This window comes from Haemorhous mexicanus, chromosome W (genome assembly GCF_027477595.1).
Source record: "Haemorhous mexicanus isolate bHaeMex1 chromosome W, bHaeMex1.pri, whole genome shotgun sequence".
NCBI lineage: Eukaryota > Metazoa > Chordata > Aves > Passeriformes > Fringillidae > Haemorhous > Haemorhous mexicanus.
This window is the reverse complement of record NC_082380.1, coordinates 3,591,311-3,663,399: the sequence shown is the minus strand read 5'-3', so window position 1 is coordinate 3,663,399 and position 72,089 is coordinate 3,591,311. Positions and strand designations below refer to the sequence as shown.

The window sequence follows — 72,089 nt, the reverse complement described above, 5'->3', positions numbered from 1 at the left end:
CCTGGCAGCATTTGCTGAAGGTGGAAGCTCTGCTTCAGAGAGCGCTGCTTTGTGTGGGTTTCTGGACTCTCAGCTGTAGCAACTCAGAAAAACTGCATTTTGCAACTAGAAACTTCAGATTAAAACAACCACATACACTCAGGAATCACTACTAAATCCATTAATTTTAAAAAATTTTACAGTAACTGTGGTGAGATGAAAGCTTAATAGTTAGGTCAGGAAAAAGGAGATCATTTCAATTTAAATACAGTTTACAAAAGGAGCCACAACCACTTACAGGATTTTAGCTATATCTGAATTTCAACTACCTCTAAGTTTCCACGCTGTTTCTATAAAATATAAGCTTTAGCATGACATCACTCTTCGCTTTATTGTATCAGGCATTCTTCTGATCTGATTCTTCATCCCCATTTTGTTATCGGTGTTCATGCAAGAAGAAAGTATATGATGAATGAAAATCATGAGCTAAGCATAAATAGCATATTTTGTAACTGAAACAATATTTATCTTGCTTTGGGGCAAATGGCAGCCCAGAGTATAAATAAAAAGAAAAGCATGAATATGGGACTAGATCTAAGAAAGATAATGAAGTAAGTAAAAGCAAGACCCATTTTAAAAATGTGACAATTTTTCTAATTTTATCAAACCTGTTATGAATTGATGAGAGTTTAGCTAAGACGCTGCCTTTCACCTAGGCCTCCGGCAACAGGTCGCAGCTTTATTGGGATGGCCACCGCCCCAAAGCTCACTCACGTTTGCAAGTTCTTTAATAATGGCTGATTCGGTCTATTCAATCTATTATGGAATTGTCCTGGTTTAGGGCAAAATTGGGAGAGAATCCCCAAAAAGGGGGCCCCTCCAGAAAGCAAACCCACATGGCCCCTCCCCCCAACCAGTTCGGGAAGGATTCCTCAGAGAGAAGTGGAAAGAACCTGTTTATTTAACAGGCACAGCACCCCCCAGCACACAAAATGAACAATACCAGATGACACCACTCTTTCACCGCTCTGAAAAAAGATGACAAATTCAGAAAGTCTCTCTGGTGGGTGGTTGCTCTGTTATCAGTCCCTCCGGCGCTGGGGCAGCTGCTGCAGCCACAAGGTGCAAACTCTTGGTGTTTCCCAGGTCCCAGTCCGGAGCAGGTTTGAGTAGATCCAAAAAGGAAAGGAAAAACAGTCCAGGAAGAAATTTGGACTGTTTAGCTAAACTAACTAATGAGAAGAAGCAGAAAGCAAGAGCAAGCAGAAGCAAAGCCGAAGCAAGAGCAAAGCAAAAAGCAGGGCAAAAAGCAAAAGCCGCACTATGTACTGTCCCGTCTGTATGTTCCGCCGGCTGTGAGGGAGTGGCTGATAAGAAGCCAAAACAGAACTTTCCCTCTTCAGAGCCAGTCTTGAAGGCACAGAACATAATATCCAGCATAAATAACACACACAAATGGGGATACAAGCATCCTAACATCACCCTAGGACAGGAATGAATTATTTATTTAATAGACACAAAACTAAAATACATAAGACTTAAAACAAACTATCTACTACATGGGACTAGAAAAAAAGGACTACTAGTAGGTAAATATACAGTGCACTATAAGGTACCTTTTTTTACCGTGAGCGAAGAAATAGTATAGATTAGGATTCAGTGTATCTTACCATCCAGTTGTTGGTGGGGCACAAATCGAGATCCTTTCCCTCAATTCCCAGGAAAGTAACCAAGGAATCTGCATCCAAATCCCAGGGAAATGTCCCACATGTTTTCAGGGTGCGTTTGTAGACGACTTCTACCTCCGTGATAATTCATGTGTGCTTTTATAGATTGTAAAACAGTGTCTCTCAGTCAGGAATTTTTTTTTATTTTATCTCTTTCCACATCTGGTCTCCAGACTAAGATGTTGATTCTTATTTGGGGGCCTGAGCCCTTTTGGTGCCAGAGGTGACTCCTTGCTGGGCCTTTGACCGTCTTGGGTTATCTCTTCCACATGCACCAACCATCTGTGGTAGAGAGGGAGGTGGACAGGTCCTACCACAAAAACAAATTTCAGTTCAGTTCTAGGTAGCATGTTAGGTTTTCACTTCTGGAGATACAATCTGTTCACATTAAATAGATCACAAATATCTTCCATGAATCTTTCAGCCTTCTTTCTAGTCTGTTCATCATAAAAACAGCAATATACAGTCCAGTCTCTAAATGGAAACTATAATTCAAAAATAGCAGTGAATAGAGGGGTTGCAGATTGATTTAAATGAATTGATGTAAACGGACCTTCATCAGATCCTGATTCAGCCACGTACTTGAACATCTGCATAGCATTAAGTATCTGATCAGTGCCATTGCTTTCCTGAAGTAGAACTTTAGATGCATTATAGTTGTTTCAGACCTGTTATGCTGGTCTCTTACTAGTAAGGAAAGAACCATTTTATTTGGTCTGGCCAAGATGAAGTTAATTTCCCCATAGCAGCCCTCACAGTGCTGTGCTTTACATTGGTAGCTGAAAAGGTGCTGATAACACCAGTGTTTTGGCTACTGATGAGCTGGCATGACATCAGCGCTGTCTCTCAGACATTTCCCCCCCTCCAACCCCATCAAAGGGCTGGGTGTGGGTAAGATCCTGGGAGGGGATATGTCTTGGGGTGGTTTTCTATTCCCTGATTATCTGCTCTATACCCAGAAATGGTTGCTGTAGCTTTAAGGTGGGTCCAGGGGAGAGGGGAGCCTTGGGGCTCTTTGGCAGGCTTTTTCAAAGCCTCACTGCCCAGCTGTCTGTCATGCCATGCAAACTGGGTTGGTTTGTTTTGGGTTTTTTTGTTGTTTTTTTTTTTTCCTTAGCTAGCTAGGGTTTTGTTAGCTTAGGCAAGAAGTTATGGTTTTCCTTTCCCTGGCCTTGGAGGCTGCGGCAGCAATCATTTGGCGACCTTTATGTGAAGTGAGCTGTTCAGTTTGGTTTTGGTCTGAGATCAGAGAGAACAATCAATGAGAGACAAATTGGCTGGGAAATGGTGGTAGGACAGTGAGGCACTGCTCTGTCCTGGCCCCAGACCTTGGAACAGCCAAGCCAACAAAAGAAAAGACACCAATTCCACCAGCTTCATCTGCTGTGAAGAGGAGACCAATGAATCATGATTTAAAAAAATTTAGATTTTAGCTGAGGGTTAGAACCAATTCCTACTGAAGTTAGATACACTAATGATAAGTTAATAATCATTAGATGCTTAAACTAAAGCTAATTGTTATATTATGAGCTCATTTGTAGAAGGAAGTGGAGCAAATGAACCAATATAGGAACATACTGAAACCAGTAGAACAATGCCCAGCACCTGGACTCTCTGTCAATCCATCACAAAGCAGGGGCCCTTGGATCATGCCAGAGCATCACAGAGACCTGACAAAGACCTTCCTGACTTCATCCCTGGGACCACTGACCCAATTCAAGAGAAGAATTGCACACATGTGAAGGACTAATAAACTTGTTTTAATACAAAGTGGGGATGGGAGGTGCTGGGGTTATGCATATGTATTATTTTGGGAAATAAATAGAAGGCAAAAATGCTTGTGCAGTGTGGCCACGCATTTTGGGAACATCCCCCCCCCCCCCCCCCCCCCGTGCTGCCCACTGGCCTAATAAACATACCACTTTCTAACTCTGACTAATTAGAGAGTCTTTATCCATGATTTTCAGTTTTAACGATTCACCAACACCAGAGATTCACCAGGTTCCCATCTGTGGCAGGCCATCTATCCCCCTTCCTCTCTACCACAGATGGTTGGTGCATAAAAAGATAACCTGGGCTGAAGGGCCCAGCAAGGAGTCATCTCTGGCACCAAAAGGGCTCAGGCCTCAGTTAAGAATCAACATGTTATTCTGAAGAGTAGATGTGGGGATAAAAGAAATATTCCTGACTGAGAGACCACTGTTTTACAATCTATAAAAGACACATGAATTATCATAGAGGCAGAGGCCTTCTACACACACACCCTGAACATGTGGGAGACCTCTCCCTGGGGTTTGGATGCATATTCCATGATTACTTCCCCAGGGATTGAGGGAAAGGATCTCAATGTGTGCCCCACCAACAATTGGATTGTAAAATACATTAAATCCTAAGTTATACTATTTCTTCACAAGCTGTAACATTAATAGGTACCTTTAATCCTGTGCTGTAAATACCTACTAGTAGTTTCTCTTTTTGTCCTTATTTCTGTGTACTATTAGTTTGTTATAAGTCTTATGTCTGTTAGTTTGTGTTTATTAAATAATTCATTCCATAATAGACCAAATCAGCCATCATTAAAGAACTTGCAAACGAGAGTGGGGTTTAGGGTGCTGGCCACCTCAATAAACCTACTACCTGTTGCCAGAGGCCAGGGCAAAAGGCAAGGATTTATCTAAATGCCCACATTCATTCGTAACACCATCTGTTTTGCTTGAGCTGCTGTGTGGACCCTTTGGTTTTTTTCCTTCCCTGAGACACTTGTTGAATCCTAAGCAAACTGCCCCAGTACCTCTTACTGCTCCCCGTGTACTTCCCCTCAAGAGACACTTGCAATTCCCACCTATTAAAATAGGACAATTGTTGCTATAAATATGAAACCCAGCCCAGTTCCATGAACTGGCCCCTGGGCTGACTGACAGGGACTTCATCCAATGGCATCCTTCCTAAGGTGCAAGCATTTCACTGGTTCAGGACCTGAGGGGTGTAAAGATCAGACCAATGGCTGTCTAGACCCGGCAGTTTTGAATTGCCTATAAAAGTAAGCTCCGAACAATAAAACACGCTGTTTGCTGATGACCAATGGAGGTTTGTCGAGTGTGTCCGTCACCGACGTCTGACAACTGCGGTAACACATGGTGCCCCAAATTGTAAGGAAGAACAGTCCAACGATTGTCCCGTGGGCACAGCAGAGAGAGACACAGGGCAGTGCCTGCAGAACCTGTCCCCACAGCGAAAAGCTAGGAAAAAACAGAGGCGAGTAGAGCCCACCCTGCAGCAAAGGCTGCAAGAATCACAGCCAAAGGGGTGTGTGAAACAAAAAACCGGAGAAGCTGAAAATAGAAGAAAAACCCCACCGAAGATATGGGAAGCTTTCTTTCCATGCTAGACCACCCAGTACCAAAGGTATGGACACTTCTTCTTGAGGAATGGGACATAGATTATTACGAAAAAGCATTATTAGCATTAATAACGTGAGCTAAAAACCACGGATTAGACACAACTAAAGAAGCTGCTTTTATCTTTAATACCTGGGCACAAACTGGTCAATTTATATTTCAAGCAGCCTCCAGAGGTGACCAAAAAAAACCCAAAAAAACGCGATAAGAATTATAAAGCTGTGGAAACTGATCTTGGATTTAATAAGACTGTTAAATACCGAGGCACCAGAAGAGTTATACGGGGGAAAAGAGCTCCCTTCCAAACCCGCAGAACACGTGGCCGGACGAAAGGGCCACCGCATATAGCCATGCCGCTCCATGTAGCTGAACCACCCTAAATTCGCCCCCTGCACCGGCACCGTTCCCTAGCAAGCTGTTTCCACAACCTTCCCACATGGCAGGGCCCCGGCGCACAGCGAGACAGAGGGGAGCGGCGGGGTCCTAGCGGCAGGCGGAGCCACGGCCGGCATCAGGGATGGGTCCACACCGGGATGCTATGCAGCACTGAGCGTCCAGTGCTTGCACTCCGCGCATGCTGTGCGGAACCAGAGCGCCCAGAGCCCGTACCTGCGCCGCGGGGCTGCTGCAAGAGCTCGGACCGTGCCGCCATTTCGGCTGGGCAGGCCCTGGCCACGACTCAACCCCATGCTGCTCCCGAGACTTCCCCCCCACCACCGGGGCCGCCCGCACCTCCCATCACCACAGAAACGCCAAGACCGCCTCCTCCTGAAGCCGAGTGGCCCAGCCCCAAAGATACATCCCCAACTCCACGAAGATTACCCACGCCTCTGTCAGAGGACGTGTCTATACCCCCAATACAGCCTACGTATGGGGGCAGGACCCCACCCCCAAGCCAACCTTCGGAGAACACAGCCGCGCCTCTAGGGAATTGTCCCCGCCCCCGACCCTGCCTCTATGGGCGGGTCTGGGAATTATGTCATCAAGAGCTCCTGCAAACGTCAAACCCGGAAGCAGAGCATGGGAAAAGCCCCTACAAAGAACCCCCCAAGCAAACCGCAGAGATAAGAAGCACACAGGAGTGTTATACCATAGGAACATTGGTAAACAAGTGTCCTGGTTTGAAATGGGAGGAAAATTCAGGGAAGTGATGCAAAGCTTTTTGTGTAACTGACAGTCTGTTGAACCACTGAGAAGCTGGACACGCCTCTGTGAAACACCCATGTTAAAGACGAAAAACGCCAGGAACTCTCTGGTCGGCGAGGAGTTGGCGGGTCCCAGCCTCGGCCCCCGTCTTGGCCAGGCTGGGCCGGGCGGTCCTGCCACGGGCCGGGCCCCTTTCCCCCTCCCCGGGCCACCCGCCGGCCCCCCCATTGGCTCCGGTATAGCCGGGCCGGGCTCCAGCAGCTGCCAAGCAGGAAGGCGGGGAGGCTGCAGAGCCCGAGCCGGAGCAGGTCTAGCCGTGGCTGTGAAGATCTCGCCATCGGGCTCTCTCCCCCCAGCGCGGTTGAGACCAGAGACCCCTGCCGCCTGTGCAGGAAACCAAAGACCAACCATGAGGCCGATCCTGACACAGCCCAGCCGCAGCTCCCCACCACAAGTTGCCAGCCGGTCAGAGAGGACTCAGGCGTGATGTTAACCCTTTCAGTGCTTCAATCCTCCCTCGAGTGAGAGAAAATAACAAAATGCAAGCATGTAAAGGAACAGCATGAGGACATCAAGGTCAGTCTGGAAGAAGTTAAGTCCCAGATGGGAGGGGGAGGAGATGGCTTGGTTTTGGAGCTGAAATCCTCTTGTAAGCTATGGAGAAAGGACTCATTTTCCCTATAACGCATGAAACTATGGGGAGATGAAAATGTTCAAATTGATATCAAACAAAAGCCTCCATGCTAAGATAAGCAGATGTTGAAGTAGCTGTGATCCCATGAGAAGTTCGAACAGAGAAAGAGAGAAGAGTAATCCTGTGCTTCCAGGAGAAGATTTCCGTTCCCAGGGATGAAGATGATTTTAGAAATAGACAATAAGGAGAACTTTCGCCTTTGAACAGTTCATCTTTAAAACGATACCCCATAAGTCGATTGGCCCATCGACAAGCTGTGGGAAGGCTTGTGGCAATGGGAAGGACTTCATGATGGAAGGGTTCCCCGGGTAGCTGCTGTCTGTGACAAATTGAGAGCCACGAGAGACCTGTTTCCTCTTGTGGAGAAGTCTCCATAACCTTAACAAGAGGGACTTCTCTCCCTCAGTGAACTGAAGAAAGACTATTTTAGAGGTGGTAAACTGACTGGAAATCTTGGGTGTGGTTTCTTTACATTGTCAGTGGGGAAAGAATAGGTTTTGGGGGGAGGAGAAGTATTCTGGAGGGTTTGTTTTGTTTCTTACTACTTTTTTTCTTCTAGTTACTTTTAATAAAATTTTCTTTATACCCTTTTGGAGTTTTGAGCCTGCTTTGCCTTTCTCCTAATCCTATCTCACAGCAGGAAGTGAGTGTATTGGTGATTGGCCAGCACCAAACCTACCATATTCTTTAGTGCATTGGCCGGCAAAATTTCAAATTGAGGAAATCTTAAATTGGTGAACCTAAACCACAACACAAAATTGGTGTTTCTGCCTGGTTTCGAACTGAAATCACCACAAAAAGCCTGCCCAAAGAAATTGTATTGGCCATGTATCAGTGATGAAGAAAGACGGGGACTCCGTGAGATGGTCAAAGAATCCGAATTGATTGAGGGCTACAAATGCTTCTATTCTAGAAAGACTAGTAATGTTTTACTACAATCATTGGGTTAATCATCACACAAACAAACTTATGCATTTTACAACATCTCTTGCTTGCGGAGCTTGATGTAATTTTCTTTTTCCAGTAAGCCAGTCTGATTTAATCTTCTTACAATCTTGATTTAATCATCAAAGTTCTTTTTGCTCTTGCCAAGGTATTTTGTCTATCAAATCTCTTATGCTAATAAGGTCCAAGGTACTCTCTGTTTTGTGTGCCCCAATAGCCACGTAGCACAACTACCTCTCAGCAGCTAAGAACAAGCCACCTCACTAAGCCCAGTGGGGAGCCAGCACCTCCCTGCATATGGGCAGTGAAAAAGCAAACTAAAAAATCTAACAGCTCCAACCAAAGCACCACCAAGTTCCTACCCCTCAAACCTCAACAAAGCTTCACAGCCACCCTGCCTTCTGATACTTCAACTATACAAAGGTTTTCATATTCCACAGACTAACAAATGAATAACATGTTAAGAGTAAAACTATAGAAAGGGTATCACACAGGGGTTACAAAAATGCACAACTGTTTACTAAATATGCCCTACAGTTCATAGTTCAATATTTATTATTGTTGGTTATGTTTACTAAAACCAAAATTAAAAAGTCTTTAATAGCTGATTCTGTTACAGTTACTAAGAAAGTATAACATTTCTGTTTCAAGTATGGGCTACTGTGTATTAAAAATATCCTAGAATGCATGTTACTAAGTTTATTCATAATACTTCTGTCATTACTCCTTGCAATGCTACTATATCAACCTAAAAAATTCAAAGAATTTACTCGTTCTAACATTCTAGATCCACTAAAGCATACATAAAAACATTAATTCAGTAATATCAAAGCAAATTTCAGTTACAAAGCTTTTTTTATCTGAGAATTTGCCACCCATTGAAATAAACAGGGCAGGAGATGTCTCTCCTTCTTGATGCCTTTATTAAAAATGATCAGCTCAAGGTTGGGAGGCCCGACAGTTCCACGGGTTCGCCGTCGCAGCTCCCTGGAGTGACTCAGAGGAGGAGGCAAATGCAGCTTTGTCCACCGGGGGCAGAGCTGGGGGTCTGGCCTCACAAGAGCTGGTGGGCGTATACGCCCCCAGGCCCAGGATCCCGAATTAGAGTTGGCAGTCTCGGCTCCTGGCTCCAACCAACATCTCAAGTTGTGGTGAGGGGCCATTAAGGTTTTCAGAGTCTCTGCTGGCTTCTCACCTCACCCCTAAAGTCTAGAGACCACTTTGATCTCTGAATTCCATATTGGCTCGCTGGTTTAGGGGTTTATTAATTGCGTTTGGAATGGGGGCTTGCCCCATTGCATTTTGGCTCTAAACTTATCTGCATATCAACTCCTGGTTCCCTCCCCTCTACCATCTGGGGGGGATGCCATCCTCCCACCTGGCCACAAGCAGGGTGATGCTGATACAATAGAGTGAATTCTCAACCATAGATGTCTAACGACCCGATACTTAACAGGTGATTACAACAACAGCTAACAAAAGCACTCCTCTGCCAGAACTGGTTAAACTTGTAATTCTACAACTTTTGGGAAAAAAAAAAATGGGTAACCCTTTTTTTGTTCATAACACCTATCATAATTTTAAAAACTAAAGTCACTTATTAAAGTCAATAACACATTTCTAATTTCTAACAAAAGGAAGAAAATTTTATTACTTGCACTGTTACCATAATAACTGAAAATTAAAACACCTGTATTTCTTTATTTATAAGTTGTTCATGTTAAAAAAAATTTTTGCACTAGATAATAATAAAAGCTTGTTTTTAAAATATACCTCTCCCAACCAAATTCATGGCCCTCATCAAGCCAGTAACCTGGCTGGTAAAGAAAAATATATTAGTAATCCTAGATGATTCTATACAAACTTTACAAAAACTAAACCCTTTTTCCTTTGAGATAAACGTAGAGACTTTGCCCAGAAGAAGCACTCAAAGTTCTCATAGTGAAAAAGAAACCCCTCAGTAATAAGAAACCCTACCATATAATACCTTATCAATGCTGTTCAAAAATCCATGTTTTGTTCCTATTTTTAGCTATTAATACAAAGAAAAGAGGAAAAAAGGTTGGGGTGAAAGTACACCCCCCTTCAAGTCCTAGGTAATATCATGTTCTAATGTCTCTCAATCATATAACAGTACAATAATCTTATGATAAATGCGTTTCAATGGACACCCGCCAGATGTGTCCAGCCTGCATTGCAACCTACTCAGAACCACAGATGTCCCCTCAACAAACACATCACAGAGCCGTGTAACCAAAACAATAACTACCTCATAGAAATCTGGGACTCTTAAGGTAACAGTTCATATAAAGACTCTATTTGTTTATGGTATGAACAAAAAAAGTTACCGTTTTTTTTAAGAGAAGGGGCTGCAGAGGAGTTTTCAGTTGAGCTAGGAATTGATCGCTAGCCAAGAGTTCTTTGTTAGTGAAATGTTGGAATCACCCCTTGAGTATCCTTAAGTATCGCCGTTTAACTCTCTATTGTGGAGAATTCTTGTTTTTCAGAACCACCCTAGCCTGTTGCCAGGAGGATGACAACCTCCCCTCAGACGGTGGGGAGAGGGAGAAATTTGCATCTCAGGAGACATGCAAATTTATCTCAAACCCAAACTGCACTGGGACGGGACCTTCACCAAATCCTGGAAAATACCCCAAAAAAGACGAGCCAAAGCAGAATTGAGAAGTCAGGGTGGTGTCTGGACATCAAGGCCGTGGTCCGGAGCCGGCAGAGATGCTTGAAAACGTCGGTCACTCCTCGCCCCAACTAAAAATGATGCCAGTCGGACCCAGGACCCCCTGGACTGATGACCCAAACTGAGATACCTGGGTATACCCCCACTGCCCTTGATAGGACAGGACTCCCGGCTCTGGCTCCTAGGGGACAGAGCTGCAAATTCTCTTCTTCTGAGTCACTGCTGGGGGCGGTGGCAGAACTCTGAAGATCTGCCAAAAACCCCACTTTGAGCTGATCACTTTAATAAAGGCATTAAAAGGAGGAAAACCTCCTGCCCTGTTCATTTCATTTACAAATTGCATTATGTGTGTAGTCTCTTCTCACAGTTCTAAAGTTGAATGTTTCCGCACTATAATTTCAGTTGAGCGTTAGGATATAACTTACAACTTTGTTTACAAATTATTTTTCCTGCTTACAAACTGTTTTTCAGTTTACAGATTACTTTTTCTAGTAGTTAGGTTTTTCTTTAACAGTTTTAAGAGTTAAAAGGTGTCAGCGCAATGGGTCAGGGACTGGGTAATAAGTGTCATAGACTCCCAAGGCATTCACAGAAGGCTAATACACTTTATTAAAAAACCCATGCTTTTTAAATCCTAGTTCGTTACAGGTGGACCTGATTGGTCCTTTAATTAAAACACCATCACCACCATTGGCTAATTAAGAAACCACCCTTTGGTAAACAACCTTATGGGCAAAACAGCTTATTACAGAACACCAGGTACAGATTGTTTAGAATTTTCTCCAGCTCCCTAAAGCTTCCCAGCCTGGTTCTGGGAAAACTTATCTAGCTTCTCTCTCTATGACAAGGGAGCTGCTACCACAAAAAGGTTTATAATTTTTAGAGATAAGTTGTAACTTGTAACCTAAGCATTAAGCCTGGGACATGCTATCCTGTGTTCTTGCCTAACAGATCCTAGACATCAGCACTGCAGCTTCAGTCATAAATAATCTCATACAAATAAAACCCATGCTGTTTTGTCACCCCGTTTGCAAGGGGCCCTTGCAAATAGGTAACAGAAAACAAGTTACAATTTTAATAAAGACAGAAGGATGAGATGTTGCCATAAATAAGAAACCCAGGCCAGTTCCATAAACCGGCCCCTGGGCTGACTGACAGGGGTGCCATCCAATGGTGCAAGCATTTCACTGGTTCAGGACCTGGGGGGGCTGTAGTGGTTTTGGTTCGCTAATTTAAGATTATCCCTAATTTTAAGGTTTCTCAGTTAACATGGTAAAGAGTGTGGTGGGTTTCAGTGTTCGTTAATCACTAATGTACTCACTTCTTGCTATGAGATAGGATTAGGAGAAAGGTAAAGTAGGTTTAAAACTTTAAAAGGGTATAAAGAAAATTTTATTAACTAAAATCAAAAAGTAGTAAGAATTAAGATAAACCTTTTAGAACACTTCTCCTCCTCCCACAGCTTTTTCTTTTCTACCAACAATGTAGAGAAACAAAGCTTAGAATTTCTAGTTAGTTTACTACCTCTAAAATAGTCTTTCTTCACTTTATTTAGGGAGACAAGTCCCTCTTGTCAGTGTTATGGAGACTTTTTTACAAGAGGAAAAACAGTTCTCTTGTGGTTCTCAATTTGGTCACCAATAGTAGTTGTTCAGGGAAAATCTGCTATCATGAAGCCCTTCTCATTTTCTATAAGCCTTTTCACAGCTTGTTGATGGGCCATGTCGACTTATGGGGTATTGTTTTAAAGATGAGCTGGTTAAAGTTTTCATTATCTATTTTTAAAATCATCTTCAGCTCTGGGAACAGAGATCTTCTCTTGGGGGTACCAGACTATTCTTCTTTCTTTCTTTGTTTAAACTTCTCATGGGATCACAGCTACTTTAATATCTGTTTACTTTAGTATGGAGGCTTTTGCTTGATACCAATTTGAACTCTTCATCTCTCCATAGTTTTATGTGTTATAGGGAAAAGAGGTTTTTTTTTCTGTAATTTACAAGAGGATTTCAGCTTTAAAATGAGGTATCTATCTCCTTATCTTTCTTATCTGGAACTTAACATTTTTCTCACTGATCATGATATTTTCATGTTGTTTCTTTATATGCTTGTATCTTGTTCCTTTTTCTTACTTGAGGGAAGATTGAAGTATTGAAAGGGTTAATATCTTGTCTGGAGCCTATAGATGGTCAACCTGACTCTGGTCCGGTCAGGTTGGGTGTTATAGACAGTGGGAGTTGTTGTTGGGGGAGTGGTTTGGATCTAATTAGTTAGGTTAGAACTCAGTAGTAGTAGTAGTACTCCGGGGGTTGTCTCACCTCCCGGCTAGATGGTGACAGTGGGGGGGCGACAGTCCCCCTCTTCCGGGGCTCTGCAGAATCCCAGCTACCAGTGGAGGAGCAACCGGAACAAAAGGGGCGACAGCACGGGCCTGGGGGGCATTGGGTTACTTTATTTGATGTTAAACTCCCCAAGTCCTGGGGTCCCAGGCGTTGAACTGGGGGCAAACAACAGCTTATAATGGGGGGCAGGTCTCAAGGAAGGATACAATGTTCAACTAGTCAGGAGAACTGGGAGTGGAACACAAGGCAGCGAATACAATGGATAAACCAGTGAAGGATTTCAAGGAAGGAAAACTGCTTGGGATAGGAGGGGTTAACAACTGGATGTGGGGAGGGAAGGGGTTTGAAACTTGGCAGGGAAGTAGCTAAGTAACAGCAGATAAACCAACACCTGGCTCAACTGAATAACAAAGGCAGGTCTGTGTCACTCTAAAACAGGGGGAGAAAAAACCCAAAAGGACTACCAAACCACAAATCAAACAATAAACCTGCCAAATAAAAACACACTGCAACAGGGGGTGTTTGGGGGGTTGTAGTAAGCAGTCAGATGTTAGTAATGCTGGCCCATCCAGCCCCATGGCACCCCCCTCTCTCCACCCAGTAACCAATATTGGGGGGCTGGCAGGTGCCTCAGGAGAAAGGGGCCCAACCCCGCAGCAGGGCCGGCCAGCCTGGCCCCATGACAGGGGCCACCCAGCTGTGTTACCTCGTTTCCAGACAGAAGTTAAAGAGGAAGTTCCCGGTGTTAGAAATGAGAAGCTTGACTCAGCCAATATATCAAGCAGTAATTCAATTTATTAATTAATATGGTAACATATGAGTAAAAACAGTGCTGGGTACAGTGGCGGGGGTTTTCCCCTCCAACTGCACACTGATTGTTGGGCTTTCTGGTATTTATTGATCATATTCATGCATATTCATAAGCTTTCTCAGCAGTTTCTATTTCCAATTTTTTACGTCACAATTCTATACTTCAGGATCATAAATTTTTGTTGGTGATGTTTGGTTCCTTTCCAATTTCTATATTTACGTCACAATTCTATACTTCAGGATCGTAAATCTATAATGGTGATATTTGGTTCCTTTCCAATTTCTATACTCTATTGTGATCTATTCCAGGTTTCAATATCCCAGGATGTGTATCCCAGATGGTGGGGTCCAGCTTCCAGATGTGGGGTCCAGCTTCTATTTTCTAGGACCATTAATCTATGATAGTGATGTTCAGCTTTCCTTTTCGAAATCATTAATCAGTGACGTTGATGTCTTTCTTCCGTTTTCAGGATATTTTCACCATTTCCTTAGGAGCTTGGGATAGGTTCACTTCCCTCTTTTGTTTAAATCCTTTATACATTCTAAAGCTACAGTTTAAAATCCCTAATACAAAGCAACATTCTAAAGCTATAATTCAAAGGTTCTTATTACAAAACAGTTCAAGACTTATAATAGTTAATTGCAAACAAAAGATTGGTTCAAAGGCCTTCTTCCATGCTTTGCTTTCCTCAGTTGTTTATTAGAACTCACCTTTATAACTGTCCCGTGGCCGTGTTCCACACATTTCACAATTACAATTACGCAGGTTACCTTTATTTACCTGACATGAAACACAACTTAGTTTTCCACACCAGGTTTCTTTCATCTTTTAACATGTGTTTTTTACCGAAGCGTGTCCAACTTTACAGTGGTTAGAAGCTTTGTATCACTTTTCTAAATGTTTCTCATGCAAAACCATGACAGGGGCGTAAAGATCAGACCCATGGCTGTCTAGGCTCGGGAGTTTTGAATTGCCTATAAAAGTAAGCTCTGAACAATAAAACATGATGTTTGCCGATGACCAATGGAGATTTGTTGGGTGTGTCTGTCTCCGATGCTTGACCACTGCAGTAACAGACAATTATATCAATAACTGATACGGTTCAAATTTTTCACCTAAAGTGTTATTTAAAACAGTCCTCGACCTGGCTGGTGGAAGCTTGACTTGACTTTTTGGACTTCTTGGTGCTTTTCTGGTTACTTTTCAGTCTCTGCTTAAGAGTCAATTTTGTCTCACCCGCTATGGCTGTTGTGGTCTATTCTTTGAGTTCTTTCACTGGGGTTCTTAGATCTGTCTTAGAGAGTATTCTGAAAAAGAGAAGCAGCAGAGGTCAGGCAATCTTCTTGTCAGCCTGGCTAAAACTGTAATGTTGTCTTATGAACCATTGCAGGCAGGTGTCTCTTGGCCATTACATCTGGCAGAGACACTGCAGTTATCTTAGGTGAGTCTACAAGGAAAAAGAAAGCTATTAGCATCTAATTAACTGGTGGGTTTATCTAGGTTCTGATTTCTTGTAGTAGCAATGTTCACTAGTTTATGCACACACACGCCTAATCTTTGGTTCTCAAGGTCTCTAGGATGCTCCAGGCTTGCCTGCCCTGGAAAGACTTGAGTGTCTGCCACTCTAGTCTGTGGAGATGTGCCAGTGGTATGGGCATCTCCTAGGACAAGAGGAAATGCTGTGGCTTTGTGCTGGCAAGTGAAAGGCACAAGCAGCAGCTGTCACTGATCTGTTTTTTTTATTGTCACCGATGAGGGACACTGCTATATTCACACCATGGTTTACATGCAGGATGGGAGCAGGTGACTGTGAGAAAAGTGACAAATAGGACTGGCAACTACTGAAAAAGGCAAAAGGGGTCTCCCCCTTGGTCAAGATAGAGAACAAACAAACAAAGTGTGTATACACTGTCCAGGGGGTCCGAAAACTCCTGTGGGAATCAAATGAACAGATGAATCAAGCAACGTTACTGTGTTGGAGGTTGCCAGGTCCATTCCTGCACTGCCTGGAGTGACTGGTTGTAGGTTGGTGATGGTACGGCCAGGGCTGCCTGTGGTCTGGTGAAGGCTGCTTGGGGTGGCGCTGGGCTGAGGTTTGGTCCACTCTGAGGCATCGGCTGGGACATCTGTGTCTTTGCGTGGTGCCATTCCGCGCTTCGGCTCTGGTTTTCAATTATCAGACTCCTTTCAAAATCATACTTGGACTGACACTGATTATCCTTCCCTTACGGCACTGAGGGCAAATACTGGGAGTTTTGGATCTGGCCTCCCCCTTTTGGAAACAGTACTTTTTCAAATGCCGAGATTTCCCACAAGTCTGGGGGTCCCCCTCCTTAAGAGTCTTTTTCTTTAGTTGCATCCAGTTATCATGAGGGTCAGGAGGGAAGGGATCAGTCTCATAACGACATGCGGAGAGAGACTCTAAAACTCAAAGGCAAAATGAGTTTTAAAGTAGGTATGTTTTTATTCGGCTGGACGCATGGGGATGCTTTAAATGATCAACGAGAAAGCCAATTTAATAAATGTGAAAGATTTTATTTTCATAACCAAAATACAGTCCTCAAAGAGCCACAGCCAAAGACACAGCGTCGAGCCTGGGATCGGCACTGGGTGAACCTACATCTGACCTCTATCACATCGGACCTCCCTCTGTTCACCCTCACTGTCTTCGGCGGGGCTGTTTTATACAGTTTTTTATGCCTGAGGCAGAGATGCCCCGATTTCTTTTCTTACCCCGCATATGTATGAAATTTCTTTTTTACTGTGCAGGGTTGGACAATTGCTGTTTCTTGGGTGGTGGCAGGAGCTGATCATGTCTGGGGAAGTCGTGTATTCAGATGTATGTTTTCCAATGACTTTGGTTATCTTGATTGATGGTACTTATCAAGTACTGATCATCCTTGGGTGTTCCCTGGTGGTTCCAGGGGAAGCCCATCTCTGCACCAGCCACATTCTTTTATTAGTTCATGAGGCATTCTTTCCTGCTGCCACCAGGAGTTTCACAACTTCAGTGTGGTAAACTGTCTCTAGGTTGTCCGTGGTCAGAGGCTCGCTGGATGTTAAACTTTTATTTTACAATTTTTATTTCTATACATTTTCCCCCTAAGCATGAATTACTTTACATTACATATTACAGGGATACCTCCACAAAGACATGCCTACCCCCTGTACACTCACATTTCCTTTTATCCCCTAGAGTGCTACATATGCATCAAGTTTCACAATAGATCATTTCCTGGCTCCCCTCCCTCTCTGCTTCCTATGCTAATCATCTTATCAGTCCTTTGTGCCTGCAAAGTTGTCTCTGGTGGTCATCTTGGGTGGTCTCGGGGGTGGTAGGGGGTGAAGTAAAGTTGTCTTCCTCAGAGCTGACTTTTTGACCCTGCTGTATTATTGCACTGTGCTAGAGATGACTGCTGGGGATATTTCTCCTCAGAGACACCTTTAGCTCGCAGGCAGTTGCAGCTAGGCACTCGGAATGAGCCCATGCAAAGTAGAAACTCAGTTTACCCCTAGTGGAAAAAGTTCAGGCGATGGTGAAGAGAAAGAGAGCAGGTTCTGCCAGAAAGTTAAATCCAGAGTTTATTCCAAGGTGACATAGTTCTGAATCTCAGTACAGCTCCGACAGACCAGGACCACATGGCTTCAACGCCTTTTAAGCTCACTGGGAGGTGGGAGGGAGAGGATAGGTAAGCCACCAACCAGGTGGGAGGGGGAGGGTCTTAGGGGACAATGACACCTGGACAGGCCAATGACTCCAGGTCTGAAAAGCATCTTTTGAACTTCTGCCAATCACACGATGCCCTTGCTGGAATGTGGAACTTGACAGACAGCAATTAGGAAGAGGGCAGGGGGAAGGCAAGGAGGAAGTAGAGCTTCACACCACAACACTGCTGCCTTGCACATGCTTACTGATCTTTTGGCCACTTTCCAAGCCAGAAGTCCAGATTCATCTGGTTTCAGGGGCCCAAGGAGCCTCGTTATCTCAGTATCCTTGCATACTGTATCCTGTTCTTGATAAACATCCTTCCCCTTCTCAGGCATCCTTGCATTCTTTCTTGCTGTTTTTCACGTATTCCTTTCCTGTATTCCTTTCCTTTCTCACAGCAAATATTAGGCAATGTCCATCATCTATGTGGCTATTCTTAATCAATACATTCTAATTTCTGTGATTAATATATATCCTCTAGTTTCTGACCCCATGTTTCAGAGAGAGTGTGGCAGGAGTGAGAGGCAGCCCATAATGGATGACTAAACACATGTTGAGATATGTCAGAAGAAATGGATGTTTATACTCAACTAAAGACTCTGATAAGATTAAATTCTCGATTTGAAGATTTACTTCTCTGGGTAATTAAGAACTTTTCTGAATTCTGGGACTCTGTTGGTGTTCGGCTTTTTGATCTTGCTGCTAGGAGAGATGGGGTTGCAGCTGTTTTCCTTCTGACTGTGCCATGTAGCAGTTAAAATAATTAACGACTGCACTGCTCACAATCTTATCTCTGGAATTTCTACTGCGCCAGAGCAGGCCCCATTTTTAACCTTGCACAGGCTCCTTACTGATCTCACGCCACCTTTGGCCTCTTGTAATATTACACTGGAGCAGATGGGGGGAGCCCTGCCTTGAGGGGGGAAGAAGGCTGTGGAGCCCATGGATGACTCCCTCGACCTTATATGAGAATATAATGGTGTCGGGAATAACAGTCCTGAATCAGGCAGCAGTCTCCCTGAACTTTTAACCAAAAATCAGAGTAAAAACCCAGATGTCCTGGTCATAAAACCAGAAAGCTGTGCAAAGATCTCTTACATCACCTTTGAGCATGTTCCCTTGGAACAAAATGGCAGCCCCTTACAGGGAGTTTCCATCCAACAAAATGGCGGCGCCCTACAGAAAGTTGCCCTACAACAAGATGGCGTCCACCAGTTCTGAGCATGTGCAGTGCTGCAGACGCCATTTTGTGACCACCAAGACTGCCAACCTCCCACTACAGTGCCACCTTTGCCGCTTCTATTATTGCAAGGAAAAGGGAAGACAAAAAAGGCACTACAGTTCTATACAGAAACACAGGCAGAAGAAACAAATCTACAGGATGCAGCTCAACTATATCCAAAGCAAGAACCAAATTTATTTCCTCCAGATACCAGAGACTTTTTGAATTTTCAATCAAGTGATTACTCAGAAAAAGCAGTCCTGCAAACCCAACCAGCAGGAAGCCCAGAGGGCAAAGATACAGAAATAAGCCAAGATATACGGGAGCCATTCATTTCATCCATAGACCACCTCACACAAGCCATTGCCACAATGCAAACAGAAGCCATCAAAATATGCTTCAAATGTGGGAAGCCTGGACATATAAACAAATATTGCTCAGAGCCCACAAAAAATAAAAAGTAACCTAATTGATGTCCTAGATGTAAAAAGCGAAGACGCCATGCAAATCAGCGCCATTCTAAGCATGACATAGATGGAAATCTTTTACTGGGAAAAGTGTTTCCCCACAAGTAAAACCACCGTGTGAAGATACAAGTAATAGTAGTGACTCAATCATCCAAAATTTCTTCGAAGACAGAAGGCTTGGGGAACTTTAATCAGATCCCACTAGAAAATCATCAGCTGTTTCCCCAATGATTCAAAGCTTTAGGAATTACTAATAGTGAGCTTATAACCTCTGTTATTTCTGGTTTTTATAGGTAACTGATGAGTAGGGACTGTTATTAATATTACATTAATGTTTAAAAAAGGTTGTCTTAACTTCCTCAGATACTTGTTGCTGATTTATTGATTGTATAATGTGGATCTACTGATTTTTGTGATAGGAATTATTTATAAGGTATTATTATAGTGTTTACAGCCGGCTTTCATATGCTTTACCATCTCGTTGTGTGATCACTTAAAAGACACGTGTCATGTTAGGATCCTACTTTTTTTTGTTCTCTAGCTGCTTATGCATCTTTTAGTCCAGGTTAGCTATCTGGCTAGTTTCTGCGCTAACTCTATGGTTTGATCCAATGCTGTTTCATAATTTTAAGTATTTTTCAGAGTTCTAAGAAAATATATTTGAGCTTCATTGAAAGCCTTCTCCAGACTACTGGTCTTGTGGCTTTCCTCAGTTATTATTGCAGAAGCACTCCAGCAGAGAGTCCAGCTGCAACATTAATTTCTTTTTCTGGGTTTCGTACTGGGTAATCATTTTCTCATTCAGCTGCACTTCCTCCACCTTCACACTTTCAGTGTCCAGATACAGACTCGTAATCCTGTCTGTGACCACTTTCAGATCTTTGAAGAAGAACTTTGCTGTGTTCGAAGCATCTCCATCCTGAAGGAAACTTCAGAGGGATGCAATTACTAGATGGTTTAATTCGTCTTTAACCCTAAGGTCTACTTATAACTGCTATTAGTAAGCACTTTGTTTTAAAGTGTATTAAGTGGCATCCACCTATTAGAGCTTGGGCTGTGGCCAGGCCCTAGCTTTACTTGGATGGGAAATTTGACACCAACACAGATGTTTTCTGCATCAAAACTAGATTTGAGTGGCTTTGGATTGGCAATTTGACCTTATTAATATGACAGCTGAACCTACTTTTAAAGTGAGCTTGGAGAATTGTTATCTAGGCATGATTTTCCAATTCTCTACTGATCTGAGGTTTATCAGCTGTTGCAGACTCTGGGATGATGGTTCAGTGTTATAGTGCTTAGTAATTATATAATTTCACATGTGTTATTGTTTGTGTGTATTATCTGATTAATTTTTAATGGCTGTCAGTTTCTTCTTCACTACATGCATTGCTGTGCTCTAATGTTTCCACATGCTAATAATCAAAGAATGTTAGTAATGACAATGTATGTGGTTATCTTACCTATCTCTGTACAATTTTGCAAAGCAGAATTAATCAATATTTTGTTTTTCATATCAGGGCCTATTTTTCACTTCCAGGTCTCATTAGCACTCATTTTCCCCCTCATAAACTTTTTCTTTTGCATCAACAGGTGGAAGAACTACCTTGGCTATCAAGGCAACCTGTAGAAGGACTCACGGTTTTTACTGATGCCAGTCAAAAGACTTCTAAAGCCAGTCTTACTTGGCAGTACAAAGACAAATGGCTCAGTGAAATCCTTGTGGGACCAGGAGATTCTCTACAGGTTCTTGAGTTACGTGCTGTTATCAGAGTGTTTGAAAAATGGCCAAATGATCCCGTTGACATTGTTTCTGATTCTCTCTACGTAGTAGGTGTTGTCAAGCGCATGGAGCGAGCATTACTGAAGGAAATTCAAAACAGGTGGTTGTGGCAACTCTTTTTGCAACTAGGGCAGTTACTTAATTCTTGCAAACAGGATTATTTTATTACCCATATATGGCGTCACTCCGGATTGACAGGAGGCTTGGCCTTAGGAAATGAGAAGGCTGACCAATTGGTGGCACCACTTTGGGCCTCTGCTTCTCCTAACATCGATAAGTTTGGCCACGCCAGAAGGGCTCACAAGTCTTTTTTTTTTAACCAAAGAGCAAAAGTTTTACACAAACAATTCGGCATATCACTGCAGGATGCTCAAGGAATTGCCACAACCTGCCCACAATGCCAGGGCATGATTGGCGGATTGGGTCCTGGGGTTAACCCTAGCAGCCTGGGGCCCTTGCAGTTATGGCAAACTGATGTGACTAGCTACGCCTCTTTTGGTCGTTTGAAACACATTCATGTAACCATAGACACCTTTTCTGCTATGGTTTGGGCCACTCCTATGACAAGCGAAGGATCTCGTTTGTCATTCGACACTGGTGAGGCTGCTTTGCCATAATGGTCTTGCCTCAGGAAATCAAGATGGACAATGGGTCAGAATATATAGCCTGATGGACCCAAGATTTCTTAGCTCATTGGGGAGTGAAGCATAGCACAGGTATTCCAGGTAACTCCACAGGTCAGTCAATCATCAAAAGGGCACATCAAGTCCTGAAAGGACTGCTTGATAAACAAAAAATGGGGGAGGATGGGCTGAGCCCACAGGACAGAGTGCTGAAAGCAGTTTATGTTATGAATCATCTGCAGTTAGTAGGTAATTGTAGTGAGCCACCAGCAACCAGTGCTACTTGAAAACATCAATTACCCTCAGAACTGTGAACATTTTTGCTATCCTTGGGTGAGATTAGAATGTGTGGGATGTGGATTAGATAGGTGGTGTCAGTACAAAGGAGGAAGCTTCCAGAGGTATTTAGAGTGCAGACATTGGCACTCCCAAGAATTTAATACCTTGGTGGTGTTATCCCTAGCAACAGGAACAACGGTTAACTCCCATGAAACATGTCAGGAAGTGCTGAACTTATTTGAGAATCGAGAGCAATTGGAACAGGCTATTCGGTGGTTTCATAAAAACGCCAAAATCTCGAACAAAAGGAGAGAGAGAGAATAAGATCAAGGCTATTGAATGTGGGAAAGGAATATTTATCCCTGGGACTTGGGGAGTTAGATTGCATCAGTGGGAACAAAGTGGAGGTGGGAAGAGAAGAAACAGAGAAGATAGAATAGGAGAAGGGTGTAAAGAGCAAGAGGCTCCATCAGTTTGGATTTTATCCCTGATCTCATGGGGGAAGGTTTTTTTGCCAATGATAAGGATGAAGAACAGTCTTAAATTAGATGTGCAGGTTTTTAGGAGTCTCTCTCTGTTACTTGTGATATGTGGCCACATCTGTAGTGCAGAAGAAATTAACCCTCCAGGATGGCATCGACAGAATATGTGGCTTATTTGGGCCAATGCTACTGGGGTGGATTCCTTTTGTTTGTCCTTAAGTATGCCAGGAGATCCTTTCTGCACATGTTTAATTGGTATCCTAATAAGTAACTTTACTGGCTTTGCAAAATGGGTAGGAATTGGAGGAAAATCATACGTGGGAGCAAATAGATCAAGTGTGGAGAATTGCAGGTGTAACATAACCAGAGGTGGTACAAAATTGGACGTATGCAAAAGGTTGGGGATTAGGCCAAACAGCGAGGGCTCCAAGCAGGTATGATAACACAATCATTGAATGAAAGCAGACTAGAGCCTCAAGAACTAGACATGTTAGGATTGGGATCTGGGAATAATTGCTTGTTTTTTAATTACTATTAAAACCCAAAATCAACTAATATGAGCAATGTCCTAGTCACACGTCCTAAAAATAAAAGTGCCATCCTTAATCCCAATTCTCCATGGTATAAGAACGTGACTAAATATTGCCACATTTGGACTTATCCTGGAAGTGCTGGTGAAAATGCAACTGTAAGAAAGCTTCCACCAGGTGTCTTTTTAATCTGTGGGGATAGAGCATGGCCTGCAATTCCAAGTAATCCATTTGGTGGTCCTTTTTACCTAGGAAAACTAACCAAGTTTGCCCCTAGCATGAGTGAAATGCTGAATCAGACTATTTGGAGAGAGGGACATAGCAAGAGACCTGAAAGAGCAATCACAAGCTTAAGACCTGATTGTGACAATCACATAGAGTTTTGGGGCACTCCAGCATGGATAATAGCATCATTCCTTACACCAGGTGCTGCTGCTGCTCAGGCTTTGACTACACTTAATAAGTTGGGATGCTGGACAGTCAAACAATTAAACATAACTTCAGCTATTTTAAATCAGATGCTCACTAACAGTATTAGACATGGCACACTGCAAAATAGAGCTGCTATAAATTTTTTGTTGTGAGCACATGGGCACGGTTGTAAGGAGTTTGAAGGGATGTGTTGTATGAACCTCTCAAACCATTCTGCATCCATTCACAGAAAACTCAAACAACTACAACATGAAGAAATTGACTGTGAATGACTGGGGTTTGGATGAATGGTTTGAGGGATGGGGAATAACTGGATGGTTGAAAGATATCGTAATGGGAGCTTTGTTATTACTAGTAGTCATTATTATATTGCTTTGTATTATTCCATGCCTAATGAAATTGGTGACCCGCTTGGTAGAAAATACAGTAAAAAGGGTCTGGCTGGTGCAAGAAGAAGAAGGGGGAATTGTAGCAATGTATTTGTGAGGTTTAGGCCACAGTGTGCACCAGCCAGGCTGCTTCTAGTTATTCTTATCAGCACCCTCTGGAATTCATCAAGGTTACTAAGACATAAACTGTGCTGAATTAAGAAAGAAGAGGCTGAGAAACAGAATACCAAGGCCGCAAGAACTAGATAACTGAGGGCAGTGAACCACCTGGACTGTAACCAACCAATCACATACTCTGAAGAGTGCGTGCAGAATGCGTAGACGAGATAGAGACAACAATGAAGAAATGCGTGACTAACATGTGCAGTAGTTTTAGAATCTATAAATAAGTGCATAATAAACAGCTTCTGCTTAATCATATTGGTTAGTCTTACAAGAGTCGTGTTTTCCCGCACAACCTGGTCCCTGAGCAAAGACAACCCTATGGAGGGGTTTGTCTTTGCTCAAGGCAGAATTAATCAAAACAGTTTTCATAACATACCTTTCGTGTGTACCACTGGAACCTTATCCCCATCGGTTGTTCACAGGGGTTCAGATTGGGCAGGTCCAGCTCAGTTAGTGGAGCCTCTGGTGTTAACTAACCAGGTGGCCTTTGTTAAATACAGCTCCCGGTTTTTCAAAGTCCCCTCACCCAGTGCCTTCAAGGTGGTTTTTAGCATTCTGTTACACCCTTCAACTTTCCCAGAAGCTGATGTTGCCTTTTTCTCAACCTGGAAATAAAATTCGAGTTAAGGAGGTAATAAAGAGTGGATCTTTATTTGCAGCCCTTCAGGAGCAGTTATGGAAAGATGACCACAAAAGCCCACCCCCTAGGGGTGTTTTGCAGAGATAAACAAAACTCCACAACTTATGTGAAAGTTGTAAAGCCTGTATGTTTACTACAGCGCTAGACACATGTGGGAATCATTCCCCTAAAATGACATGCATACTTCTGGGAACTTCAGGTCCCTTTTTATCTCTCTCTCAAATACATATGCATGCAATTTCACAATAGGTTCATACATATTCATTCCACTGATTTCAATGACACTTGCTACTAATTCTTCAGAAAGAACTCCTGGGTCAGGTTGCCCTGCTGTCTGCCCCCCTCCTCCCCTCTTATCTCTTGTCCTTTGGCTGAAGCAGTCCTTAGTCCTTCCAAGCACAGGCTCTTCGAGAGAACAGGCAGTCAGACTAAACAGCAAGCTACAGACAACTCAAAGATGTACATTTCACCTAAATCAGAATGGATTTCTACCCTGGAAAATTTCCACTCTGCCTCATTGGTGAGTACATTTTTACAGGTTTTAGGAAATTAGCATAACTGATAAAAAGCACCAATTAGGATGACAGGTGGTGATGCAATTTCCCTTCACGTCAAGCCCCTTCTCTGCAGTCTCCCCCTCGGCACTAGTTGTACTTTGTCCCTGAAATGTATCTCGAAGAGTTGTTCTTGGCCTTGGTTCCCAAGAAAAACCAAGATATGATAGGGGCCTTGTATCTCCCAGGGCTTGGAGCTCTGGAATTTGTTTTTTCTTTCTGCCTAGGGAAAGACCATGGAAAAGTATTAGGAAAACTAGCCACTAATACAGTAGGCTACAGGGTAGGAATGTGCCCCCTCTTGATGGAGTGACAAAACTATCCTTTGTCTCCTAAAAAAGGATAAAAGCCCAGAAGTTTCTCTTCTCATTAGGTGAAAAGACACCTCATAGGACCTTGGGCACTTCACCTCAAACTTAAGGATAGCCAATTGGACAGAAGCCAAAAAGTCCCACCTAAGCAATTTACTAGAAAAAGAAGAGAACAAAGAAACTAATCGCTTTTGTGAGGTGTTTTACCAGGAGCAAGAACCTCTTGCCCTGGCTTGGTTTTTCTCTGTAAAGAGCTTTGTTATTTTGCCTTTTAATAAAACTTTTCTGTTTCCAACACTGCCACAGAAGCCATCCTGCTGATTTTGTGCCATCTGAGGTGGCTGAGCTATCTCGGGTGTGATATAGATCTCCAAGAGCTTATGAGACCTGGCTCGAGGAAACCCTTATATCACTACAGATCTATAAATAGATGTGCAAAGAATACAGAGAACATGTAAAAGAAAAAGGCAAAATCCAAATGGCATCACTGGTGTGATGTCAATGTTCAATACCATGTTCTCTAGGCCAGGTGTTTATAAGGCTGTTCTTGAAATGAGTCCCATTGTCAGACTCTATTCTCTCAGGGGTACCATGACTTCAAAGGACCTGCTTTTCAAGGGCCAGGATGGTGTTCCGGGCAGTAGCATGAAGCATGGGGTAGGTCTCCATCCATCCAGTGGTGGCTTCCACCATTGTGAGCTTGTAACTCTTGCCTTGGCGGGTTTGAGGCAGTGTGATGTAATCAATCTGCCAGACCTCCCCATACCTATATTTGGACCACTGCCCACCATACAGCAGGGCCTTCACCCTCTTGGCCTGCTTAATCACAGAACATGTCTCACAGTTGTGGATAACCTGGGAGATACTGTCCATGGTTAAATCCACCCCTCGGTCTTATGCCCACTTATAGGTGGCATCTCTGCCCCAATGGCCTGAGGCATCATGGGCCCATTGAGCTAGGAACAACTCTCCCTTGTGTTGCCAGTCCAAATCTATCTGCGACACCTCTATTTTTGCAGCCTGATCTACCCATTCATTGTTTTGGTGCTCCTCATTACCCCAAATCTTGGGTACATGGGCATCTACATGATGGACTTTCACAGGTAGCTTCTCTATCTGAGTGGAAATGTCTTTCCACTCTTTAGCAGCCCAGATTGGTCTTCCTCTATGCTGCCAGTTGGCCTTTTTCCACCTTTCCAGCCACCCCCACAGAGCATTGGCTACCATCCATGAATCGGTGTAAAGGTATAGCTTTGGCTACTTCTCTCTTTCACCAATGTCAAGGGCCAACTAGATGGCGTTGAGTTCAGCAAGTTGGCTCGATCCATGTTGTCTTTCAGTAGCTTCTGCCACCTGTCGTGTGGGGCTCCATACGGCTGCTTTCCACTTCCAGTTCATTCCTATGATGCAACAGAAACCATCAGTGAAAAGACTGCAGCGTGTTTCTTCTGCTGACAGTTGGTTGTATGCTGGAGCTTGCTCAGCATGTGTTGCTTGTTTCTGCTCCTATTCATCAGTAAAACAAAAGCTTTCACCTTCATGCCAATTAGTGATTATTTCCAAAATCCCAGGGCAATTTGGTTTCAAATATGGGTGTGCTGTGTGATGAGGGCAATCCATTTGCTCCATGTGGCATTGATGGCATGGTGGGTAAAGGGAACCTTTCCTCTGAACATCCACCTCAGCACTGGTAGTTGAGGTGCCAGGAGGAGCTGTGTTTCAGTGCCAATTACCTCTGAGGTGGCTTGGACTCCTTCATAGGCTGCCAAGAATTCCTTCTCTGTTGGGGTGTTGTTTGCTTCGGACCTTCTGTAACTTCGGCTCTAGAATCCAAGGGGACAACCTCGAGTCTCCCCAAGCATTTTCTGCCAAAGACTCCAGGAACCTATGGCACCTACGAAAGCTTGCATTTCCTTCTTGCTGGTCAGTGGAGACATTGCTGTGATCTTATTGATGACCTCATTGGGTATCTGATATCGTCCGTCTTGCCACTTCACTCCCAGGAACTGGGTCAGGTCTCTTGACTTTACTCTTATTGATGGCAAAGCTGGCTTCCAGCAGAATCTGGATGATCTTCTCTCCTTTCTTAAATACTTCCATTGCCATGTTCCCCCACACAATGTTGTCATCAATGTACTGCAGATGTTCTGGAGCCTCACCTTTTTCTAGCGTAGTCTGGATCAGTCCATGGCAAATGGTGGGACTGTGTTTCCACCCCAGGGGCAGTCAGTTCCAAGTATAATGCATGCCCCTCCAAGTGAAGGCAAACTGAGGCCGGCCTTCTGCTGCCAAAGGAATGGAGAAAAACGCATTAGCGATGTCAATAGTGGCGTATCACTTTGCTGCCTTGGACTCCAGCTCCTTGAGGAGTTCCAGCATGTCTGGCACAGCAGTGCTCAGTGGTGGAGTTGCTTCCTTGAAGCCATGATAGTCCAGTCAATCTCCATTCCCCATCAGAATTTTGCGCAGGCTAAATGGAATTGTTGAAGGGTGAGTAGGCCTTGCTGAGGACCCCTTGGCTCTCCAGCTCACAGATCATCTTGTAGATGGGGATTACATCATCCCAATTTGTCTGATACAGCTGGCAGTGCACTGTTGAGGTGGCGATCGGTTCTCGCTGTTCCTCCACCTTCAGGAGTCCAACTGCAGAAGGATTCTCTGACAGTCCAGACAAGTTGTTCAATTTCCTAATACACTCTGACTCTACAGCAGCTATCCCAAAAGCCCACCTGAGTCCCTTTGGGTCTTTGAAACATCTGCTCCAGAGGAAATATATTCCCAGAATATATGGGGTCTCTGGACCACACACAATAGGCTGTTTCTGCTACTCCTTCCCTGTCAAGCTCACCTCAGTTTCCAACAGGGTCAACTGTTGCGATCCCCGTCACCCCAGCAATAGAAATGGTTCTGCCCCCACATCCTGATTGCATTAGGGTACACTGCATACCAGTATTTACCAAAGCTTCTCATTTCTGTAACTCTGATGTGCCAGGCCATTGGATCCACACAGTCCAAAAAACCACATTCCCCCGTGCCTCTATTTGGCTAGAGGCAGGGTCCCTCTAGCCCTGGTTTTCACTGGGCATAAATTCTAAAGGTTCCTTCAATGACATCCGACATCATCCTCCCTTCTGTTATACCTAGCAGTTCAGTCACGGGAGGCTGAGGCTACCTTCACTTTAGCAGAACTCCCTCAGTTAGTGTTTTCCTCCTTGAGCTGATGCACCCATGCTGCTAGGACAGGAGTGGGTTTTCCATCCCACCTTCTCATATCTTCCCCATGGTCACGCAGCAAGAACCACAGGTCAGCTCATGGGATGTACCCCCTCTCCCTAGCTGGGGGGGCGTCGGGCTCTAACGTTGGGGCCTGTGACTTGCACTGGTGCCACATGGGAGCTGTTCCTCCTAACCTCCTCCATCACCTCCCTAATCTCCTCTTGGAGGCTCTTAACCACAGCAGAGACATGAGCATGCATCGAGCCACTGACCATACTCTCATAATTCCTGAGCTTCTTTGCTACAGAACCCACTGTCTCTTGGTTGTTATTGGCATAAATTGTTGTAATGAAGGTTGTGTATTGAGATGGCCCTAGGTTTGCCAGGTTCTGTAACAATTGCCCTGTGCACCTGACCTTGTCAGGTTCATTATCATGCTGTCCGTCCCTTCCAAAGAGTACCTCTAGTACTGTCACTTCTCAGGTGTTGGATCCCTTCCTCGGTGATCTTCCAGGGAATTCTATCATGGTACTCTTGCATTCTGTCTCTGTAAACAAACCACTCTTACACTCATTAAAAGCCATTTCAAGAGAGAAAGGGGCCCTGGCTCCCTCACGAACACCAGATCAATACCTGCATCCTGGGTCAGTGACCTCAAATTCCTCGCTTTGACACTATCCAGTTGCATGCCTGGACCGATAAGGTCCCAAACCTGAAGTAACCAGGTCAGTATGCCTCACGCCCCCATCGCACAATGTCTTTGTGCAGATTACAGAGACTGTTGTGCGACAGGGACTTGGTGATGATTTCAGGCTCCAGCTCCCCTGCTGGTTGTGAGGGTCCTGGTTCCGCATCATCATTAACTGGGTATACTGATTTGGCCTTTTACTTCCTCCTCTGCACAGGGGCAACTGCTGCTGGCTGTGTCTGCCCTTGCAGTTCAGCTGGAATCTGGACTTTTGCAACGTCTGAGAGTTCCACAGCTGCACCATCAGACTCTCCCTCTTTGAGGCAGAGAGAGGGTTTCCCACCAGCTGGGGAAGTATATTCCCTCAGCATCTGGGATACCTTGTCCATTACCCCCATCCAACCCAAGTGGTTTATTTCTAAGGTGGGCTGTTGGGCAGTGTCAGGCTGTGGGGCAGTCAGGCTGTGGGGCAGCATCCCTAGTCTCTGGGGTAGATGTTAGAGTAGTTACACAAGGCAATCTTACCTTATCTCTCAGTGCTAAACATAATAGGCCTATCAGCAGCACCAGCCATTGTACAATATGGTTAGCATCTAGAGAATATTTGACCCCTTCAAAAGCTGGTGGGGTAGGCCCAAAGAACTGGGTGAAGAGTTGAGAGAAAACTTCCCCTGCTTTTACCTCTTCACAATAGGTACAATTAATGATGAAACACCAAAAACATACACATAGTGTATGATAGCCATGTATCCATGTGCCACGTTCCACCGAGGCACCCGAGTAGGTGGTGAGGGTCCTTTCTGGTGGTCTAACATGCTAAGCTGGGGTGAGCTGATGTATTCAAAAAATGTTAAGTATATAAGCCAAGCAACAGTAATAGAAAAGCACTGTGATAATATATGCACTAACACTGGAAAAATGAAGGTCAGAAGAAAAAAGTGAATAAAAGCAAAACCCAGATTTCAAACACAAAAGCCTGCAATGAAAGCAAGCAGTCAGTCTTGTAGGATTCTAGTGAATTGCCCCAGACAAATTATTTGGTGCAAAAACCTTTGAGAAGTAACATACCCTTTGAACTATGTCAGAGAAATGAGCAAGAATTTTGTATCTGGCAGGATGCTGATGGAAAAGCATGAAGAACTGAGAGGCAAACAGGAACAATCTCCTTCAGAGGACTTTGCTAGCAGGGGCAAGAAAGCTCATCACATGGCTTTTGCAGCCTGAATTGCTGCTAGTAAAGTCCAGGGTAAGGAAGCAAAAAGGGCCTTTGAATGGTATCCACAGATGTTTAATTCATCCGCCTGGTAAGATGTTCAGGTCCCAGGCACACACATGTGCAGGGTCCAGGTTTCTCTCTGCCGAGGGGCTCCAGAGCTGAACCTGGTCTCAGGGCAGTACAAGGATAAGGGCCAATCAGGGAATAGGGAGGGAATGGCCAAGGGCCATAGGAACAAGGGAAGTAGTCAATGGGGTTGAACAGCTTTCAGGGAAGCTTCTTGTGTCTCCCTAACCTAGGGGATGCCCCCCAGGGTCCCCATAAATGGCAAAGGCAGTGTTTGCACCAAGGAGGAAGAGAGCAGGAAGGAAAAATATTTGTAGGCAGTGCATGACAAAAAATTTATTTCAAATTGTTCTTTAACCGGTAGAAATCTTGAGAGAAACTTGTCTTCAGGGATCCAAAGACAGCTCATCATTAATGGGATGGGATCCATGTGATCAGACAACACTGGACCAAGTGCTATAGGAGTTATGAGAAGAAATTATCAGGTCAGGGAAAAATCCATAGGGATAGGATTGAGGCTGTTCCACAGAAAACCAACATAAGCAGCAAAATGACATTTTTCAGGAGGGATAGAATATGTATTATCCACAACAAAACCACATGCTTTCCTATTTCTAATGGTACTTGTCTTGCTTCTTTGTAAACAAGAACCAGCTGAAGATGGACCACCAGAAACAGTGCAACCTTCCCATAGCATCTGCCTAATACTTAACACGTTCTTGGCCTCAGTTTACAACAGAAAGACAGGTTGTCCTCATGGCAACAGTCCTCCTGGGTTGGTAGATATTGTCAGGGAGCAGAATAGTCCCCCTGTTATCCAGGAGGAAGCAGTCAGAGACCTACTGAGCCATTTAGATGTTCACAAATCTATAGGACCGGAGAGGATTCATCTTAGGGTGATGAGGAAGCTGGAAGATGAGCTTGCAAAGCCACTCTCCATCATTTACCATCAGTCCTGGCTCACCAGGGAGGTCCCAGATGTCTGGAAGCTGGCCAATGTGACGCCCATCCACAAAAAGGGCTGGAAGGAGGATTCGGTAACTACAGGCCAGTCAGCCTGACCTCGGTGCCCAGCAAGACTATGGAACAGATCATCCTGAGTGCCATCACTGTCTTGGTTTGAAAAGACAGGTGTCTCCTAAGGAAGGCAGGAGCCTCCCCTGAAATGGAAAAGGTAAACCCCCTCCCTCCAAATTGTTATAATTTTGAAATTAAGGGGCTCTCAGGAAAAGATATGGGAGCAGGAATAACAGTTCTTTATTAGAGAAGAAAATTAAAAAAAAAAAAAAAAGCAGTAATACAAAACAAGACTGACAGAGTCAGAATAAGACCTGACACTCTGTTGGTCAGGGTGTTGGTAGCAGTCCAATTGAAATGGTGGCTGCAGTCCTCCTGGAGTGACAGATGCAGTTCTGTTGAAGCAGTGATACTGTAGAAGGGTGTAGGTTTTCCTCTGAAGGTCTGGTGGTGGTGTAGATGGGCCTGGTCTTCCTCTGGGAATCCAGTGGGAAAGGGCTGCTCCTCTGAGAATCCAGTGGAAAAGGCTGGCTGTGGTCTTCCAGATATCTGATTATATCCAGGTAGGAATGCTTGGCTTCTCCCTCTGGGCAGAGCATCTCACAATGGGATGATGTAATTGTATGAGTCATGTAGTGAAACTCAATGGCCCATTAACAGAAGATATCTCCTGGAGGGAGGATTGGTTATGGAAGAGATAAAGTAAACTGCCCAATTAACAGAAGATAACTGCCCCACCTCTAACAGATAGGAATAGAATACACACCCCCATTTCTAATCTAAGACAATCACACAGCACCTACAGGATGGCTGGGGAATCAGACCCAGCCAGCAAGGGTTTAGGAGGGGCAGGTTGTGCTTGACCAACCTGATCTCTTTTTATGACCAGGTGACCCACCTGGTGGATGCGGGAAAGGCTGTGGATATTGTCTACCTGGATTTCAGCAAGACCTTTGACTCAGTCTCCCACAGCATACTCCTGGAAAAGCTGGCAGCCCACAGCTTGGACAGGTTCACTCTTTGCTGGCTTAAGAAGAGGCAGGATGGCCAGGCCCAGAGAGTGGTGGTGAACAGGGCTGCATCCAGTTGACACCCAGTGACTAGTGGTGTCCCCCAGGGATCTGTGTTGGGGCCAGTCCTGTTTAATATCTTCACTGATGATCTGGACGAGGGGATTGAATCCACCATCAGTAAATTTGCACATGACACCAAGCTGGGAGCATGTGTCAATCTGTTGGAGGATAGGAGGGCTCTGCAAAGGGACCTGGGACAGGCTGGATAGATGGGAGAAGCCAAACAACATGAAGTTTAACAAGTCCAAGTGCTGGGTCCTGCACTTTGGCCACAACAATTCCCTGCAGCACTACAGGCTGGGGACAGAGTGGCTGGACAGTGCCCAGACAGAAAGGGACCTGGGGATGCTGGTTAACACCTGACTGAACGTGAGCCAGTGGTGTGCCCAGCTGGCCAAAAAGGCCAATGGCATCCTGGCCTGTATCAGGAATAGTGTCGCCAGCAGGAGCAGGGAGGTCATTCTTCCCCTGTACTCGGCACTGGTGAGGCCGCACTTCGAGTACTGTGTCCAGTTCTGGGCCCCTCAATTTAGGAACGACGCTGAGATGCTCAAACATGTCCAGAGGAGGGCAACGAAGCTGGTGAGGGGCTTGGAACACAAGCCCTATGAAGAACGGCTAAGGGAGCTGGGGTTGTTTAACCTGGAAAAAAAGGAGGCTCAGAGGAGACCTTATCACTCTGTATAACTACCTGGAAAGGTGGTTGTAGTCAAGTGAGGGTTGGTCTCTTCTCCCAGGCAACCACTGACAGAATGAGAAGACATAGTCTTAAGCTGCACCAGGGCAAGTTTATGTTAGTCATTAGAAAAGAGTTCCTCAGTGAGTGATTGGGCAATGGAATTGTCTGCCCAGGGAGGTGGTGGAGTCACCATCCCTGGATGTGTTTAAAAAACGACTGTACAAGGCACTCAGTGCCATAGCTTAGTTGATGAGGAGGTGTTAGGTTAGGTCATAGGTTGTACGGTTGTACTTGATGATCTCAAAGGTCTTTTCTGACATAGTTCATTCTGTGATTCTGTAATACACTTGATGAGAAGTTCAGGAAGGGACAGCATAAATTCTTATCACAACATGGAAACCTCGAAAAGAAAACAAAGCATCTGAGAAGACCCACAAGGTTCTTTGCCAAAATTGGAGAAGTGCTGAAACATCTTTGAGGAGTGTTGGAAGTAATCATCATGTATTCGAGTAATGGAAATCTCGTAGACTTATGAAAATTTAATCAACATATTTAAATATGCTGAACTTGCTATATTACAACCTTCAAAACTTGGTAAAATCCACTCAAAACGCTACCAGATTATAACCGTGTTGTTCTGGCGGTGAGAATGGGGTGCCTTTCTCGGGTGAGGGCAGAGGCCGCGGAGCGGAGGGTGAGCGCGAGCACGACCGGAGTTTGGCGCTCACCCCTGCGCTAGTCGGACGTCAAGGTCTGGGTGGGGAAGGGGCGGGCCCAACCGTGCCCATCGATGGGGGCGGGCGCTCTGCTCTCGGCTCCTCTGTCCTGCCTCTCGGCTCTAGATTAGCGAAACTGGCGACGTGGGATATTCGCCGGCTCGGCCTCTGCTCCTGCCTCGCCCGCCGAGGTGAAGCTGGGACTGGGAGCCGGCCGCCGCAGCGTCTCCGTGGGCCAGACGCAGAGGGCCGCGGCGCTGTCCTGGACAGCTCCACCAGCGTGGTGAGGTGAGGGGCGGCGGCGGGAAGCTCCCGGCGGGCGGTTGGGCGGTGGGGCCATGGCGCTGCGGGCCCGGGCGCTGTACAACTTCAGATCAGAGAACCCGGGGGAAATCTCGCTGCGGGAGCACGAGGTGCTGAGCCTCTGCAGTGAGCAGGACATCGAGGGTTGGCTGGAGGGTATCAACAGCCACGGCGACCGCGGTCTCTTCCCGGCCTCCTACGTGCAGGTGATCCGCGCCGCCGAGACGCCGCCACCCACCCGTTACGCCAACCTGCCTGCCGGCGGTTTAGAGCCGCTGCTGCCCCCCGCCGCCTTCAAGCCGGCAACACTAGAGGCCCCGCCGGCGGCGGCGCCTGAGCCCTTCTTGCTGTCCCCCGCCGCCGCCGCCGGATACCCTTTCCTGCCGTCGCCCTACGACGGCTCCTACCAGCTCAGCCAGGGCAGCGATGACGACTGGGACGATGACTGGGACGAAAGCTCCACGGTGGCCGATGAGCCAGGCTCCCTGAGCAGCTCCTACCCCATCTACGAGACGGAGGGCAGACGGGCCTCTGGCCACTACTGCCTATCCATGCAGTCTGAGACCCTTAGCTCCCGCAGTGGCCACTTGGCAGGCCACCTGCACCCGCCCAGCAGCAGCACCAAGAGTTTGGCCACGGTAAGCCGCAACCTCAACCGCTTCTCAATCTTTGTCAAGTCCGGTGGTGAGGCCTTCGTGCTGGGCGAGGTATCAGGCTTTGTGAAGGACGGGGACAAGCTGTGCGTGGTGCTGGGCCCCCAGGGCCCTGAGTGGCAGGAGAACCCCTACCCTTTCCAGTGCTCCATCGAGGACCCCACCAAACAGACTAAATTCAAGGGCATGAAGAGTTACATCGCCTACAAGCTGGTCTCCAGCCACACTGGGCAGCAGGTGCACCGCCGCTACAAGCAGTTTGACTGGCTCTATGGGCGCCTGGCTGAGAAGTTCCCTGTCATCTCTGTGCCCCACTTGCCAGAGAAGCAGGCCACTGGCCGCTTTGAGGAGGACTTCATCTCCAAACGTCGCAAAGGCCTGGCCTGGTGGATGGACCACATGTGCAGCCACCCTGTGCTGGCTCAGTGTGATGCCTTCCAGCACTTCCTCACCTGTCCCAGCACGGATGAAAAGACCTGGAAACAAGGCAAGCGCAAGGCTGAGAAGGATGAGATGGTGGGTGCCAACTTTTTCCTGACCATCAGTGTCCCTGCTGGCTCTGGGGCTGGCCTGGACTTGCATGAAGTAGAAAGTCAGGTGGATGGCTTCAAAGCCTTCATGAAGAAGATGGATGAAAGTGCCCTGCAGCTTAATCACACAGCCAATGAATTTGCTCGGAAACAAGTCACTGGTTTTAAGAAGGAATACCAGAAGGTGGGACACTCCTTTAAGTGTCTCAGTCAGGCATTTGAGCTGGACCAGCAGGCCTTTTCGGCTGGCCTCAACCAAGCCATAGCCTTCACTGCAGAAGCCTATGAAGCCATCGGGGGCCTCTTTGCAGATCAGCCCCGGCAGGACCTCGATGCTGTGATGGATTTGTTAGCACTGTATCAGGGGCATTTGGCCAACTTCCCAGATATCATCCACGTCCAGAAAGGTAACATCCTTACATGTTTTCTGAAACTATGAAGTTTCATGTTTCAGTGGTATGCACACAGATATGGAGACAAAGGGCTAAATTTGCTCTGCATCTGGCTTGCTGGCCTTGAGTTAAATCTTTCAGTGTTTACTCAGGTAAGCTGTTGCTAAAAATACAAAATACCACATCAGTGGCAATTTACATTCTGTGCCAAAGGTCTATACATTGTTGGGAATTTTATTGGTCAGAGGTTACTGTATTTGGTTGTGTATCTGAAAGAAACCACATAAGCCTATACTGCTGATACATTAAAGATTAATGGGCTTGTTTACAAAGCCTGAAGACAAAGTGGTGTGAAAACATATATTACTTTTTGATGTATGTTAGTTTTATTAAATCTCTGATCTGGTAGATAAATACAAAGTAAACTGAAGATGGAGATAGTCTGGTCAACTAGTTTGTTTGAGGTGCACATGGTGGTGTGTGCATTTTTCAGTGTCAGACATTCAGATGAGATGTTTAAAGCTGCTGGTGTTCGTCAGTTCAGCCATACATGAAACTCTCTTGCTACCTTTGTAAGGATGATGGTCTGCCATGATGTTCTTAGCTGGAGTTGTTTATCCTCTGCCCTTATTATCACAAAAAGATGTTGCTCACCTGTTTTCCTTTTATCATCTTTCTAACTGAAACATGCTTCTGAGGTTCAGATTGCTGTTTGTATGATGCTTTGTGATCCACTGGAGAAAAAGGAACTCCAAATCTGAAAAAATCATCTGCTATATAACTAGTGACACTTGTTCAGACAAATCTAAGCTGATAGCATGATATATGTGTAGATGATTTCCCAGCTGTGAAGTTAATACTAATCATATATTCATCATTATGAAAAGACTAGCACATCATTCATTCTTTTTGCTGTTATATGTGATCAGGGATGTGTGGGAATTAGAGCTGTAAAAGAGACCGAGAAATCATCACATATTCAGTACAGAAATGGGTATGTGTAACAGTTATTCGATAAAATGTGCAAGTTTTTTAAATGAAAATTATTTTGGAGATTAATAGGCCATGTTGTACTCCACAAGAGGCAGAGCTTGAATTGTCACCCATGGTGAATCAATCTTTCCTACCCTTATGTGTCATTTCCAAAATTTTTGCATCTGGAACAGTACCTTGAGTTTTATGGTAAAAAAGATGGAAGAGTTTTTCAATAGATCAAAAAGGCAGGCTTCTGGGAGGTGTGCATTATTGCTGGGAAAAAGTGAGGAGGCAAAGTTGGTATAAAGTGAACAAATTGTTATTTTAAAAAAGTAAGCTTTTCATTAAAATTGCATGTATCAAAGTCAGATTTCCATTCTTCTGTCAAATCTTGAAAATTATGAGTGGAAACTTAAACAATCAATATTGTTTTGACTAGAAAAGGGAAGTGTGTAATCTAATCTTAAAGAAGTTGTTCTGTTAGTTGCTATGTCATTGTGTTCTGATAACAACTTTAAAGTATTTTAAATTTGGAAAGAAGGATGACCTTGGTAATGCCTCATGTTTGAGAGTAGAGAATTTTGGAGTGAGTTGTCAAATAATAATAGGATTATTTGTAAGCTTCTGAAAAAAATCAGAGGGAAAGATTTTTAATTAGATGGAATAAGAGAGCAGATGATATATACTATTTAAATACTGTATCCTCAAGATTTAAAGATTTATATAAAGATTTAAACTTTATATAAAGTTCTTCAAAGTAATATTCTTGGAGACTTTACTCTGAGGATTGTGAATAATAAGTTATGTGCTTGACTCAACCCATATTTCCTTCAATTTGCATAAGTCTGTTTCCTTTATAGTTCTGAACCAGAGAAAGATCATCTAAATGAGCTTCCACTAGAGCAGTGCATGAGCATGATGTATAAAGAGCTGATTTTGTGCCAGAGCGCTGTCTTGGAACTGGTTGGAAAAATGTATAGTCAGTCTGTGTGCAGGTGTTGATGCTCCAGCACCTCTTGTCTAAAGCTGCCTTTAACACTATTATCCCTGGTACATAATTGCCTTTAGAAAATGGCATGCAGTGTTGGTTTTGCATGGCCTGGTTTTTGGTAGCGGGGAGGCCACAGAGGGGGCTTCTGTGAGAAGCTGCTAGAAGCTTCTACCATGTCCGGCAGAACCAATCCCTGATGGCTCTGAAGATGGATATGCTGTTGGCTAAGGCTGGGCCAATTAGAGCTGATGGTAATGCCTCTGTGATATCATATTTAAGAAGAAAATCAAAACAAAGTGGGGGCAGTTTTAGTTCTAGCTAGAGAAGAGGAGGTGAGAACATGTGAGGAAAACAACATGGAGACACTAAGGTCAGTGGAGAAGGAGGGGGAGGAGGTGGTCCAGGCGCCAGAGCCAAGATTCCTCTGCAGGCTGTGGTGAAGACCATGGGGAAGCAGGCTGTCCCCCTGCAGCCCATGGAGGTCCATGGGGAATGCAGAGATCCACCCACAGCCCATGGGAGAGGTGCCCATGCTGGCGCAGGTGGATGCCTGGAGGAGGCTGTCATCCAGCGGGAGACCTGGTGGAGAGAGGGAGCCCCTGCTTCCAGGCTGAAGCAGCCTGTCCTTGGAGGACTGCACCCTGTGGAAGAGTGACCTACACCACAGCAGTTTTGGGAGGACTGTTTGCCTGTGAGAGGGACTCACGTTGCAGCAGTTTTGGGAGGACTGCTGCTCGTGAGATTGGAACCACGCTAGAGAAGTTGGCGGAGAACTGTCCCCCATGGGAAGGGACCTCACGGCGTAGCAGGGGAAGGACTCTTCTCCCTGAGCAATGGAAGAAAACCTCAGGTGATGAACTGACCAGAACCCCCACCCCCTGTCTCCATGCACTGTTGGTGGGAAGGAGGGAGGGGCTGGGGGAAAAAAGGTGGTTTTAAGGTCTTATTTTACTTCTCATTTTCATGCTGTGTTCTTCTTAGTAATAAATGCACTTTATAGCTCTAAGTCAAGCCTATTTTGCCCTTGGAGTGTTTTCTCTCCTCATTCCAGCTGTGTGAGGGGAGGGTGAATGAACAGCTGTCGTGGGTGCCTGGTGTTTGACCAGTGTCTAACCATGACACGTGTTTGAGAAACTGGTCTTTTGAGTATCCATGTTAATCATAGGAATCGGGTTAGAGCCAGGTTAAATGTTTGTTTTTATTGTTCCCTTTACAAAGTAGGCAAACTGGAAGAAAACTGAAAGGAAGATGTTTTTTACTCCCAGTATATTGCTGTTTGATTACTTAAAAAAATTACTTGTAATGAAGTATAACTTTTTGGATCAGATGAAAATATGAACTGTTTGGTGTTCTTGCAATGTAAGAGCTTTCTTTTAAATTTGCTAACTGTGATAGTTGTCAGAATTTGAGAATTATTGTCTGTATAGACCAAGCAAAAATCTTTGTTTTCTTTTCTAGTGTGCAACTTCTTTGTCTGTGTCCTTAGAAGTGGTAGAAACAAGCTGTTTGATATATTGCTTACATGGCTATGACTTTAAAAAGATGAACTCTAAAGTTAGGAGTACTTGTCCATTTTTCTTCTACCCAGTGCAAATGTATTGTCCACTTGGGGCAAAACTTGAAGCATTTCCTAGACTCCATTTCTATATTGTCCTAGACCTAAGAAGGACCAAAAAATAAAGGCTGCTGTGCTCAAAACATACCTATATCTGTGGGTAGAATATGACTCCCTTGTCCTGTTATAGGTTTGCTCTACTGCAGATAGTTGAGCAGGTGCTTAATGTGATTTGGAAGTATGTTTTCTGTTATTGTTATAAAATTTCAATAGCCAAACTGAATTTGATTTTTCTGTCTTTTATTGTAAAGAAAGCAAGCAAACAGCACTGGGTGGCCGGGGAGTCACCGCTCCACTCACGGCACACACCACTTACAAGTTTGGCAAAATATATATACTATTTTTAAGCCTACAAAGCATTTTCCAATGTGCTTGGTTAGTCTGAATCAGCAGATATCAATAAGCTGGGATCAGCAATTTCATAATATTTCCAGGTGGTCATTGGCTTCCTGTTCTTCTTATGGTCATCTGGAGGGAGGCCTTAGACTGGTGTCTGCTACATGATTTTGTCAAGTGCATCAAGCTTTTTATTATACATAAGTATTTAGTTGCTTTGTTGCAATATCTCTTAGCTTTACCACAACTTCCTCTATTTTATTCTAAGCATCATTCATCTTGCTACCTCATCTCTTTTACTCTACTATACTTCATTTCGATGCTTTATTTGGCTATTGAGTCATGTCATGGTTTGAGGCTGGCACAATGCCAGTGCACCCATGAAAATATATTTTCCTCAAACAACTGCTGTGAGATGTGACCAGGAACAGAGCAGAGCAGGCTTAAGCTTAGAAATAAGAAAAAAACTTTATCAACCTTCAACTATAATAAAAGGAACACACAGAATTCAGAATGAAAACCTTCCAAAACATTCCTCCTCCCCCTATCCAATTTCTACCAAAACACAGTGAGACAAAACCTTGGATTCTCAATCAAGTTACCATCCCTCAGATAATCAATTCTCAGTTCATCAAGGGAGAGAGGACCCTCTCTTGTACCATAGGTTCCCCAGGAAACACAGTTGAAACCTCTTGTGTTTCCATGTAACATATGGCACCGCCCAGAGAAAATCTGCCATCATGGCATCTTCCTTCCATGATACAGTGCTTTCACCACCGTTCATGGACCAAAACTGCTTATAGGGTTCTCTTTTAAGGATGCTTTGCCAAGTACCAAAAAGTAACAATTTCTCACTTTCGGGAAAAAGGTCCCCCCCATTTTCACTCCCTTGGGGCTGGGAGTCTTGAGAACAGAGATCTTCTTCTTCCCTGAAGACAGAGGGCATAACCACACCCTCCTCATCCTTCTCTGTTCACTTCACTCCTGCACTTGGCATCACTGCAGCAGATCACTCTCTTGGTTCAAGCCATTGCCTCCCCCTAAATGCAGTCTCTGTGTTATAGGAAAAAATTGGTTCAGTCTATGCCTATAGAGGAAAAGTCCAGCTAAAGGCCACTCCATCATCTCCTCCCACCTAGGATTCTTCCTCATCATCTTCTGACATCCTTCACTTGCTCAGACTTTCACCACACTTGCCCATTTCCTTCTATTTCATGTCTGTCTCTCTTCTCATTCAAATCAAGGAGGATTAATGTTCCCCAAAGTTTTCATTGTCCAAGAAAAGGGATAAAATCTCGTGCTCTACTTGCCCAGGACTCCCACAGCGGCTGGGCACCTTCTCACCGCACCCCCCCCCCCCCTTCTTCTTGGCTGTGCTGCCAGCACAGGATATCAAATTTCAAGGTGGCACAGGTGCTCTCTCTCTCTCTCTCTGTCTCCCCACCAGGGGGGCTGCCCGATGCCTCTCAGTGTTCCTCTACCCCTTCGTCCTGCAGGGGCTCCAGCCTACCTCAACCCAGGCCACATGGCTTCCCCTCCCCCACCCAGCCCGTGGCTAGGCAGGGGCAGGCCTGACTTCTTTCACCAAGCAGAACCAAGAGAGGGTTCCCCTGGGAGTTCTCTGCTTTTTAACCCCCTGTGGTCTCAGAGGCATATCCATGTCTCCAGTGGCCACACCAGGTGCCAATATTCAAATCTGACCACTGATTGGTTTGGCTACAACTTCCCGAAAAACTCACTTCCTTGTCAACCCAGGACAGATCAGAAAGTTTCAAAACTGTTCTTTGCGTCTATTTTCGACACAGCAGATACAAGCATTTGTTGATTCCATTGCCAATTGACACAAATCACAAAAACATTTTTTCACAGTATGGACTGAGAAGTCAGCATATCTGGGGTTTTTGCTTAATTTCTGCAACTGTTCTTCTGCAAAAAGAAAGCCAGAGGATCTCTGAGCCAGAGACAAAAAAATTCCCTCCATTCAGGCTTTATCTTTCCTCTTAGAATTATGAACCAAAGCCATGTAAGCCTCACTATTGCTTTGTCTGTGTATCAGCAGGAAAATGTGTTAATTATTGTGGTCTTTTATTGTTTTGGGGTCCAAGTCTTTCTGCCTCTCATGTTGAGGATATCATACATGATCTGAAGTGCACCAAAAGAGGTTGTCATTTTGGTCACTTGTGTAAAATATGTGGACCACTGGACTGTGTGAATATTTTCAAGCTGTTTATTATCTTATTAATATTGTAAGTATTTTATGAAATTGCAATAACTTTAATAGGAGGTCTTTAAAGATTCCTCACCTTCATCTTGAGCACCCACCGTTTAAGGAATGTTCTGTGAGAAAAAGAAAAAGTTGAACTTCCTGCTCTGGAAGAGACAGAGGAAAGATTTGTACTCCCATATGCCAGTTGAGGACCAACTTCTATTTTAGTAGGCTTTGTCATGACCCACTGGTAGGGGATGTGACCTTCATCATAAGTTCTCATCAGTCAGGACAAAGACACCAGACAAGGGTCAGGGAACTCATATGTTTTATTCTACAATCATCTTAACTCTGGCAACTAGCCCACTGCTTAGACTCAAAAGCTGTTGGCTAAGAAGCCCTTACATTTTACAATAGACTTCTCAAAAGGTATTGGCTAACAAGCCCTTAATTTACAGTACACTTCAATAAACTCTCAACTCCTGCAACAAACTTCTCAAAGGTGCTGGCTCACAAGCCACAACACACTAACACAAGCTCCCCACTCCCACAACAAACTTTTGTACAGAGTACCGGGTAGAATACGATCGCTGTGCTTTGCCCAGGCAAAGCAAGGGAGAAGAGAAATAAAAGCAAAAAAGAGAGAGAAAAGAAAGATCACCAATCCTTAGAGCTCCCATAGATACTGCTGCATGGATAGTCTGGAGCTGGTGAAGCAAAGAAAGCTAAAGAGGGAAAAGAGAAGAGGGAAAGCTATCAGTTTCCTTTTATAGTTAATCTAGTGCATGCCTCATGTAAACTAGACTTTTCACACTGTTTTATTCATGTGTGCAGAGTCAGCCCTTTGAGCCCTCCTTCAGGAGTGAGTTGGGGGGAAGGAGAGTTGATGGGGGCATGAGTCTCAAGGCAGAGCAGCAAGCTGGCTCAGAACAGTGCTGCTCCACCTCTGCTGGACCCTCTCTTCTGATCACATCTTTCTTGTAAAAGAATGTTTGAGATAAAACATGCTTTCACCTGGTCCTCCACAGGCTTGAAAAATAAATTGCACTTCTGTAATTTCTTTTGCAGAACTGGTGTATTTTTCAAGAAATGCTAATTTTAGTGGCTCTAATTTAGAGAAGAAAAGCAGCCTCTCATCTTCATTTGAAATGGATAATGCCTTTTTTTCCATGTTTTTAAGGTCTACTATGATGGGTTGACCCTGGCTTGAGGCCTCTCTGTCATTTGCCTCCTCAACTAGACAAGGAAGAAAAAGTATAACGAAAGGCTCGTGGGGGAAGACAATGACAGGGAAAGATCACTCAGGTTACTGTCAGACAAAACAGACTTGACTTGGGGAAAATTTAAACAAATTTGAGAAAGTGGCCTAAATGTTTTTTAAGATGTAAGTAGCAATTCCATTTCGTCTGCAGGGCAAGATTTATAAGAATTATTTTCAAAAATATCTGAATTACTCTTTTGCTTCCTGGTCACCATTTGTTAAAGTAAAATAAGGTAAATGGTCTTATTTACCTAAAGCAAACTTAATTCAAAAAATGTCTACAGAATATTTAAACAATATGCTGGGAGTATTTTTAGAATATTTCACAAAATTATAGAAAAAAAAAATTCAATCTGGGAATACATCAAAATTTCAAGCACAGAAAAACCCCAAGCAGCACTGAAACCTGGATTTTTACAATGATTTTAGGGTGTTTTTGAGTGGGGGTATGTGTGTTCATAAGTAAATCAGACTGGACAAAATGCATGCCTAAAATTTTATATCACAATTTAAAAACATTTCTCTTCTCTTGCTTGCTTTCTTGCCTCTTAAATTTGTTGTGCAGACATGTTTTTTCTGTCCCTATTTTTCCTTTATCCACTTTTTCCCCCCTCCATCCCTCAGATACATGCAGTTTCCAGGGGGTGTTGCTGAAGAACAAAAGGACAAAACCTTGCAACAAGTGTTACAATGGTAAGATAAAAAGCAGATCTTTAATGAAAGCTTTCAGGCCCACAAAACATGGGTATGTGCACAAGTGATAAAGAATTACTGCAATTTTTATAAGGTTAATTAATTAGTATATCTTGCCAATACATCCAATAGGAAGTCAGTTACCCCAGTAACCCACCCTTGGGTCTGCCCCTTGGAATTGTTCCAGGGGCTTCTTTGCCCTATTTCTTGTTATCTCTTTTCAGATTCTGGTTGAAAAAAAAAAATGTCCTTGTTAGAGGTTCTTTTCTTGAGAATAAGACTAAACAGAATTTCAGAAATGGTTGAAGGGTTAGCTTATTATTCTAAAATCTAAGAGAAAGGGTAGGAAAAATACTAGGAGCTATATAACCATGCATTAACAGTCTACAAAGCTACAAATATATATAAAATGTATAGAAAGCAAAAATCTTTAGGCATCAGTGGTCCAACTTTATTGTCTGAGAGCTAAACATGTAAACCTAGCCAGATGACCCTCACTACAGGAAAGAGTTGGATATTTACATATCTTCTGTTAAAGTATTTTTATGAAAAAGGTTGGATTGCTCTAGGATGACACTTACTACTTGCCCTCTCAGGTTCCCCATTTCTATTGCAGCAATGATGTAGTGTTCTTGGCTTGCTGCTAAATCACCCAATATTACCTCCCAGTAACCTGAAGGAAACTGAGACTTCTGCATGTCTAAAATATGAAAGAATCTAGAAACCATATAAAATTCTAGGTTCCTTGGTGTTTGTAAATCCTACAGAAGACAATAATGAGCAGAGCTAAAACTGAGCAATGGCTTTATTTGAAGATTAAACAGGGGAAAAAATTTTACTTAATGTCCTGTCTACCAAAAATATGCATAGATATTCCTAAATATGTGTGTTTTTTCTATTTTCCTATCCCTCTCCCAATCTTACCTTACCTTACCTTACCTTACCTTACCTTACCTCTCTAAAAGAGCAAGATTCACTTAGTCATTCATGATGTTGTTAGAAATGAGAAGCTTGACTCAGTCGATATATCAAGCAGTAATTCACCTTATTAATTATTATGGTAACGTATTAGCAAAACCAGCGCTTGGTACAGTGGTGAGGGTTTTCCCCTCCAACTGCACACTGCTGGGCTTGCTGGTATTTATTGATCATATTCATGCATATTCATAAGCTTTCTCAGCAGTTTCTATTTCAAATTTTTTACATCACAATTCTATACTTCAGGATCGTAAATCTATGATGGTGATATTTGGTTCCTTTCCAATTTCTATACTCTATTGTGATCTATTCCAGGTTTCAATATCCCAGGATGTACATCCCAGGATGTGTATCCCAGATGGTGGGGTCCAGCTTCCAGATGTGGGGTCCAGCTTCTATTTTCTAGGACCATCAATCTATGATAGTGATGTCCAGCTTCCCTTTTTGAAATCATTAATCAGTGACGTTGATGTCCATCTTCCTTTTTCAGGATATTTTCACCATTTCCTTAGGAGCTTGGGATAGGTTCACTTCCCTCTTTTGTTTAAATCCTTTATACATTCTAAAGCTACAGTTTAAAATCCCTAATACAAAGCAACATTCTAAAGCTATAATTCAAAGGTTCTTATTACAAAACAGTTCAAGACTTATAATAGTTAATTGCAAACAAAAGATTGGTTCAAAGGCCTTCTTCCATGCTTTGCTTTCCTCAGTTGTTTATTAGAAGTCACCTTTATAACTGTCCCATGGCCGTGTTCCACACATTTCACAATTACAATTACGCAGGTTACCTTTATTTACCTGACACGAAACACAACTTTTTATTTCACAATGTGTTTCTCAATTCAGGTAATCAGTTTGGAACCTATAAGCATGATATATAAATTAGATGATGGATCGATGTTTCATAGCTGATAAAACCCCAGTGATTTTTTTTAACCACAAGCTGGTAGCCAGTAGCTTTTTGTATAACTGTTCCTCCCATGGTAAAGTCTACATGTATTGCTGCATATCAGAAAGTCTGTGCAGATTGCCTATTTCGTTCCAACAGAGTGGAGAAGTTTTGATTAGAGCTCACCCACATAGATTTGACCAAAGACAGTACATCGTCAGCTCTCGTGTTCTTATGGGTACTTGTTCACTGCAGGCAGTAAGATTCTGTCTACTGGGAAAACCTTGTGGACAGTCTGAGAGTAGCAGGACAGTGTAGATATTGAAAAAGTAAAAATTGTTTTGGAGAAAGAGGAAGTACTTTTATTTTAAAGACTATGTAATACCTTTTCAGCTTGAAGCTTATGAAGACTCTAGATAGTCAGATGGTTCTCTCTTGAAGCTGAGAGAAATCCAGGTCTTGCTAAAAGGATTTCCATCCAAACAGGGAAGACAAGAATTGGTAGACTAAAATCATAAAGTAGCTCCCAGAGCTTTTCCAAGTCTTTGTAAGCACATAATTAAAAATAAATGAGCTGTCCAATTTTGCAAATCAACTTTGAAACAAAGTGTGCTGATTTTGGCTGGGTGTCGTGGTTTGAGAGGAAGTGAAATTTTTGGGATGCTGTGGTCAAACTAATAGGTGCTCAGATTTGAATATTGGCACCTGGTATGGCCACTGAGGACATGGATATGCCTCTGAGAACACAGGAGAGTTAAAAGCTGAGAACTCCCAGGGGGAAGCTCTCTATTTTTTGGGTTCTGTCCATGAAGGAGAGATCAGACCTCCCCTGCCCAGCTCCGAGCTGGGCGGGGGAGGGTAAGCCACGAGGCCTGACTGAAGTAAGCCGGGCCTGGGACAGAGAAGGGAGGGGAAGGCCCCTGCAAGATGGAAGGGTAGAGGAACCCTGAGAGGCTTCAGGCAGCCCCCCCAGGAGAGAGAGAGAGAGAGAGAAAGATAGACAGAGAGAGCTGGTGTCTGTGCCTGTGCCACCTTGAAATTTGACAGCATGGCCGGTGTGAAGGAGGGGGGAGAGGGGGGTTGTGGTGAGGTGCCCGGCTGGGCAGCGTGGCAGTTCTGGACAGGCAGAGCCTGAGACTTTTAACCCTTTTCTTGGATGCTGGAAACCTTGCAAATGCTGATTCCTCCTGGAGTTGAATGAGAAGAGAGAGATAAGATAAGAGGAAATGAGCCACGAGAGAAGCTGAAAACAATCTTAGGTGACAGGAGGTGATGGAGTGGCCTTTGGCTGGACTTTTCTTGTATGGCCATGGACAGAACCACTTTTCCTGTGACACAGAGACTGCATTTAGGGGGGAGGCAATGGCTTGGAGCCAAGAGAGCGCAGTGATGTGATGTGAAGGAGTGCGTGAACAGAGACGACGGGTGAGGAGGGTGGTGGTGCTGCCCTCCGTTATCAGGGAAGAAGAAGAAGATGATCTCTGTTCTCGAGACTCCTCGGCCCCAGGGGGTGAAATTTGGGGGGGACAGGTGTCCCAAAAGTGAGAGACTCTGCTCTTTTTGGAACTGGACAAAGCACCCTTTAAAAAGGAAAACCATAGAAGCAGCTCTGGTCCATGTGCAGTGGTGAGAGCACTGGGCATGGAAGGAAGATGTCACGATGGCAAAATGATCTCTGGGTGGCGCCATGTGTGACATGGAAACACAAGAGGTTTCAACTGTGTTTCCAGGGGAAGCCTATGGTACAAGAGGGACTCCTCTCTCCTTGATGAACTGAGAATTGATTATCTGAAGGGTGGTGCTGGACTGAGAGTTGCTGATCTGAGAGGTGAATGTATTGGAAATTTGGTGGGGGGAGGAGGAATGTTTTTGGAAGGTTTTCATCCTGAGTTCTGTGTGTTTCTTTTATAGTTGTAGGTTAATAAAGTTTTTCCCTTTTATTCCTAAGCTAGAGCCTGCTTTGCTCTATTTCTGATCACATCTCACAGCAGACACCAGGGAGGAAGCATTTTCATGGGGGCACTGGCATTGCGCCTGGCTCAAACCATGACACTGGGGTAGAATTAATTGTCTTCACAGTGGCCAGTATGGGGCTGTGTTTTGGATTTATGCTGACCACAGGGTTGATAATACAGAAATGTTTTTGTTATTGCTGAGCAGGGCTTGCACAGAGCCAAAGCCTTTACTGCTTTTCCTACTGCCATGCTGGCAAGGGGATTGGCGGTGGTACATGGGAGGTTGGGAGGAGACAACCGGGATAGGTAACCCCAACTGACCAAAGGGATATTCCAGACCGTATGACATCGCACTCAGTACAGAAAGTGGAAGGAAGGAGGAAGGGGGAGGACATTTTTAGTGATGCCATTTGCCTGCCCAAGTAACTGTTACACATGATGGGGCCCTGCTTTCTCTATTAAACTGTCTTTATCTCAACCCATGAGTTTTCTAGCTTTTACCCTTCCAATTCTCTCCCTGATTTTACTGGTGGGGGAAATGAGTAAGAGGTTGCATGGTACTTGGGTGCCAGCTGGGGTAAAACCACAACACAAGGACATGTTTCAACCTTTCCAGCCTCTTTCTACAACTTCATTTTTACACTTTTTTTTGACAGTTAAAATGCCAAGTTAATGTGTGCAGACTGTATAAGCTCATCTAGCTGATATCTTATTTTAAATTGCCTGGTTCAAAATACTGGAAATTTGAATAAAAAATGAAATCAAATTTGGCTTAGCCTCCAAAACATTAGTTTTATTGGCAGACTAGAGCAAACAAATGGCAAATGCTTTCTACACAATCTTTTTTATCTCTTTCACTAAGGCCATGAGAATTTAAATTAAAAATTTTTTAAAAAGTGAAAAGTGGGGTTTGGAGTGGTTGTCTCATGAAACTGGTAACAGAATAGATACATTTAAAAATCTATTTAGGTCTTGTCAGTGATTTTCATGGGAAAACTATGGTTTGATGCTTACATAGTAGTGTGGTGTAATGACCCAGCAAAGCATTCACACTGGACGTGCTGCACACCAAAACTTGTAGATTTTTGAGGGGACTCTAGAGCTGAAATTAACATTGTCAATGGAATAATTTAATAATTTTCCAGTAGCATGAGCATTTTGAGGACACTCAACATGCACAGGTATGATTACAGTCCTTGTAGATCTGGATAAATAAATTGGCCATGTATGCTCTTCCTATGTCTGTGTATACCAATTTGCAGATGTATGCATGATGAGTCTAATCAGATCTTAAATATGGCATTATTAAAAAAAATAAACATTTATCGTGTCCATTAACACTGGTAGCTTTTTTTAACTGAGTGACATTTGACACTGCATTCTAACACCATCATTAATTGTTTATATATTAATTAAATCAATGTAAATTTTGAAAGCACCTGTTACGATCTGCTAATTATAGGGGGGCAAAGTGAGCTCTCTGTGGATTGCAGATAGAAACATTAGGTTCGAATATTCCCTGAAATGAGATAAAACCAAACGAGGTTAAGTGTTGATACCCAAAAAAAGATATATTTTATTTAACAGTAAATGAGAAAGAAAGAAAGAAAAAGAAAGAAATAGAAAAAGAGGTGGGGAGGGACAGGGAGAGTGACAGAGACAGATTAAGTAGAAATATATCACCCCTCCATGGTTTACGACAATATCTTGTTGCTTCCTTCCATCTGGTCTTCTTGGTGGTGGGGGACCCCGCTGAAAGGCATAGAATTCAATTGATTAATATACATTTGGGTCAGGTGGGAATGCCCAGGCACCTCCCCTGCAGGAGGGCAAGTTTGACACTTTGTTTCAAGACTGAATTGGTTGCATCATTTTGCATCACATGCAGTGCTTTGGTGCAAAGCTTCATAAATAAATGTGGGGAGCACTTTGGGGGTCTTTGATGGATTATGAAACCTCTTCAGCTGCACCTCACATGAATGTCCTGTGGATGCAGCTTTCCCAGGGTAGGAGGGAGGTTTTTTACAACTGATCCACTTTGTGTAAGGGAGGATGGGTATTCACTGCCTCTAACCAGAGGTTGTGCCACACACCCAAAAACCTCCTTATCTTTCCCCCTTGTTTGGGGAGGGGGAGTCTATGCAAACCTGGCAGCAAGAGATAAGCTTGAGGGCTATGGCCTCCCCCAGCCTGAAGCCCGCAAGGGATAATTCTCATGACAGCTACTGGGCTTGGCCCTCCCATGGATGCTCTCCCAGCCTTATCTGTTTCTTCCCAGACCTGAGATGACTGAACAAAAATGTAACTTTATCTTATCTCAAGTTGTCTTATGTTGTGGTGTTACATTTTAGTTAAATGGTATGCTCTGTCTCACCCCTCGAAAATTTACAGTTTATTCCAAGCCTGTGATCCTCCCCTGAAGTATCATGTATCTGTAATCCCATTGGCCCAAGTCTTATTTCTGCGCCCACTTTGAATCTGCCTGTTAAGCTGTGCCAGGGAGACCAGATGCTTTCTTGGCCATTCTCTTCCTCTCTCCCCCTTTCCCCCTTCTACCTCAGAAACCATGCTGCTCCCGGGGGTGGGACCCCCAATAAACCCTCATCTAATTAGCACCCTCAGAAGCTGTGTGGAGTCTCCTTGCCTGCCTGCTGCTACCAGCGAACATACAGTTTAGAGGACCCCCTGGGGACTCCCCGAGGAGCCCCTCCCCCCAAACGAACTGCATCAGTCTTAGGTGGCTTAATTCACAGTTCAGGGTTTCAGTCAGGTGGCCCATTCAGGGTGAGGTGGGCTTTGTTGGTGCAGCTTTATTTTACACTTTTGCCAAAATGGGCAAAAACTGTTTATGGAAATGTTTAAGCCATGAATTATAACATTTCAATCTCTGACACCACAAGATATAAATTAATCAAGTTTCCAAAATCTCTAGGAAAGACTTCTATTTTTGTGTGATCTCTGAATTGTGTAGATTAGAATATGATTTAATTGTGAACTGAAGAATATAGAGTAGCATAAATTATGAGCCTAGATTTATAGGATACTAGTATTTTATTCTGGAGTTGGTTTTGGGTTTGTTTTTTCTTTTGACCAATGGTCAAGGAAATAAAAAATAAACTTCATTGGATTTAACTGTTGTTAGGTTACAGTTTCTAAAAGCATTAGAGCCATTTTCACGTATCTATACACACGTCCCCAATAGTAAAGGAATTAAAATTTGATATGCTTTATTTTTATATTTCTAACTTTCATTATGGAAACTAGAACTTTGTTAAAATAGTTTTCCACCATCAAGAAGCATATAATCTTTGAATTAGAAAGCCTTTTTTTGAAAACTATTGTCCTTGCAGGCGATCCCCAAATAGACAATAATTAGCATTGACTCCATGATTCTCAGAAGGCTGATCAGTCTCTTTATATCATTATTAAGAAACCCATTGCTTTTATAGACAGTTATGATACACCTGGACCTAATTGTTCCTCCAATCCAAACACCATCACCATTGGCTAGTTAAGAAACCACCCTTTGGTAAACAAATCTCCATAACACATTCCACATGTTGACAACAACAGGTGCAGCAAGTGAAGATAAGAATTGTTTCTCATCCCTTTCTCTGATCTTCTCACAGACTTTTCCCCAGGACAATGTCTGGGAAAGTTATTTCTCTCTGTGGCCAGAGAGCTGCTGCCACAGCCTATTGTGTTGGCACTTATGGAAAAAAAAAATTACTTCATAATTTTGCTTTTGATACTAAAGGTGACTTGCTTTTTCCTGTTTAAAAATGTAAAACCAGATTTTAAAGCAGCAAGTCATTCCTACATTAGTTACTGTAATGCTACTTTTCCCCCATGACATTTATTTTATATAGTCAAAATTTTTACTGGAGAACTCTGTTTTTAATGTCAAGCAAATTCCCATTATGCTGCTTTCCATTCTAAATCATGGTCAGAAAATATAAAGAATTTTCAAAATCTTTATGTAGTGTCTTAGGTTGACATGCAAGATGTAATCAAAAAGTATGTATTCTATTACCATCTGTTAAAACCGGGTGGGGCAGTGCTGTTTATCTTTTCAATGACCCATCCTCCTTCCAGGGGGATATGTTAATGGGCCATTATGTTAGTATGTTAATGGACCATTGAGTCTCACTGCATGACTGATAAAATTACATCATCCCATTGTGAGATGCTCTGCCCAGGGGGAGGAGCCAAGCATTCTATAATATGAGCTGTAGAACACCACAAGCATCCTTTTTCCAATGGATTCCCAGAGGAAGGCCAGACTCATCTGTACCACCACTGGACCTTCAGAGGAAAACTACAGCCTTCTACAGGATTACTGCATCAACAGAACCACATCTGTCACTCCAGGAGGACTGCAGCCACCATTTAATTGGACTGCTACCAACACCCTGACCCACAGGGTGTCAGGTTGTATTCTGACTCTGTCAGTGTTCTTGTACTACTGCATTTAATTTTTTAATTTTCCTATTAAGTTGTAGGGTTTTTTTAAATTTATACATATTAGTAAAGAACCGTTATTCTTATTCTCCTATCTTTGCCTGAGAGCCCCTTAATTTCAAAATTATAATAATTCAGAGGGAGGGGTTTACATTTTCCATTCCAAAGGAGGCTCCTGCCTTGTTAGCTGACACCTGTCTTTCAAACCAAGACATGTAGGCTTCTTTTGATAATCTGTGTTCAAAGCATTCTTAAGTAAATAATCTCTCAATGTAGTAAAATCTTTATTCTTCTTCATACAATTTCAACATTTCACTTTGAATCAAGGGAGGGAAGTTTGGGGGCTTTTTTTCAGAGTAGGATTTCATGCTGTATATAATCTCATGTAGTGCTTCTGCATCTTCCCTCCTGTTGGAGTTAATGTTTTGATTGTGTAGCTTTGAGCTAATTTGGATTAAATACCTAAGCCACTGATAAAACTAAGCCACCATCTCCATTCCTTCCAGGCCCAATCCTTTTTAAAAATTGGATTAGTCATTTGAGTCATCCTATAATATCTTTACTAGATCTCTTCTAAGTGGGACGGCCATGTAGACAGGATTGTTCTGTCATCAGTCTGCTGGATTAAAGATATGTTATTTCTTTCACAGCTGTTTCTTTCAGAAGGAAGGCAAATAAAAAAATGTGCTATATGCACATAGGCTTCCCAGGGCTTGCCTTTTCAGATTTAGGCAAAGAGCTGTAGATAAATAAACTCATAATTAGGTTATTTGGTAAGGACAAAGTAAAATTATTTCATTTTGTGCTTTTGCATCCTTTAATGAAATCCAGTAAAAGCAAAATGATGAATATATTGTTTTCTTTCTTCTTTTCAGAGATGGTGTGTCATATTAGAGACAGTGTCTTGTAATAGAAGTAAAGCAAAAGGAGTTGTTAGACTCATTCAAAGCTCCACCTTCAATAGCGAGTAGTCTGCTTTGAATGACACATCATGCCTACCATTTAATATGATGGGCAGCTGAATAGTGTGGAAATGCAAGTTGTTTTACTTTCTAGTAAGTAATGTACCAAATTTTATTGTTTAGCTTGCTGACAGTAGAAAGATTAAAAATTGTTTATTGCACAGGTCATTTTATTTGCACAAGATTTCTCAGGTACAACTGCTGAAATATTTTCTTTGTCATACTTAGGGTTTCTTGTTAGGAGCACAATGTTTTCTCACCATAGCTGTCTTTCCCGACGAGGGAGCTATCTTTCAGAGAGCCTTTGGACTTTGACACAGTATCTTGGGGGAGGCTGTTGCACCAAAGCTTGTTGGCCAGGGGACTTCTCAAAGGTAGCAGTCAGGAATCTGTTACTCTTTGGTTTTCCACAGTTACTACTGATGTCAAGACTGGAACGATCACTCTCCTCAGGTTTTTTTCCATTCTGCCATTTTTATGGCTGTTGTTTTTTCAGTGTCATTTACAGTAGGGTTTACAAATAGTATTAGTATTGATTTGTGCTTAAGCAGCTGGTAGCCAGCTGTGATGTTTCCATCCCTCAGAATGGTTACTGCTTCTCACCTGCAGCATGACTAGCAGTCCTGGCAGTGTACTAGCCCACGCTTGTTCCCCTCCCAGAAGTGCTGAAGCCAGCTGGGGAAATGCAAAGAGCTGTCATGTGAGGAGCTGCACATATTGTTGGGCTGGCACTTAGCTCACTGCTTAACTCTCCTTCCTTACCCCAGCTCCATTAGGAATTTCAGAAAATAATGTTCATTGTAATATATGAAGGAGAGTCACAAGACTAACTTTTTTTATCTTGTGCGTCTTCTTTCATTCTCTTTGGAGTTGTTTTGCAATAATTTGCAATAATTCTTTAACTCAAGCTTTAAAGTAGAGTAACAATGCCATGGTTTAACCCCAGCCAGCAGCCAAGCCCCACTCAGCTGCACACTCACTCCCCCACCAGTGGGATCGGGTAGAGAATTGGAAGAGTAAAAGCCAGAAAAATTAATGGTTGAGTTTAATAGGGAAAGCAAAAGTTGCACATACAAGCAAAGCAAAACAAGGAATTAAGTCACCGCTTCCCATGGGCAGACAGGTGTTCAACCATCTCCAGGAGAGCAGGGCCCCATAATGCATAATTGTTACTTGGAAAGACAAACACCATTGCTACATTATTCCTTTCTCCTTCTTCCTTCCATTTTCTATACTGAGCATGATGTCATATGGTCTGGAATATCCCTTTGGTCAATTGGGGTTACCCATCCCGGTTGTGTCTCCTCCCAACCTCCCATGTACCGCTAATCCCCTTGCCAGTACGGCAGTAGAAAAAGCAGTAAAGGCTTTGGCTCTGTGCAAGCCCTGCTCAGCAATAACAAAAACATTTCTGTATTATCAACCCTATGGTCAGCACAAATCAAAAACACAGCCCAATACTGGCCACTGTGAAGACAATTAATACTACCCCAGCCAAAACCAGCATAAACAAGAACATGAGTATTAGTGGAAAGAGTGTTGTATTAATAATAACTGAGATACATGTAAAATATTCTCTCACTACTAGTAAAAGAAATCTATTTTCTCCAGTTTAGTATAATTAATCACTAAAGTGAAGGAAATATTTGAATATCTGCAGTGATAAAGGCGTTGCAATTATATAGCATCTAAAAAATTAACCTGTTGGCACCTACAAGCTGGGTGAGATTTTAAGTTCAGTATTTTGGACTGAGATACTGAAGATGTTGATATATTGGTGACTTAATGGATGATGCATGTTCCTGAGAGTGAATTTCAGACCTCCCTGACTATAATAGATACTCAGTGCTATATTCTAGCAATGTAATCTATAATTATTTTTGGAATATCTGCATAATAAAAGCAGAATGGTGTATTAGCAAGCTTTTGTGTATTCAGATCTCCTTTTTATATTTCACAAAAATTGTGAAATGCGATGTTCCACAACGTCCAGTTTCTGAATGTGAGGCGACTGGTGTTTTCGGGGTCTCCCTGACCCCAGCTGCCATGGGTGCCCAAGACAGAGAAGTCCAATTAAGAACGACCTGTCCAGGCCCCTCAGGCAGGCTCCAGAGCTACAGGCTACCTTAGCAAGCTCAGCTCTTAAGTGAGATCAGCTCTTAGTGATTATCAGCTCATTTGTGATTTCTGCTCTTTAGCTCCCTAAGTGCCTTTGGCAGATGCAGGGAGAGAGAGGAGAAGGCTGTATAAGGTTCTACAGAGATGTCTTTATTGATGTCTTCTGTGAAGGTTCTCAGGGACAGCTCTTCTGCCAAACTGGGCAGAAGTAGGGCTTTATATAGGGTACAGGAGTTTTAGAAATTGTCCAATGGTAAGGGTCGAGGCAAATGTGACCTATAGTCTTACAGAGAAATAAGCAAGGGTCCGAAGGTGGAAGAGGGGCTTCTTAGGTCCAGTCATCATGACTAGGCATTTCCTATCTTGGGCTGCTGCATGCCATGGAGGCCTTGCAGGCCCTGTGCCTGCTACATGAATGGGGCTATTTTTCTGGTGTTTATGTAGGCTTAAATTGATCTGACTAGTTCTCTAGTGCTTTCATATTTTTCCACTGCTGGTATGCTGGTATACTGTACTGGGTTTGCATGGCCTGGTTTTTGGTGGTGGGGGGGGGTCACAGAGGGGGCTTCTGTGAGAAGTTGCTGGAAGCTTCCACCATGTCTGGCAGGGCCAATTCCTGATGACTCTGAAGATGGATGTGCTGCTGGCCAAGGCTGGGCCAATTAGAAATTGTGGTAAGGCCTCTGCGATAACATATTTAAGAAGAAATCAAAACAAAGGTTGTGGCGCAGTTTTATTTTTCAACCAGAGAAGAGCAGAATGAGAATATGTGAGACAAACAACTATGCAGACATCAAGGTCAGTGAAGAAGGAGGGGGAGGATGTACTCCAGGCACCAGAGCCAAGATGCCTCTGCAGGCTGTGGTAAGGACCATAGTAAAGCAGGCTGTCCCCCTGCAGCCTGTGGGGATCCACAGGTAATGCAGCGATCCACTTGCAGCCTGTAGGGGAGGTTCCTGTTTCAGATGGATTTCCAGGTAGACACCTGGGAGGAGGCTGTGATTTTGCAGGAGCCCCGTGGAGACAGGGGCCCTGCTCCTAAGCTGGAACAGACTGTCCTTGAAGGATTGCATCCTTTGGAAGTGACTGATGTCATCGCAGTTTTGGGAGGACTGTTTGCCTGTGGGAGGGACCCCACAGTGCAGCAGGGGAATGACTACTCTCCCTGAGCAGCGGAAGAAAATCTTGGGTGATGAACTGACCATAAATCCCATTTCCCGTCTCCATGAGCCACTTGGGGTAGGCAGTAGAGCTGGGAAGGAGGGGAGGGGTGGGGGGAAGGTGTTTTTAAGGCCTTATTTTGCTTCTCATTATTCTGCTCTGATTTTGTTAGTAATAAATTCACTTTATATCTCTAAGTGGAGCCTGTTTTGCCCATTATGGTATTTAATGAATGATCTTTCTCCTAGTCCTTATCTCAACTCATGAACCCTTATTTAAATTTTCTCTCCTCTGTCCAGCTGCAGAGGGGAGTGAGTGAGTGGCTTTCATGGGTGCCTGGCATCTGACCAGCATCAACCCATGGCATATATTTATCAGATATTCTCTGAAGTATACCGTCAGTTTTTTAAGATTGTGAAATAGGCAATTTTTGCAAGCTAAAACCTTAAAGTTTTGGGTTTTTTTTAACAAGATTCACTGTTCTGTGATTTTTCATCTGAAAAAGTTTTAGTTTTAATCCTTTTCATTTCTATATATATATATGCACACATATAAATATATTTAGAATGAGCCTTCTATTAATCGTTGTTGTTGTTATTGAATCACATGTTAAAGTATAGGAGTTGAGTCAACATTGTCCTCACAGTTCAACTACTTTGTTTTGTTCTTTACACAGGAGCCCTTACCAAAGTAAAGGAGAGCAAGCGACATGTGGAAGAGGGGAAGATGGAACTCCCAAAAGCTGAGGGCATTCAAGAATGCTGTAACATTATTTCTTTTGCAACCCTAGCAGAAATTAATCATTTCCACAAAATTCGTGTGAGGGACTTTAAATTACAGATGCAGCATTTCTTGCAGCAGCAAATACTCTTTTTCCAAAAAGTGACACAAAAGCTAGAGGAAGCTCTTCACAAGTATGACAGTGTTTAATCTCTGAACTTTGATTTGTGGACTTTGCTCCGTATGAATGTGACTCAACAAGCAGAGTAAACATTGCTGCTGCTGAAAAACTGTTGCCAGTGGTAGATTGTTTCACAAGGGTGGTTTTGTGTTCACCTGGAATCTTCATTTAGTCTCTGATTATGTAGAAAGGAAACAGTTATAGGGCTACGTAGTAGAAACAGTATCACATATTGTAATCAAGTTATACTGTGTATGCCTATACTACCATAGTAACTTTTTAAAAATAATGAGTATACTATTTGCCTTATTACTTTCTGAAATATGGTATCTTAGTGCATACTTTGTAGACCTCAAAATCATTTGAATCTTTAAAGAAGTTGACTCGCTAAAAGCCGGCTTCAAATGCCTTTTTACTTTCCTAGATTTGGATTTCTTATATTAAAGTGATTCTTTGTTTACAGATTCCTAGTAGAGCAGCCACATGATTCTGTGCCTTTAGACTCTATTTTTCCTTTTCTGATAAGTCACATTTTTATGACTGAATGAATGAAGGATTGATGCCCATTACAGGAACTGATTATTGACTGGAAAAAAATCAGCTCCCATCCAGTTTGCACAGCAAGGACTGTCTTATGACAAATGTTATCTCAAAAAGAAGAACTTAAATGTATTCGCACTTCCCCTGAAAATGGCAACTACTTGTTACATGGACTACTGTTGTCCTAAAACAGGTTCTATCACCTGGTGTGCAAGAAGCCAATCCACACACAGTTGAGGTATTTGATTTATTCACAGTTCTGTACAGAAAGGGGCACCGGATGGCAAATCCACAAAGCCAGCAGCATGACTATCAAAATTTTTCACTTTTATTCATTTTAGCATACAAAGGCACCAGTGTTCATTCACAAAAAGCTACATAGTTTTCTCATTAATTTTTATTCTTCTTTCTATTGGTTAAATTATTCTCTTATTTCTAATGCTAATTAGTCTGTATGTTCAATCTTCTTTTGAGTTGGTGGGTTTCTTGGGTTGGTGGTGGTGAGTCGCGATCTCCCTCTGCCAGAATTACCTTCTACCCAAATTAGCACTTTATATTGATGGTTGGCCTTGTTTGTTTCTTCTTCTGGCCTTGGTTGTTTCACCAAGCGTCCTTGGTTAGCTGATTTCCGCATTCTGTTATGTCTGGTTTCACTTGATATATTACTTCAAGTGTGGTGGTGTTCGCAGGGGTCCCAGGATGAGGGAAGAGATGAGAATCTTGACTCCATGTTTCAGAAGGCTGATTTATTATTTTATTATATATATTATATTAAAAGAAAATGCTATATTAAAACTATACTAAAAGATTGAAGAAAGGATTTCATCAGAAAATTAGCAAAGGAAAGGAATGGAATGATAATAAAATCTTGTGACTGACCAGAGAGTCCAAGACAGCTGGACTGTGATTGGCCATTAATTAAAAACAACCACATGAGACCAATCAAAGATGCACCTGTTGCATTCCACAGCAGCAGATAATTATTGTTTACATTTTGTTTCTGAGGCCTCTCAGCTTCTCAGGAGAAAAGATCCTAGCAAAAGGATTTTTCATAAAATATGTCTGTGACACTTCAAGTTTCTTTTTTTCTATTCTTTCTCTATAGCTGCAGTTACTGAAGCTTATTAAAGCTGCAATTACTGAGATGTTAAACCTAATTTATCTATTTGGAAGCCCAGTGGTATATCACTAGGAAGTTAAGCACATATACAAAAAAACACCACTAAATCCCCTTTCCGAAATGAATATTACAGTGAGGTTGTTTTGGGGGGGGGTTGTATAAAATATTACTGTGAGTGTAAATTTAAAGAGCTAACATAATAAAAATGAAATTTAAATTTATTAAGATGATATGAATACAAGTGGTATGGCTTGAACATTTTTTATTTTTGAACTGATCTGGTCCTTGTTGATTGTGTATTTAGTTTATCTTCAGACTTCCATCTCCATTTCCAGTTGTCTGATTTGAGACTCCACTGTGATTCATTAGTTTGCTAGTTACGAATTTTCAGGTATGTTCAGTAATATAAATGATCTGAAATAAGTTTTGGCTGGACTGACTTGGAAAACAGGTTACATTTTTATATTTATAACACTTGAGAATTAACAGTTGTCTTAATTTTTGTATAAATATTTTTGACAAGCAGGGTGCATTTATATATATATGTAAATATCGTTTAAAGAGTTTTCTGGATTATTTCCCTTGAATGAAGTCTGAAGTCTGTGTTTATAACCTATTGGTTTTCTTCATATAGGTCAGTATGAAAGAGGGTTTTTATTTATCATATCTTTTTCCTCCTAAACAAAAATAACAAAACGTTCCAAGGAAGCAAAATGTTTAATTTTTTTTTTTTTGCTTTAATTAAATTAATCAGAGTTAGATTAACCACCTGAAAGCCTGGAAAAGGAAGTGAAGCAATAGTTGCATTCAAGTGCAAACCATTCCTTACCTATGCAGAAGAAATGTACTGTTCTTTTGCTCAATCATGAGTTTCTGTAGCTTAATCTCACATCTCTGTTTTAGAGGAATAAATGTAGTAATGTAGTTTTGGTTTTGATTCATCCCCAGAAGCTTGGAGATTGTCATTTTGATCACGTTTTATTTGGCAGTGCTGCTATTATGTACTCAAAGAAGTAAAATACAGAATAACTTCATTTCCAAATTATTAAAAGAGTGCTGCAAACAAGGTTGACAATATAAGGACCATAGTCATAGGGCTGACTTGCTCTTTATCATCCTCATGGTGTTTTGTTCTACATTCAAAACTCACCATTTCCCATAATGCCACTTCTCAGCAGTACTCCAACTTCCATTATGGTGTTCAATTATATGAGATAGTGATGAGCTAGGTTTGAGCTGAGTTCCATGGCTTGTATTTGCTTAAGCCAGATATTGTCTTATTAAATGTCTTTGCAATAATTAGATCAAACTACAATCAAATTAATTCTACATGGAGATATTAAGATCTGTTCAAAAATTGATCTTGTTCCAGTTTAAATATTCTAGGAGGTTAGTATTAATGACATATACACGTCCAGGGAAAAATTAGGCTGCAATATGTATACATAAAACATTATCAGATATGTAGAGTTTTCCCAAATAAACTGTCATGGCCTTCACTTTACCTTCTCATTTGTGAGTCTGTGAGATGGGGGATGTGTCTTAGGTTGGAAACGCAAGATATGGCTGGGGGGGGTGTATTCTATTGCCATCTGTTAGAGGTGGGGCAGTTATCTTCTGTTAATTGGGCCACCTGTTATAACCAGGTGGGGCAGTTTTCTTTATCTCTTCCACAACCAATCCTCCCTCCGGAAAATATCTTCTGTTAATGGGCCATTGAGTCTCACTGCATGACTGATAAAATTACATCATCCCATTGTGAGATGCTCTGTCCAGCGGGAGGAGCCAAGCATTCCTACCTGGATATAATCTGAGATTTAGAACACCAGATCAACCTATTCCACTGGATTCCCAGAGAAGCAGCATTCTTTTCTACTGGATTCTCAGTGGAAGACCAGGACCATCTACACTACCACTGGACCTTCAGAGGAAAACTACACCCTTTTCAAGATCACTGCTTCAACAGAACCACATCTGTCACTCCAGGAGGACTGCAACCACCATTTAATCAGACTGCTACAAAACCAACAGGGTGTCAGGTCGTATTCTGACTCTGTCAGTGTTGTTTTGTATTATTGCATTTTTTTTTTTTTTCCCTAATAAAGAACTGTTATTCCTATTCCCATATCTTTGCCTGAGAGCCCTGAAGCACGGACAGACGACTCTTAAACTAATTAAAGTTGAAAAGAAGGGTATTTATTACAGTGCTGGACGCATGTGGAATTGTTTCCGAAGACATGCATGAGGAGTTGGAGACTCCTGCTCTCTATTTATACAGAAAAGGTTTTACATATTCACGCAGTTTCTAAAGATGCATAATACATAATCATTACCGGCCTGCTTCAAATTGTAATCAGCTGAATATCCATTGTGGCTGCGCAATTGTCCTCTTTAATTGGGTCGGTGGACGTCTGGGGAGGAAGTCTTCCTCATGGTAAACTCTTCACCCGTGTCAAGTTGGCAGGGCTCCTTGACTTGGTGGTCACAGTCCAAACCTCCTCTTATTCTTAGAAGTCAGTGGTATTTATGGCTCCTGCACTCTTATAATACTTCATGTATCACCTGTCATTCCCCACCCTGTTTCAGTTATCCCCACCTGGTATCGACTGATTTTCTTGTTAAGCTCTAATCGCAGTATATGATCTTTGCTAACTACATTTCTAACTTAACCCCTTGACTCACCCCTTAATTTCAAAATTATAGTAATTTGGAGGGAGGGGGTTTACATTCTCTATTTCAAGGGAGGCTCCTGCCTTCCTTAGCAGACACCTGTCTTTTCAAACCAAGACAGGGGGAGAGTGGGGGTGCTAATTGGTTAAACTTGATGTACAAAAAACCCTTGGCTGGAATCCTGCATCTGAATTCTTGTAGATTTCAGAAAGATTCAAATCTGCATCCATATTAGCATCTTCCTTTTTTCCTCACTCATTATACAGTTGAACTGACATAGGGAGCCTAAATTAAATTCCATTAATTCTCACTGCACTATGCAAGAATGTTATGGTTTAGGAATGGTATTCCTAAATTTAGTGTTCTCACTGAAACACTCCAAACCACACTCTGCCTACTCACTCCCCCATCCCCCTGCCCCTTCGGCAGGCTGGAGAGGAGAACTGGAAGCACAAAAAGGTAAAGATCACCAGCTGAGATAAGAAAAACTTACTGGAAACAGCAATGAGCTAAGAAAACAAACAGTAACAACAACAATACTAATAGCAAAGTGTACAAGATAGGGAAACAATTCAAACACGAGTGCTCACCACATGGAAACCAGCAGCACCCCCACTGCTCCCACCACACTACCCAACTAGAAGGGACTGTTATGGATCAAGTGAGAACTTTAGACAAGCCCAGCCTTCGGCTCAGATTTTTGGCAGCAGCTCTACTTAGGTGACCTGCACCTAAATCGTTCTGGCTCGCAAGTTCTTAAGAATGGCCGAATAGGTCTATTATGAGTTATTTATTGAATAGACAGAAGGTAACAGACAAAAGGCCTTAAACAGAGTTACTTACTGCACAGTATAAACCAAAAAACTACTAGTAGATTACATAAAACAGTGCATGACATAAAGTTACCTATATTACAGCTAGCAAAGAAATAGTATAGATTAGGAGTCAATGTAATTTACCACCAGTTTGACGACAGTGTACACAGATTCCTTTCACTTAACCCTCAGGAAAGTACCCACGAAAGTCGTCATCCCAACTTCGAGAAGAAAACTCCACATATTTCCAGGGAATGTGCGGAAGATTTCTGCATTGTGAAAGTATGGTGTAGCTTTCATAGTTTGTAAAGTGGCATCTCTGTCACTGAGAAATTCCAGCTTATCTTTCCACATCTCACTTCCACAGCAAGATGTTTATTGTCAGCTAGAAGTGTCACTTCCACAGTGCAGGCTGTCTCTAGTGAGTTATTTCACCAAATAGAAAGCTTTTGTGACAGGCGTGATGCCTTGCACTGCACCGGCTAACAAACAACAGATAAGCTCTTGTTGGCAAGGAGGTTTCCTGCTACAGGGATCCCTTACCCCCGCCCCCTGCATATGGTGACGTGGTATAAAATAACCTCTCAGTCCTTGTCATGACTGTTATAAATGATCAATTCTCCAGCCAAATTTATAAAAAATATTTTATAAATTTATTAGATCGACAACCAAAAAAAAAAAAAAATTATAAAACCGCCGCAGCCAAGACAGCGTCAACCCCGGACTTTTATGCTGGGTGAACTTAGGTCGAGCCGACATAGTGTCAGCGTCTCCCCAGAGTGTCACACCAACTGCTCCAGGTAACCAGCTTATATACAGTTTATTCTGCCTGGAGCAGAAATGACCTAAGATTTCTGCATGTTCCTACATATGTATAACAGGAACTATACAGATGCAGTCCTGTACAAAAGCAAGTCCATAGGCTTGGATGGCTGTCTGGGCTCCTCGAAATGGTCTTCCTTTCAGCTGTAGCCAAGATGCCTGTTTTTCGATGTAATCTCTCCCAGGTGTTGTTTGGTGAATGTTCTGGACATTCTTGGGAAATGGTCGCTGATCACCCAGGAAAAGACTCATTCACTCGTTAATGGCCATGATTTTATCTGGGTGAGTCCGGGAAATCTTTTGGAAATGAAAAGCCCTGCTTCTGGCCATGGGGGTCAGAAGCATGGTTGGATCTTTATAATTTTTATACAATTTCCAAAGCATGAATTATCTACATCATATACTACATGACCCTCCTGACTACTGTAAAAATTAACCCTGTCCTGGTGTAAGGCCCCAGAAACTGGCTCAATGAGCCTCTTACAAGGGCTTACAGGATTTTTATGTACTCTGAGTTAGATGCACAGGAGAAATACCAACAAGATAGTCTCAAGGGGTCAAAACAACAAAAAACTTTACTGGCAACTTCAGAAAATCAGATAAATTTGGTAAAAGTTTGGAGCAGCATTCAATCAACATTAAAATTTTCACAAAGCATTAACTCAGGCCATTCAACTTAGAAAGCTCCAAGCCCATCTAATTTTAAGTTACTCAAAACTCTGAGGAGAAATTCTTAGAAGAAGGAGAATAAAGAGAAATAGAAAAAAAGATATAGAAAAGAATGAATATAGTTACCACTCCTGGGTTCCAGTGTTGTTTAGTTGATAAAAATTTTAAGAGAATGTAGGGGTAAGATGTGCTTGTCTCATGTCCTGGGTTGTGTCCTTTGGCTTTCTTGGGCCCTTCCCCCAGGTGGGATTTCTGGTCATCTGGCCACTCTGGGGTTAGATTTGGGCTCCAGGGGTGGGGTGTGGAGCATTGCCTCCAGTGTGCCAGTGATTGGTGGCCACTGTGGGGCTGGGTTACAGGCCCTGGGGGGTGAGGTGTGTAGACCAGGGCATTGCCTCACCAGAGTAAGGCCCCACCTGCCCCTTCCCCCACACATGTACCCAAAATATTTTGAGTCAGCAATCCTTCCAGTCTTTCACACCTGGCCAGAATCAGAACAAAGAACAACAGTTTTGATTTTATTTGGAACAAGTATTACACTGACTACTCATGATGAACAAACTACTGGATGGTGTGGTCTGAGATTCAAATGTACTCTACAATAAAGTGAATATATATTGTGTGGGACTGGAAGCATCAAAGGAAACCTATCAGAATCCTTTTAAATAAATGTTGAGGAAGGCAAATTAGTGAAATAGGAGCCTCCTCAAGCCAGGTCTCATAAGCTCTTGGAGGTCTATTTCACACCCAAGATAGCTCAGCTGCATTAGAAGGCATGAAATCAGCAGGATGGCTTCTGTGGCAGTGTTAGAAACAAATAGGTTTTAATAAACGGCAAAATAAAAAACTCTTTACAGAGAAAAACTAATCCAGGTGCAAGAGGCCCTCCTGCCCCTGGTAAAACACCTCACAAAAGCAATTAGTTTCTTTGTTCTCTTCTTTTTCTAGTAATTTGGCTCCTATCCAATTAGCTATCCTTAAGATTGAGGTGAAGTCCCCCAGGCCTATGAGATGCCTTTTTCACCTAATCAAGGAGAGAAACTTCTGGGCTTCTTTCCTTTTTAACGGGACAAAGGATAGTTTTGTCACTCTGTCAACAGGGGGCACATTCCTACAACTTAGTTCAACAGAATAATGTTAATTTTTTTTGTTTTATTCCGTTCCTGTAATTTGTTTCTAATGCATCACAATTTTTCACTGACAATAATTAAGTATCTGGTATACTTGCTGGGGGTTACAGAGGTTCAATTGAAAGCTGTAAGAAGATCCCCTGAGGTATTGGTTTCTCTGAAAATGCTGAATCCAATGAAAACTGGAACAAACCTATCAGGGCCATATATCTACTTAGAATGGCCAGAAAGTGGAGTGTGAATAAAGTTTCTATTTAAATTGTTGGTTTTAGATTAAGAAATTAACTACCTGCTAAAATGATTAGATCAGTGTTTCCTAGACATTTTGTTGTCTGATACTTGCAGGAAAAACAATTGCCTCTATTTATGAATTGTGCATGTTTTCTAGATTCTCTCTACTGTCTTCAGGGTCCAATTGCATGGTACACTTGATTTAAAAGTGTTCCAACACCAAGAATAGAGAGATCACTAGAAAAATTATGTAGTGATGAAACATTCAAGACAAGCACCACCAAAATCTGAAAAAAAAATCAAAATGGAAGAATATATTGCATATAAAATTGATATGTTTTTAGAAAATGTTAATTAACTGCCTACACTGAAAATACCAACATTATTTGGTGAGGCATGGGTATCTTTTTGGTGAATTGCAAGATCTTTGCAGTACCTTCTTATTTGACCTGACCTTCTCTATTCCAGCTCACATCTTCCATGCTGTTTGTTTGTTCCAGCCTGAATTCTTCTAGGAAAAAGAAGTGAAAGTTGCTCAGCTATTTCTCAGGAGATCATAAAAATAAAGAAGTTTTTTTTTTTTCCACAGATTGTTTAGACAATTTTGGCTGGAAAGCTTTAGTTCTTTTATGCTTTGGAATGAGGACTTGAAATTTGGCAGACTTATTACCTTTTGCATCCTTAGATATGCCTCCTGCACTGCTTCTGAAAATTTGCCCAAATATTTTTACATTAAACTAAGGTTTCTCCAGGCCCTACTGTACTAAATTTTGACATAAATTTTCTGTAGTCCCCACTTGCTCCAAGAAATCTTAGTTCTAACCTTGGTCAGCAGTGACTAAGTGAGACTTTTTCTTTAATTCTAAGGGAAGAGAGAGTTTTCAGATGTTGCTTTATTAAGGTTAAACCCTCCTAAGGAAATGCATACTCAGTTTTCATGAGGTGTGAATGTTGTTTGGGAAATGAAGGATAGGGCCATGTGTAGAGTGGTGAGGTAAAATAAACCTCTAGGGAAAGCTCACTAGAGTACTGGTCATTCAGTGAACTGAAAGCAAGAAAGACCTTAACAGAAAAATCATATGTGATCATGTCATTGGAGCCCATTTTTGATGCATACTCACAAGAAAGCTGAATTAAACCACATGGGTTACCTTAGTTCTGACATTTCCTAAGTTTTAAAGTACTGCTTTTGTAATTTTACAAATTTCTCAATATAACACAGTGCAGAATAGTACGTACATACATAAAAACACAAATTGTGTAATATATACAAGTACCGTAGTTTTAGTATACTTCAGACTCATGCAGTTAACAGGAGAGCTCAGGCATGCCATGAGTTAATTTCAATACATATGACTTTAACATGCAGTAAAAATATGAGGAGCAGCGTTGTGGTTTGACACTGACCAAACTCCAGGCATCCACAAAAGCTGCTCAGTCATCCCCCCCCCTCCCCTTCCCCGCTACAGCTGGGCAGAGGAGAGAAAAAATTATTAAAGGGTTCATAAATTGAGATAAGGATGGGGACAAAACACTCCAAGGTAATGAGAAGTAAAATAAGCCCTTAAAAACACCTTTTTCCCCCCAACCCCTCCTTCCTTGCCACCAACAGTGAAGGAAGACAGGGCATGGGGGTTTGGGTTGGTTCATCACCCAAGGTTTTCTTCCCCTGCTCAGGCAGAGAAGTCATCCCCGTGTGAGACTGTGGGGTCCCTTCCCAGAGGAGTCAGTTCTAGTTGAACTTATCCAGTGTGGGTCCAATTTCATGAGCAGCAGTCCTCCCAAAACTGCTGCAATGTGATTTCCTCCCATGGGCAAACAGTCCTCCCAAAACTGCTGCAGCATGTGTCACTCTTCAATGGGGTGCAGTCCTCCAAAGACAGACTGCTCCAGCCTGGGAGCAGGGCCCCTCTCTCCACCAGGTCTCCCACAGGATCACAGCATCCTCCCCCATGGGCTGCTGGTGGATCTCTGCATTCCCCATGGATCCCCAAAGGCTGCAGGGGTGCAGCCTGCTTCACCATGGTCTTCATCACAGCTTCCAGAGGCATCTTGACTCTGGCACCTAAAGCACCTCTTCCCCCTCTTTCTTCACTGACCTTGGTGTCTCCATGTTGTTTCTCTCACATGTTCTCACCTCCACCTCTTCTCTGTCTGGAATTAAAACTGTGCCCCACTTTGTTTTGATTTTCTTCTTAAATATGTTATCACAGAGGCATTACCATCATCTCTAATTGGCCCAGCCTTAGCCAACAGCATATCCATCTTCAGAGCCATCAGGGATTGGCTCTGCCAGACATGGTGGAAGCTTCTAGCAGCTTCTCACAGAAGCCCCCTCTGTGGCCCCCCCACTACCAAAAACTAGGTAGTACAAAACAAGCACAATACACAAAAAATCAAAGAGCTGGGTGAGACAGTACAACATTTTATTTGTAGTGAGTTAAGGGGGCTATGTTTCTTACAGCTGGTTCTGATTGACCCCATGCTATTTTTTAGATATTTTTATTTTGAAAAAATAAAGCAAGAGTAATTTCTTTCATTAAAAATAATAGTGAACTAATATAAAAACATCCCCCCTTTCCCTTTTTAATCACTAACTCTCAAGTAAGAGTTGTAGGAGATGGTCTGTTCCTTCTCTGACTTTGAAGAGTACTCAACCATCTTTTTCTCTTTCAGGAGGGTACCATACCCATCACAACAGTTCCAATGCCTCTTCAGGTGACGAGGGGGAAGAGCCACAAGCACAAGTTTCAGTTTCTCAGGCAGTTTCTGGTGTAGTTGTGAACACACAAGCAATGTTTCAAAACTTTGCTTGCAAAAAAAAATGTTAGACTCCTCCAGTGGCATCTGGCAGATTTCTGTCACATTCACTTGCTTTAATTTTGCTTTGCTCAGTGAAATGTTGCCAACAAAAAGAATACAATAATTGTTAACATGAAGAAATTGAAGACCATGCTGCTGATTCAATTGCTGCCATGTTGAGTCTGTGCCAGTTTAATCTATCATGGGTAGATTTCACTTCATAGAATTGTAAGAAAAATAGCAAGGGTTGTTGAGAATTTATAAAGTGTTGAGAATGCAAGAAAACATTTTATTTAGTTGCAACCTTGTTCAGGAGCACAGCACACTATCAGAGGAAAAGCCTCTGATGTTAGTGTTGTAAGAGTTCCATGTTGCATCTGTATGTAGCTACAGTATAGAAACACAGTCCATCCACTAGATTCATGCTACCAAGACTGAACATGCTAATGAAGGACAGTAAAGAAAGTCTGCCTACCCAAGCTCAATTACCTTCTCCAGCAGATTCATTAATTTCAAAAATTTAGTGTATAAATTTTCTTTTTTTTTTCTATTCTCCTTCCTACTGTCTTCCTGGGACTCACTTGTGATAAAAGCATAGGCAGTTGCTCTCAGACAGTTTGAGCTGTTTCATAAGCAATATCCATTCACAAGCTGTGTGCTGAAAGAAAGATGGTTTTCTGTTTTGATTAAGGTAAACAATATGTCAAGAGCGCCTTTAAGCTGAATTTTGAGTGGCATGAAAGTCAGATGGAAAACTGAAGTTTAGATGGTACACATTTAATCCTGAATAAAAATGGGTCTGATGCATCATCCTGCAATGGTGAGCAGCTGGAGCTGTTGTCCTTTTCTGCCTGTCTTTTCTTCCAGGTAAGCAATGACACTGCAATTTCGCAATGTCTCAAATAGGTAATTTTCCAGGCTTTGCTATCCATACCCCTGCAGTACATGCAGTGATGAAACAGCATGCTGTAGTTCAAGAATTGATTGCTCACACTTTGAACTATAGTTAAAGAATATGTTTTTGCCAAAAGAGTTGAACATGCCTGGGAGTGGGGGCAAAAGACACAACTGCTCACAGTAGTAACCAGATAAAAGGAAAATACTGCACCTTGGAGCACTGCTCAGTGTACCAATGTGTCAAGAAAAGCCTGGCTGGAACTTAAGAGGGCAGGGAGATGGCAGAAAGAGGAAGCAATTTGCTCTTTCTTTGCAGTTTGAGTAGAGCATAGGCTGGGGAGCTGTGTGGTGACAGCCAGAGAAGGGAGCTGGAAGATGCTGCAGGTTTCCTTCTGGACCACTCTTAGATCATGAATGCCCATCCAAAGGATGAAGTATCCTACAAAAGGCAGTTGTGTCCACTTTCCCTTTGTCTTGGTTATAAAGACAGGTGTCTGCCAAGGAAGGCGGGAACCTCCTTTGGAATAGAAAATGTGACCCCCTTTCCTCCAAATTACTATAACTTCGAAATTTTGAGGCTTTCAGGCAAAGATATGGGAAAAGCAATAACATTCTTTACTAGTATATATATATACGTATGTATAACAAGGCAAGCAAACAACAACAATGGCATCAACAACAAACAAAACTAGAAACTCTATAACAGCCTTCTCTCGGCTGTCAAGCTCTTTCCCCTTTGGCGTAGTTATAGTCACAGCCAGAAGGGGCATGAAAGAGATGGTCCGAAGTTTCCCTCATTTGCCTCACGATCGTTGCAAGGACAGAGACTAAGACCCTGAAGACCCTGACTGGAGTTCTGGCCTGGTTGAGGTGGATGCTCGCCAAGTGATTGTTTGCAGGTGTGCTTGCTCTGTCACCACGGTCTTACACCTGCTTCACGATCCCTGCTCATCACAATAGACTATGAATTTCCCCACCTCTCGGCCAGATACCACTCACTTTAGAGAACTTTGTTGATCCCCCACGGAAGATCCCTCATCTGACTCATGACTGCCGTCAAGGATGGAGATTGAAGCCCCCCAAGGACTCCTTAAAATTCTAACACGGGGGTGCTGGGCTGACTGAAGCGGGATGTCTGCCAAGTGTTGCCTGCAGGTGTGTTCACTGGACCAAGACTGGTTTCCCATAGAAACCAGTCCTAAAACAATGAGTCTTGCTCACTGCTGGGACTGGTTTGTCCTGTTTCAGAACTGGAGGACTGTCTGTACTTGTTCTCAATGGACTTATTCTCCACTGTCCTGTACCTGTCCCCCTCCCGGCGGAGGACTATAAAAGACCCCTGAGTTAACCAAGACTTTGAGATTTTCCCCGACGTGACAAGATGGATCTATTGGCCAGACCACGAGGATTTCGTCTCTCCATTGGTAGCTATACCCCCCTTCTTTTCTCTCTCTCTCTATCCTTTATCTCCTTTCTAATCCTTCTATCACATTTACTGTGGGCACTCAATAAAAGGTGCATTTGTTTTGATTAATACAGAAATGCCCTCTGTATTGTTTTTGCAATCTGAGACCATCACAACCCCCGCTTGTACCAGCGGATCATGACAGGGCGCTGTTGGCTCCCAGCTGGACAGGGCAGGTGTGATGACTCCCCTGCGAATGCAGGGAGTGCTGTGGTGTGAGCTCAGCCACCTCTCTCCACACCATAATGGTGGGCGAGCCAGCAGGAGAGATAGAAAAGGGGCTGCCTTTACAAACCCACAGGAGCAGCTGGTCTCAGTGCCCCTCCACATGGTGAAATGGGCACTAGCAGGAACCTCAGAGCAGCAAGCTAGAATAGCAGAGTCAGGCACACCCGGGGTGACAAAGTGTAGCAAAGACTCCAGGGCTGTGCCAGAAGTCACAGGATGTCTGGATGCCAGGTTAACATGTAGCAAGAAGCCCTGAAGCAGCAGCAGAGAACAGTGGGGCTGGATGGGGAATCGCTCCCCTGGATAGCTCACCAGCGATGGATGGTCTCATGGTCAAGCTGCACAGATGGGGTGGCCCCATCGGGGAATGGCGGGCTCCCAGCACAGCACACTCTGGCTCTGGGATCCCAAGCAGCAGAAAAGCAGAAAGCAAGCTGGCAAGCCCAGTCACAGTGCTGAAGGAGAAGAAAAAAAAGAAACAGGCAATAACCACAAGGCAACAGTAGAACACCTGCAAGGTAACCAATCATGGACACTGAGAAATGGAGGCAGAGAACAAGGGAAGAAGACAAAGGCACCAATCAAGAAGTGTGATCTTAGCAGTTTGTAGAATCTATAAAAGTGTGTGTAATGTAAACAATAAATGGCTTCTGCTTGATCATATTGGTCAGGAGTCCTGGATTTTCTGCAATATATTGGTGACACACAACATGATAGCGAATGTGTAAATGAAGTAGATCGAAACTTTTGGAATCTAAAAGGGGAGTTCTTAGAGCCTTTGGACTCTGAAGGCAAGCCCACTGAGTGAAAAGGCAAGGGCCCTGTTTGGAGACTGGAGGGGGGATTAGTTGGAGGACGTCTCCAATGGAGCAAGAAAAACAGCTCCAGAAAGAATTTGTTTAAGCTGCAGCCCCATGTCGGGCGCCAAGGTGACGTTGCGTCCTGATCACAGGAGGAGTGGTGGGGCCGGTCACCTGTGCGCTCTGATCCCCTTTCGCTTTCGACGCACATCAGGAGTGGCTGCGTCCTGCCTCAGCCACTGGCAGGCAGGATCACAGTTCAGCCACTGGCTGGGATCCCAGACCGCCAGGAGCGGCCGAAAAATGTGGACCCACATCTAAGGATTGAGGTAAAGGGGGAAGGAAGGACTCTTTGCTTGCATCTCCGAGCTGTCTTTATTCTTTCCCCTGTCAGGAGATGCTGCAGTGCCGCACGGGAGCGGCGCAGGTGACGGGAGCGGCGCATCTCGAAGGGGGCAGCAGCAAAAGAGGGCGGAACAAAGAAAAACAGCAGCTTTTAAGGGGGGGGGGGGGGGGGGGGCGGTTGTTT

The 72,089-nt window shown here is 43.2% G+C and overlaps 1 protein-coding gene across 1 annotated transcript; it reads left to right on the top strand.

Moving 5' to 3' along the window:
• The first annotated feature begins 34,100 nt into the window (after positions 1-34,100).
• LOC132341443 (sorting nexin-18-like) lies at positions 34,101-61,156 on the top strand. The gene is made up of 2 exons (XM_059873031.1): positions 34,101-35,881; positions 57,147-61,156. Exons 1-2 carry the CDS (start codon positions 34,327-34,329, stop codon positions 57,398-57,400), a joined length of 1,809 nt encoding a protein of 602 aa, XP_059729014.1. The 5' UTR covers positions 34,101-34,326; the 3' UTR covers positions 57,401-61,156.
• Positions 61,157-72,089: the final 10,933 nt, after the last annotated feature.

Excerpts from the sequence above, each read along its gene's own strand:
- LOC132341443 (XM_059873031.1), top strand. The coding sequence starts at position 34,327 with ATGGCGCTGCGGGCCCGGGCGCTGTACAACTTCAGATCAGAGAACCCG. Across the intron at positions 35,882-57,146 it reads TATCATCCACGTCCAGAAAG|GAGCCCTTACCAAAGTAAAG; the intron begins GTAACATCCTTA and ends TTCTTTACACAG.